We start from the raw sequence: 72,089 nt of genomic DNA, 5'->3' as shown, positions 1-72,089 counted from the left end.
TGCCAGAGAATATGCTTTGCACTTTGTATGCAAGAACTTTGTCTTTTATTTTGTGTTACTTTTAATAGATACGACCTCTTTTAGATTACTATTACCTTTGCACTTTCCCTATATTTTGTAATTTATTCTAGTCTTCCTACTTGTATCATGAATGCTCAGTTGCTTCAGATTTTAATTAAAGAATAATTTCTTAGTAAACATATACACATATAAAATATATGTATATTTATCTATTTTTCTACCTAAATATAACCACTTGAATTTAACTGAAAGATGTACACAATATGAGATTTATGATTATTTTTCTCTCTCACACATTTGATATTTGAACATCAATGGAAAGTTGCAGTGCTTACATTGACATGCTAAAGAACAGAAATTCAAATGTCTGTGATGAAAACTTCCATTTGAACTTTCATCAATGACCAAATATGTCATTTGCACTGATAAAGCCCAAAGAGACTAATGTTGAAAATAATCCTAAGTAGACCTTTTTTTTTTTCATTATAAAAATTGCAAGACAATTTAAACAGAATAGAGATTATTTATTTTGACAATTTTGTCAGCACTTTTTTTTCCATTTTCACAATTTTTTACAAATGCCTCTTAATGTGCTGGTAGATTACTCAAGCACATCTATGTCAAAATAATTTTTAAGCAAAATTCTGAAAAAAAATACAGGGTTATACAGAAAAGAATATATTTGTTTACCACTTCCTCAAAAAGATATACTTTATCACTTTAGGAAAAGGAAAATTTTACAGAAATTACATTAATTTCTTTTACTAAAATATAAAATTATCACTATACAGTACATTTTTATTAAAATATTTATTGAGGTAATTTAATTTCATGTGCATTTGTCAAAATGAGTGCATATGCAATAGCTGGAATCCCCCCATATATTAAAAGGTAAGGGTGGGAAAAGGGAAGCGGAGACATTGGAGGGGGGAGGATTATAAAAGCTTTAGCTCTAATTCTCTAACACAAAATTCAAAATATAAATTAAAAAAGAAAAATGAATATTTTTTCTGAGATATGTAGACTTTTTGACTGCAATAACTTATTGGGGCAAATTAATTCTATTAAAATAAACATTTTATGAATCAGACAAATTGATCCTTATCATTTTAATATTTATTTGAATCCTATGTCTATGATCTTCATTTAACATGATAGTTTTGAAATCAGTGTTGAACCCTCTGAATCACATTGTTGTATATGTAAGTTTGGTAAACTCATTTGTGAAATTGGTGATATGGAACTAAATATAATCAAATAAGAATTGTTTCTGTATTTGGTCATTGCCTCACTGTTTGTTATTGAATTAAATTGTGTTTTCTGTTTAACATATTAATTCATAGCTCCTGAAGTTCAAATACTATATCTGCATAAAAAGTATAAATGATTAGATTATTTTTAACACATCAAGTTTTAGGAATTTCCTAGAACAGATAAAACAATTATAGAGTTATAATTTGTTATTCTTCTTATTAATATATCAATTATCAGAATTAGTCATGGGGAGATTAAATATCTTTTTTTTAGGTTTTTGCAGGGCAAACAGGGTTAAGGGACTTGCCCAAGGCCACACAGCTAAGTAATTATTAAGTGTCTGATGCCGGATTTGGACTCAGGTACTCCTGACTCTAGGGCCAGTGCTCTATCCACTGCACTACTTAGGTGCCCTGGAAATTAAATATCTTTATTATCTATATAGCTTTATCTAATGAAATACTGACAGACAGACTGATTAATAAAATGTTTCCAAGAATGATTACTCATTTTATTAGATAGGCTTTTATTGTATCTTTTCAATCATATCCCACTGTGAACTAATTTGAGGTTTTCTTCACAAAGATACTGAAGTGATTTGTCATTTCCCTCTCCAACTCATTTTACAGGTGTGGAACTAAGGCAATCACTAAGGCAATGTGTGACTTGTCCAGGTTCACATCACTAGTAAATGATTGAAGCAGAACTTGTACTCAAGAAGATGTGACTTTCTGATTCCACTGTGCCAACTTGTTCCCCATGTGGCTATTTAATTGCTTCCTTTGAGCAATGCTGTCAGTAAAGAATAAATTGAGGTCATTGATTTTTCTACATGATCAAAAATCTCAAGTCAATATCATAGTCTCCTTTAAATGCAATTCTGTTTTCTTGACAACAATAATTAAGGCCACTTCTGACAAAAGCAAGACCATTCTGATTAATGGACACTTTAATAAGACATGCATTAAGAATTCTTAACTCCTCCCTGTTACTTCATCAATGAAAGTGGAGAAAAACTTCCATATCCTTGCCATAAATTGCTATAATACCACCAGGGTCAATTAAACTCATGATTTCACAGGAATTAATTAGAAGATCTGAGATTCAAGTCCAGGCTCTGTCATTCTCAATTGAATTTTCTTTTTATAGTACAAAGTTGCAATTCAGATCCTATGACTGAACATAAAGTAATTCTGCAATATTCCTATGACAAATTTCTCTTGTGGAATTTTCAGGTCAATCTGATCTTCATTTCACTATAAATCAATCAGCACCCATTTATTAAGTATGAACTATATCCAAGCTCTATGCTATGGCATGTCATTGCATAGTACAATGGTAGTCCTTTTCTGCCTCTCTTCCTTTCCCTAATCAAGAGTGTGATAGATGGCATATATGAATCTCCAGGATATTATCCTTTATTCAAATATTTGACTCACAGTCTTTTCTCCACACTCCTGATATGATACTAGTAGATTTCACAGGCATATGAGCACTTCCTCAAATATTCTGACTTTCCCATTTCTTCAAGTTATTAATATCCCTTTACTTCATACTCCACTCAGTTAAAATTCAGTTAAAAACTCAGTTAAACTCATCTACATTAGTTATTAGTTTGCTTTTATCATCACTAACAAGTTTGCCTTTACATTTAAATTACCTTATTTGATTTCTTGCCTTTCCACTCCCCATCTTTTTTCATATTTCTAACCCTCTTTTTTGGCCTTATTATGAGGTCTAATACCTCATAATACCTCTTTACCAGGCCATTTGCAAACAAACTATACTCCTCCCTTCCTTCCTATCCTGATCCCTTGGTGAGCCAGTTCAGATCTATAGTATCTTCTTTTCTCAAGTCTCTTGCCCCCTTTTTCTAACATAGATTTATCTTGCCAAGCCTTGTATTAATCCTTCCATCCTCTGCCTTTGCTCCTACTCATACCACTGAAGAAGTTGCAAAACAAAAATAGAAGGAAAAAAACAAATTGCTTACTGGGTCCATAGTAAGTTTAGGTTACATGAGCCCAAGTGTGCCTTCACTATTAAAAAGGAATCCTTTGACTCCTCTTTAATGAATTTAATATTTTCCTCACCACAATAGCTTTTCTATAATGCTTCATCCCTCCTAAACATTCTCATCTCTTCTCTTTCCCCTACAAACTCATATAAAACCTTTTTTTTCTCATTTACCTGAAAAAAGAGATATTCTTGATCTCTTTACTGCTTTTGATAGTGGTAATGAGCCTTCTCTCTTTGATACTTTCAACTCTCTAGGTTGTGATGACACTCTCCTTATTCTCTCACTACAATCTGATAGTACAGCTTCTATCTCTTTTGATACATGCAGATTTCAACCACTGACTTTAGGTGAGCCCAAAGCTCTGTCTTGGACCCTTATCTTTTCTCCCTCTATAATATGTCACTTGGTGATATCATCAGCTCCCATGGACTCAATTATCTTCTCTATAGATAAATATGAAATCTATCTATCCATCTCTAACTTCTATTTCTGACTAGTAGTCTCACATATCCAACTTCCTACTGAACATATTGAACTGGTTGTCTTACAGCAATTTTAGACTCATGATGTCTAAAATGGGACTTGTTGCGATATTTCTCCATAAACTTTCCCCATTGCTTATTTTTTGTTTTATTTTGGACAGGGGCTGGGGAACAGGGAAGAGATATGCATAAACATTCTCTCAAGTCATCCAGGTTCAAAAACAAGATGTCAATTATTTTTCCTCTTTCTCTCTTACTATCCATTTTAAATTGATTGTCAAGACTAGTTAATTATCTTTTGTAGTATATCTTGTATATGAACCTTTTCTTCTATGACACTATGCTGCCCTGGTACAGACTTCTGTTAACTCATATCTAGACTATTTCTTTATCTTTCCAATTGGTTTCCTTTGCACATATCTCTTCCTTACACCAATTAATCCTTCACACAGCTATCTAATTGATCTTAAAGCTTATGTTTAACTGTCATCACCAAATCCTCCATTAAGTAAATTTTAATAGCTTCCTATTGCCTCCATAATTAATTATAAAATACACTATGTCATTTTAAATCTCATAATAATCTGCCCTTTTCTTACTTTTCCATTCTTCTTACACCTTATCCCCCCTCTGTAAACTCTGCAATCCTATTACAAAGTCCCACAAGACTCAGTCTCTTTTTTTCTTTCTGAATATTCTGACTGGCTAAAATTTTTGTGTAGAATTCATCACTGTCTCTTCACTTCCCTGATTTCCTTCTGCTATCAGCTAAAATCTCATCTTCTAGAGGATTTGCTGAGATGAGCCAAGATGGTAGGGAGAAGTTTGGAAGCTCCTAAAGTTGAAATAATAAACTTTGCTCCCCATTGCAAACATGGCAAGGTCTCAGTCCCATGACAACATAAAAGGTTTTGAAATTATTTCAAAAGGAGAAGAAAAAGGTTTGAAACCCCTCATTTCTATATTCAGCAAAATGCAAACATTCACCTGCTAAGAATATCCTGCTTATGCTGGCAAATAAATCTGTTACAAAATCAATTGTAATGTCTTGTTATGAAATCTGATCTTTGTGATACTTCTCCCTTCTGTAACTGACTGCTTTGCTAATATTTGCCTTTATAAACCCCAAGTTCCCTTCATTCAGAACTGCATGATTTGGGTTACTCTACTCCCCGTGCAGTCACCAGCAATAAAGCTGTACCCTGAAACTCTGCTGGTCTTGATATCCTGTCTGTTTTGGTACAACAATGTTTTCTCAACTTCCCTGTGAAACAATGTCAAATGAAGTTTGTATACAGACTCTAAAATGACAGTACTCACACACACACACACACACACACACACACACACACACACACACACACACACACACACACCCAGACACACATACAAAAAAAATGGAGCAAAACAGTTATTCAGCTCAAGATATCTTAGAAAATCTTCAGGAAAGGTCTGTCTCACATGGGTAAAAGAGGAGTTCAACCTAGGGAAGGAAGGTGAACTGGGAAACCACTGTGAGACTCTACCTCCCTCTCTTCCCTTCCCACTCCCTTAGACATAGAACAATCTTAGATAGATTATAGCTATACAATCACGTTAAACATATTTCCATAATGTTCTTTTTGTGAAAGAAGAATCAGAACAAAAGAAAAAAAAATGAGAATGAAAAAATCATTAAAAAGTGAAGAGAGAGTTAAGGTGTTCATTAGAAGAAGCTGGATTTTCAAAGACAATTCCAATTTTTTGTGTTTTTTGCAAGGCAATGGGGTTGTATGATTTGCCCAATGTCACACAGGTAGGTTATTATTATGGGGCTAAGGTCTGATTTGAACACAGGTCCTCCTGATTCCAGGACCAGTGTTGTATCCACAGACACTTAGTTGTCTCCCCCCACTCTAAAAAATAAAATTGAATTGTCTTTAAAGTGAAAATCATATGATTTGATCTGTATTTCTGTATTCAGACTCTATAGTTATTTCTCTGGAAGTTGATGATATTTTCCATCAATAAGAATTTTTGAATTGCCTTTGATCATTAAACTGCTGAGAAGAGCTAAGTCTATCAAAGTCCATAAGCACACAAATGGTGCTATTAATGTGTACAATGATCTGGTTCTGCTCACTTCACTCAGAAGTCTTTTCAGATTTTTCTGAAATACAGGTGCTCATGATTTCTTATAGAACAATAGCATCTCATCATATTCATATACCACAGTTTTTTCAGTCATTCTCCATTTTATGCCTGTCTCAAATCTTGCTTATTTTTTTGCTGCTCTACATGTACCCTGAGGTACTTTTTTTTTTCTTTTTTTGTGGAGAAAATCTGAGGGGCTTGGAGTTTTTTGAAGTTCTTCCCAATCTTTTCAGAATCTTCTCCTTTCCTTGAATGTATTGCAACAGAAACTTTATGAAGTGTTATTTAGGATGGATTACCATTGAATTCCACAACAACTGGGATGGTTTGTGCAATTCCATGATGATGGGATTATACCTTTCTTTGCATAATACGTCCAGTTTCATAGATTATCCTGAGTTTAATATTTTAAGATCTGATGAATCATGAGATGATGGTCTGTTTCACTGCTTTCAATCTCTCTACATTGGGACATAGTTCAGTAGATCAAATAGATCACTCTTTCCAATAAGACCTTTTATCAGAATGATTATTTTTTTTTAAGTTAGAAGAGTTCCAATTAGGAAAGGGATAAATCAAAATTAAGGAGTCAAAAAGTTATTTAAGCAAATTTATAGGAAATAAGGTTTTTCTTCCATATTTCTTCCATGTTCTGTGGACTGCTAAATTTTCCCAAAATAATGGTGAATATTGTAAAGTAAAAAGAATTGTGCTTTTCATGACCTTTTTCTTCCTTCCTTCCTTCCTTCCTTCCTTCCTTCCTTCCTTCCTTCCTTCCTTCCTTCCTTCCTTGTTTTTAAAGAATTAATTTCTTCAGTAAGCTTTTGAAACTCCCTTTCCATTCACCAATATTCTGCCTTTTTTTTAGGTTTTTGCAAGGCAATTGGGGTTAAGTGGCTTGCCCAAGGTCACACAGCTAGGTAATTATTAAGTGTCTGAGCCTAGATTTGAACTCAGGTACTCCTGACACCAGGGTCAGTGCTCTATCCACTGTGCCACCTAGCTGCACCAATTCTGCTTTTTTAAAGAGTTATTTTCTTCAATTACTTTTAGTACATCTTTTCTAATTTTGTGCTTTCTTAATCTATTAATATTTTTTCTGATTGTTACATCACTTATTTTTTTCCTAATTTTCTTCTACCACTTTGATTTTTAAAATCCCTTTGAGCTCTTTTGGGAGTTTTTTGGGGGTGTGAAATTATTCAGATTTTTGATTTGAAAATCAAAAATGTAGTCATTTTGACACTGGTGTCTTCTTCATGTGTATTTTGATCTTCCCTGTGACCTTACTAACTAGTACCTTTCACCCTAGTAACCTTCTATGATCAGGTTCTTTTTTAAATTTTTTCTCATTTTTCCTTGCCTATATTGAAACTTTTAGTTTTATGTTAAAGTTGGTCTCTTCTCCCAGAGACATGGAACTTTGTTACTGTTATAATGTACCTGGACTGAAACTTCAGAGTCTTGTTGCTGGTTTATTGTGGCATATTCTGCAGATAACTTTTCCAAACATCACCTTTGCTGGGCTACCCTCCTCTTTTAATGCAGTGAGAAATACCTTTCCTGTACCTTTTGCTTGGGCTAGAGAATTGTTTCTCCCATTCTATCATTGATTCTGCTACTTCAGAATTCATTTTGAGGTCTAGTTTATAGTTATTTGGAGGTACCTTTGGGAGAGGTCAGATGGAGTCCTGACTTACTACCCCTCCACATCTGAATGTGAGTTTCACTGAAGTTCTGTTTTGGGCATGATTTTACCCATATGGGAATACATTCCAGAACCGTAGCTTTAATTTGCATCATTATGCAAATTATTATTAAGTAAGTCTACATTGATAGATAGCTGAGAGTTTGATAGACATTTATGCAAATATTTAGAGAGATGGATGATAGAAAGATAGATAGATAGATAGATAGATAGATAGATAGATAGATAGATAGATAAGTGATGGCTGGTTTCAAAGATTCTAAGGATATTGATTCTTCCTTGCTTGGGTAGAAAGTAACTATAAACTTTGATGAATTCTCAAGGGGAAATGGACATAGTATAAGAGAATCATGCCAATTATGTTTTGATAACATTATAACCAAGAAAATCAATAGCAGTGACACCAGCATTTCCTTTCTTCAAGACTATAAGAGATAATTTCTCAGTGGACATGAAAAGGAGTGAAACTTTTTTTGTAAATTAGAGGTGGCAAGGCATTTGTTTCCTAGACTGTAGATCAATGAACTCTGCCTATTTTCTGAGAGCTTATCTCTCATAGTTTATTCTCTTAACAAGTTGGGGGGAAAAGTAAAAAAAATAAAATGTCAATTTCCAGTGTCTTTTTTTACCAATCACTATTTTGACAAATATTTTTGCACATAACTGTTCTATTTATACCTTTCTCAATCTCATTCTCTTTTTCTTTGTATCTGTCTCTGTCCCTATCTGCCTCTCTCTTTCTCTCTCTATTCTTTGTCTTACTTTGTATCTATCTGTTTCTCTCTCTTCCTCTCTCCTGTCTTTATATGTTCATGTTATCTCTTTTGAGTTCCAAAATTACATCTTTAACTCTCTAAGGGACATTTATCTCTAAATGACTAATCAGCATATGGAACTCAACTTATCTAAAATAACTTGATTCTTCTTTTTCCTTCTAAAGTTATTTACATATTGACTTCATTTATCTTTCTGCACAGTAGAACAATTCATCTGATATATCACTGTTGTAACCTTGGAGCTACTGCATACACTTTTCTTGTGATATTTTTATGGCCATACACCAACTAGGATCTTTAAATTACCTCATTATCATGCTTCTAATCATTCTCTCCCTTTTAAAACGACTACTTTTTATTTTCCTATGAAATTTGAGATAGTCTCTCTCTTCTATCAACATTCTATATGCTTCATTCAATTTATGATTAGATTGACCATTAGTAATCTTCAGTGAATGGAAAATTGCTTTCAAGTAAATTTCAATATCTTCTACCTGCCATTCTAGACACTATAGTATATAATCTCATAACCTAGATCTCAGGGATCTGTGAATTGAAATGGGAAATTTTATTTTCAAACACACACATGAACACAATCATATATGTATATGATATATAAATATATGTACATAATATAAATATATCCATATATGTGATTGTATTTAAATAATTTAACCTCTCTGTTTCCTATATTATTTGTCAATCTGATGAAGTCAGCTTTTCAGAGTTGCATTTTTATGGGTAAAATAAAGTGAATTAGCATTTAAAAAACTCATAAATTTATATTAATTGCTTTATTGCATTTACTACACACATATATAGACACAAACAGACACACTTTGTGCTCACATTTCTCTGTGCCTTTTCTCAAGCTCATCTATGTGCTAATGCTGCCTATTCACCTTCTCTTTCATATCTCTTTCCCTACTGAACCATTCAACTTTTTGAACCCTATCTTCAATTCAAGATATCTTTCCTCACAGGGCAGAGCCAAGATGGTGGCAAGAGAAGAGTATCTCTTAGGCACTCTCTCCAAAACATTTCTAAAGCCTTATAATTATGATTCTAACTGAATTATCATGAGACAAAACCCAAAGAAACATCCAGTGAGGCAATTCTCCAGCCCAAGGTAACCTGGAAAATAGTAGGAAGACTCTGTTCCACAGGGTTGGAGGGACAGCATCATGCCAGTGCTCAGATCCCAAGGAAATGGAAGCAGGTCCATGGAACCATCCAGCAGAAGCCTCCAGGTACCTGTGCCCTGAGTGCTCAGCCCACAGAATGTAAGGAAATGGAGGAAGACTGCAGAGGTCTTTCCTCTGTCCCTGGAACAGGACCCTGAGTCTTTGACCACGTTCAGACCCTGGTCTTAGTCTATGCCCCCCATAGAGCAGACCCCCCACCCCACCCACAGCCTCTGGGGCAGAGGGGTAAGTTTGTGGTCATTCACAGACCAGGAGAGCAGGCAGAACCTCACACACTGAGGTCCTTATGGAGGTATCCCAATAATACTCAAGTGCTCAGGAAGTGAGGCACAGGCACAGGCTGGAGAAATGAGTAAACATGACAAAAAAGGAACCTGACCATAGGCAATTTCTTTGGTCCCATGGAGGACCAAACCATGTAATCAGAAGATGATTAAGTATAAGCTTCCAAATCTAAAGACTCCAAGAAATATAGAAGTTGCTCTCAGGATGACAGAACTCAAAAAAAAAGTTTTGAAAATCAAGCAAGGGAAATAGGAGAAAAATTAAGAAAAGAAATGAGAGAGATGCAGGAAGAACATGAAAATGAAGTCAGCAGCTTAGTCAAGGAAAATAAAAAAAATGCTGAAGAAAATAACATGTTAAAAACCAGCTTAGGTCAAATGAAAAAAAAAACAGTTCAAAAAGTTAATGAAGAGAAGAATGTCTTAAAAAGCAGAATTGGCCAGATGGAAGAGGAGATAAGAAAGTTCTCTGAGGAAACCAAATTCTCCAAATGTGGAATGGAGTAAAAGGAAGTTGATGACTTTGCAAGAACCCAAGACACAATAATTCAACACCAAAAGAATGAAAAATTAGAAGAAAATGTGAAACATCTCATTGAAAAAAAACAACTGATCTGGAAAACAGATCCAGAAAAGATAATTTTAAAATTATTGGGATACCTGAAAGTCATGATCAGGGAAAAGAGCCTTGACCTCATTTTTAAAGAATTTCTACAGGAAAACTGCCCTTATATCCTAGAAGTAGAGGGTCAAATAGAAATTGAGAGAATGTACTGATCTCCCTGGAAAGGGATCCAAAAAAAAAACAATCCCAGGAATGTTATAGCCAAGTTCCAGAACTCCTAAGTCAAAGAGAAAATATTCCAAGCAGCCAGAACACAACTCAAATACTGTGCCACTGTAGTCAGGATAACTCAGGACTTAGCAGCAACTACAATAAGGGCTCATAGGACTTGGAATATAATATTCTGGAAGGCAAAAGAGCTTGGAATTCAACTGAGAATCAACTATTCAGAAAAACTGAACATCATCTTCCAGGGGAAAAGATGGACTTTCAGTGAAACAGGGGAATTTCAAATGATCCTGTTGAAATGGCCAGAGCTGGACAGAAAGTTTGACCTTCGAGTACAAGACTCAGGTGAAGCATAGAGAGTGGATGAGAAGGATAAATTATCAGGGATGTTATGATGGTGAACTGAATAGATTCCAGCATGAAAAGATGATACTGATAATACTCATATGAACCTTCTCATTTCCTAGAGCAAGCAGAAGGAATTTTTACAGATGGGGCACAGGAGAGAGCTGAATTTGAAAATATAATATATTGTAAAAATGGAGTCAATGGTTGAAAAGGAAATATACTGGGAATAAGAGAAAGGAGAGGTAGAATAGGCTAAGATATTTCATGTAAAAGATATTTCATGTAGCTTTTGCAATGGTATGGAAGAGGAGAAGATGAGGATAAACAAGGGAGTCTTTATTCTCATCAGAAATTTCTCAGAGAGGAAACAGCATACACACACAATGGGGTATAGACAACTAGAAGAAAAAGGAGAGAAGAGAGACAGGGTAAAGGGGGGGATGTGGGTGATAAAAGAGAGGGCAGATCATAGGGGAGGATAGTCATATATAACACATTTTCTTTTTTACTTTTTTCAAGGTGTTCGGATTGGGTGGTCTGCTGGGCCCATGGGAGCAGGTGTTTTCTGGGTCTTTGGGGTGGAAAGTGGGTTTGGGGGCCTCCTAGCCCAGGGCTCATGTTCTGTCCATTGCACCACTCGGCTGCCCCATAGTACATTGTTGAAGAGGGACAGGCTGAAAGGAGAGAGAAAATATAATAGTAGTGGGGAGGAATGTATGGAAGAAATTACAATCAGCAATAGCAACTGTGGAAAAATATGGAAGTAACTTCTGTGATGGACTTATGATAAAGAAAGTGATCCACCTGAGACAGAGCTAATGGTATCAGAACACAGACTTAAATGCTTTTTTTCTCTTTCTTTTACTTTATTTCTCATGTGCTTCTATATTTTTGTGGGAGAGGGGTATTATGTTTACTCTTAAAATAGAATATTAAAGTAATGTGTAAACAAATTAAAGGAAATAATTAAAAAAGAAAAGAAAAAAGAAAAAAGATATCTTTCCTCAAAAACCATCACTGATTACCTTGATCCAAAATTCCCATCCTCTTTATATTTTCATTTGTCTCATCCACTTTCAACCTCACATAACTTTAAATTTATTGACTTCATTGAATTTTACAAGAAAAATTGTTTTTTCTACCTATATGTGTTGATAATTTTGTCAATAAATTTTAAACTGCTTTTCGATAAAGATCAAGTTTTATTTAAACTTCACATCTTGACTAAAGACTGGAATAGTGTTCAACGCATGATGCATAATAATTGACAATTTCATTTTATTTCATCACGAGGAAATTACTCAATACTTCTACATGTTTATGTCATCATCTGCAAAATGGGAAAATTAGATTGACGTATCATGCTCCAACACTTGTTATGATAGAATGGAATAAGGATAAAAAATCCCCTTACCAAGTTGAATCTTCTATAGGAGAAACTGCCATTAATAAAACAAGTTTGCACCTTCTTAAGCAACTTACAGTCTTAGAGAGTATCTTAGAGTACTATGAGGTTAAATGAATTACTTAGGGGTTCATACAGCTGGTATGTGCTATAGAGATAGGTTGAACCCAGATCTTGGTGACTCTGAGGTCAGCTCTTTATTTGATGCCAATATTACATAAATTATATTTATTATCAAAAAAATTGATCATCCTAGTCTTATTTTATTATAATAATTGCAGTTAATCTTAGAGAAAGGCTGTATTATTAAAAGCAAAAAAAATACATAGAATCTCAACCATTGTATATGATGGGGAAATTGAAACTTTATTTTATTATACTTCAGGATTTTTTCCCCTCTTATTATAATAGGTTGCTGTAATTGTGATGACAATAAATGGATAAAATTGTGTGACAAAAGCAAAACAATTTTGTTCCCCTAATGAATCTTATTTAGAAGTCATCTCAAACAATGTCTTCTCATAGGATAAGAAGTCATTTTCTCTCTTTAGTGTATGATCCTTTTATTTGTTGACAAAAAGATTTATTTAAGTATGCATGAATTGGCTTCCAACAGTTTTCATATTCTAAATACACCTGTACTCTACTGGGTACCTGCATCCAACCTTCCCCAGCTGTCTTATATAGGCTTTTTTTTCCTTTCATTCTCATTTAAATATTGAGTAGAAAATTTCTCAAATGAAGCTGTGTCTGTATTCTTTCTTCTTAGAATTGTTCATTTCAGTTCTGAGATAGGTAGGTGGTTAAAAATTATAGATAAGCAAAATGTATACAAAAATATATATATATATAATATTTTACTGAGTATCAAATGAATTTTGCATTATAGCATTAAATATAATGCATTCTAATGTATGTCAAAAACAGAAACTAAAAAGTAATTTGCAAAAGGTAATATAGGCCCCAACCTAGGTTGGGGCCAAGATGGCGGAGAGAAGACAGGCACAGTTCTAAAGTCTCCTGATCTCTTCCCCATCTATCACATGAAACAAACCTCTTAAAAGAAATCTGAACCAGGAAACCCAGAAAGAAAAGCCAGGAGAGGAAAATCTACCTCAGGATTTGTCTCCCGCAGCATCCTTGGCTGAGTACCCACAGGTGAGTCTGATCTCCGAGGGAAGATCAGCCAGACCAACATCTGAATCGGAACCAGAAGTCTGAGGGCCCAAGAGCCGGACCTGCTGGATCAGTGGTGGGGTTGGACGAAGGGGGCTTGGGTCTGTGGGGAAGCAGAGGTGCTGGTGTTGGGGCTGTCCCCCTGGAGCTTGGGGAAGGGGCTGCAGGGAGAGGTCTGGTGCAGGAGAGCTGTGGACACCATCCCTGGGCTCCTCGCCCACGCCTCCATTGCACTGAGGCCAATTCTCAAACAAATGCAAATTATTTCTGCCTCAGGCCCAGTTGTGTGAGCAAAAGAACCAGCCCAGCTGAGGAATCACCTCAGGCCCAGGTAAAGCCCACCATTGATTGAAGGCAAAAGAATTCAATAGCTCCAATTCCCTCCCTCAAGCAAAGGGAGAAGGCCTCACAATCAAGGTCACAGACACCCCAGAGAGGGCAACCAGCACCTCCTACTGGCCAGCCAGAGAAACTGCACTCAGTAAAGCCTTTAGAGATCCCAAGCCCAGGTGAACCAGCCCCACCCAACTCAAGGTCTTAGCATAATGAAGAAGGGTCAGCAGAAAGGTGGATCCGTAGAAAAATTCTTGGAAGGGAAAGACCCCAACCCAGAGAGACCTGGAACATCTGAGGAGAATACAATCTGGTCTCCAGCACAGAAAGACTTCCTTGAAGAAATAAGGAAGGAGTTTAAAAATCAACTGGAAAACTTGGGGGAGACAATTAATATCTTGCAAAATGAGAATAATTCTCTCAGATCCTCAAATGAGCAAATGCAAAAAGAAATTAATTCTCTCAAAACTTCAATTGGTCAAATGGAAAGCTCTTTCAAAAGTAGAATCGACCAATTGGAAAAGGTTAATGAAGAAAACTCCTCCCCCCCAAAAAATAATGGAGTCTACAGAAACTAATGACTCCACGAGACAGCAAGAGTCAGTTAAACAAAATCAAAAAATAGAAAAAAATAGAAGCAAATGTGAAATACCTCATCAACAAAACCATTGACCTCAAGAATAGATCGAGGAGGGGGAACCTGAAAATTATAAGACTTCCTGAAAACATTGAAGAGAAAAAAAGCCTGGACTTAATATTACAGGATCTAGTGATGGAAAACTGCCCTGACATCGTGGAATCGGAGGGCAAAGTAATTATCGAAAGAGTACATTGATCCCCACCAGAAAAAGGTCCTAAAAGGAAAACACCAAGGAATGTTGTGGCCAAACTCCAGAACTATCAGATAAAAGAGAAAATCCTGCAAGCAGCCAGAAAGAAACAATTTAAATATCAAGGAGCCACAGTAAGGATCACGCAGGACCTGGCTGCATCAACTGTAAGGGATCTAAGGGCCTGGAACGAGATATTTTGAAGAGCACGGGAGCTCGGGATGCAGCCAAGAATCTACTTTCCTACAAAGCTGAGCCTTCTCTTCCAGGGAAAAAGATGGACATTTAACGAAATGGAAGAATTCCAAAAATTTCTGATGAAAAGACCAGAGCTAAACAGAAAATTTGGATATCAAACAGGAGGTTCAAGAGACACATGAAAAGGTAAAAAGGGGGGGAGGGTAAAAGGAAAAAAATGTAATCCAGCAAGTTGAAACTGGCTATATCCCAGCATGGGGGGGGGGGGGGGGTAGACACTCTCATAAATCCTGAGAATCCTGAGAAATGTAACTCTAACAGAGAGAATATACCTAGCCAGAAATGCTGGACATCCATGACCTATCCATGAGACTGATATCTAATGGGATGTAACTGGCTTTAACTCCACCGGGGAGAAAGACTCTAATAACTCTCAGGAATTTGGACTCTATTCAACAGAATATACTGAATTAGAAGGGTCAGACACTCAGAATTTTCTATGACTTAGATAGAATGATCTAAAAAAAATACACTACCTCCCTAAAAAGGGGGACAGGAAAGAGATGGGAGGAGGGAGGGGATTGAATGGGACAAATCTCATTACACTAAGAGGTACAAAAACACCTATGGTAATAAAGGGGAAGAAGGGAGTAGAAGAGAAACACCTGAATCTTCTTCTCGTCAGACTTGGCTTAAAGTCTACCTACACATACTCAGTTAACTTATAAAACATCTAACCTTTCAAGAAGTAAAAGGGGGAAAAAGGGAGGGGGGACAGAGAAAGGGAAGGGGAGTGGAGGAAATAACAAAAGGAAGGGAAGGGAACAGGGAAAGGGGAAAGAAATGGGAGGGAGTGATATAGGAGGGCAAACACAATGAAGGGGGTGGTATTCAAAAACAAAATACTGGGGAATATGGATAAAAGGGGGGGAAAGGGGGAAAAATACAAACTGAGGGAAGATAGCACAGAGGTCAATAAAGAATTAGTAATCATAACCTTAAATGTGAATGGGATGAACTCTCCCTTAAAACATAAGCAAATAGCAGAGTGGATTAAAAACCAGAATCCTACAATATGCTGTTTACAAGAAACTCATTTGAAGCAGAGAGATACATATAGAGTAAAGGTAAAAGGTTGGAGCAAAATATATTTTGCTTCAGCTGAAATAAAAAAAGCAGGGCTAGCAATCCTTATCTCAGACAAAGCAGCAGCAAAAATAGATAGCATTAAAAGAGATAAGGAAGGAAACTTTACCCTCCTAAAAGGTACCATAGACAATAAAATCATTTCAATACTGAATATATATGCACCCAGTGGGACAGCACCCAAATTCTTAGAGGAGAAGCTATCAGATCTAGATAAATCAAATCATAAAACAAACAAGAAAGAAATTAGGGAGGTAAATAGATTGTTAGAAAAATTAGATATGGTAGACTTATGGAGGAAACTGAATGGGGATAGGAAGGATTATACCTTTTTCTCTGCAGTACATGGAACTTATACAAAAATTGACCATGTACTAGGACATAAAAACCTAATGATCAACTGCAGAAAGGCAGAAATAGTGAATACATCTTTCTTAGATCACAATGCAATAAAAGTCATATGCAATACTGGGCAAAGGAGATATAGACCCAGAGCAAATTGGAAACTGAATAACCTCATCTTAAAAAATGAGTGGACCAAAAAACAAATTATAGAAAGAATTAACCATTTTATCCTAGATAATGATAATAATGAAACAACATACCAAAACCTATGGGATTCATTCAAAGCAACTCTCAGGGGATATATTATAGCTCTAAATGCTTATATGAATAAATTGGAGAAAGAGGAAATCAATGAACTAAACATGCAACTAAAAAAATTAGAAAAAGAAGAAATCAAAAATCCCCAATCAAATACCAAATTAGAAATTTTAAAAATTAAAGGAGAAATTAATAAAATTGAAAGCAAAAAACTGTTGAATTAATAAATAAAACCAAAAGTTGGTATTATGAAAAAACCAATAAAATTGATAAACCTCTGTTCAATTTGATTAAAAAAAAAGAAAGAAGAAAACCAAATTGCTAGAATTATAAATGAAAAAGGTGAACTCACCACCAATGAGGAGGAAATTAAAGTAATAATTCGAAGTTATTTTGCCCAAATTTATGCCAATAAATTTGATAATCTAAGTGAAATGGATGAATATTTACAAAAATATAAGTTGCCCAGGTTAAATGAAGAAGAGATTAAATACCTGAAAAACCCTATTTCAGAAAAAGAAATTCAACAAGCCATTAGGGAACTCCCTAAAAAAAATCTCCAGGGCCTGATGGATTCACAAGTGAATTCTACCAAACATTTAAGGAACAATTGGTGCCAATCCTATATAAACTCTTTGGAAAAATAGGGAAAGATGGAACTCTGCCTAACTCTTTCTATGAAACCAATATGGTATTGCTACCTAAACCAGGAAGAGTTAAAACAGAGAAAGAAAATTATAGACCTATTTCCCTCATGAATATAGATGCAAAAATGCTAAATAAAATCTTAGCAAAACAACTACAACAAGTCATCACTAGGATAATACATTATGATCAAGTAGGATTTATTCCAGGAATGCAGGGTTGGTTCAATATTAGGAAAACTGTTAGTATACTCAATTATATCAATAACAAACCTATCAGAAACCATATGATCATATCAATAGATGCTGAAAAAGCTTTTGACAAAATACAGCATCCATTCCTATTAAAAACACTAGAGAGTGTAGGAATAAATGGACTGTTCCTTAAAATAATTAGCAGTATCTATCTGAAACCATCAACAAGCATTATATTCAATGGGGAGAGGCTAGAGGCATTCCCAATAAGATCAGGGGTTAAACAAGGGTGCCCATTATCACCACTACTATTCAATATTATATTAGAAATGTTAGCATCAGCAATTAGAGAAGAAAAAGAAATTAAAGGAATTAGAATTGGGAAGGAAGAGACAAAACTCTCACTATTAGCAGATGACATGATGGTCTACCTAGAGAATCCCAAGAAATCATCTAAAAAACTACTGGAAACAATTAGCAATTTTAGCAAAGCTGCAGGTTATAAAATAAACCCCCATAAATCCTCAACTTTCCTATATATGACTAGCAAGAAAGAGCAGGAAGAGCTAGAAAGAGAAATCCCACTCAAAGTAACCTCAGACAATATAAAATACCTGGGAGTCTATTTGCCAAGACAGACTCAGAATCTTTTTGAAAACAATTATAAAACACTTCTCACACAAATTAAATCAGATTTAAATAACTGGGCAAATATCAACTGTCATGGATAGGTAGAGCTAATATAATAAAAATGACAATTCTACCAAAACTAAACTATCTGTCTAGTGCCCTACCAATCAAAATTCCAAAAAATTACTTTAATGAGCTAGAAAAAATTTTAAGTAAATTCATATGGAGAAATAAAAAGTCAAGAATTGCCAGGAGCTTAATGAAAAAAAAATGCAAACGAAGGTAGCTTAGCACTACCAGATCTAAAATTATATTATAAAGCATCAGTCATCAAAACTGTTTGGTATTGGCTAAGAAATAGAGTGGTGGACCAGTGGAATAGACTAGATATAAAAGCAGGAGAGGATTATAGTAATCTGCTGTTTGATAAACCCAAAGAGTCAGGCCACCAGGATAAAAATTCCCTCTTTGATAAAAACTGCTGGGATAATTGGAAGTTAGTATGGAAGAAACTTAGATTCGACCAACACCTCACACCCTTTACCAAGATAAGATCCAAATGGTTACAGGACATAGACATAAAAAACAATACTATAAGCAAATTAGAAGATCAAGGACTAGTCTATCTGTCAGATCTATGGAAAGGGGAACAGTTTATGACTAAGGAAGAGTTGGAGAACATCACTAAAAACCAATTAGATGATTTCAAATACATTAAATTAAAAAGTTTTTGCACAGGTAAAACCAATGTAATCAAAATCAAAAGAAAAGTAGTAAATTGGGAAACAATCTTTACGACTAATGATTCTGACAAAGGACTCCTTTCTAAAATATACAGAGAACTGAGTCATATTTTTAAAACAAAAAGCCATTCCCCAATTGACAAATGGTCAAAGGATATGCAAAGGCAATTTACAGATGAGGAGATCAAAGCAATCCATAGCCATATGAAAAAATGCTCTAAATCATTAATTATTAGAGAAATGCAAATTAAAGCTTCATTGAGGTACCACCTCACACCTCTCAGATTGGCCAGTATGACCAGGAAGGATAATGATCGTTGTTGGAAGGGATGTGGGAAATCTGGGACACAAAAATGTGCATACCCTTTGACCCAGCAATACCACTACTGGGTCTATACCCTGAAGAGATGAGGAAAAAGGGAAAAAACATTACTTGTACAAAAATATTTCTAGCAGCCCTGTTTGTGGTGGCAAAGAATTGGAAATCCAGTAAATGTCCTTCAATTAGGGAATGGTTTAGCAAACTGTGGTATATGTATGTCATGGAATACTATTGTTCTATTAGAAATCAGGAGGGATGGGATTTCAGGGAAACCTGGAGGGATTTGCATGAACTGATGCTGAGTGAGATGAGCAGAACCAGAAGAACACTGTACACCCTAAACAACAACATGGGAGTGATGTTCAACCTTGAAGGACTTGCTCATTCCATCAGCGCAACAATTGGGAACAATTTTTGGCTGTCTGCAAAGGAGAGTGCCATCTGTATCCAGATAAGGAGCTGTGGAGTTTGAACAAAGTACAAGGACTATTCCCTTTAATTCAGAAAAAAAAAACCCAGATTTCTTATGGTTTGATCTGGTTACCTCTGAGAATTCTGTTCTCTCTAAGGATATGATTTCTCTCTCATCACACCCAATTTGTATCGAGGTACAACATGGAAACAAAGTAAAGACTGATGGAGTGCTATCTGTGTGGTGGGGGTCCAGGGAGGGAAGCAAGACTGGGGGAAAAGTGTAAAACTCAAATAATATCTTTAATAAAAAATTTTTTTAAAAAAAGGTAATATAGGTAATTTTAATTGCATGAAATTGAAAGATTTTGTTTTCAGGAACAAAATTAATGCAAGGTAAGTAGGGAAACAGATGATGGAAAAAAAATTTTTTCAATATAATTTCTTTTTTTTTTTTTAGAATTTTCAAGGCAATGGGGTTAAGTGGCTTGCCCAAGGTCACACGGCTAGGTAATTATTAAGTGTCTGAGGTCGGATTTGAACCCAGGTACTCCTGAGTCCAAGGCCAGTGCTCTATCCACTGTGCCACCTAGCCGCCCCTCAATATAATTTCAATATAATTTTCAATATAATATCTTTTCAAAATAATTTCAAGCCTTAATGACCATAAGAAGACTAATATAAAATATAAATCTGAATTAATCAAAAATAAAAATCTGAATCAAAGCAATTCAAGGTCTTTATTTCATACTTAGTAGATTGAACACAATAAACAAAGCTGGAAAATAGTCTTGATGGATTTGAGATTGTGAACAAATGGATGCACTAAATGTATTGTTTGAGGAAATTGTGACATGATCCAATCTTTCTGGAAAGGAATTTGAAATTATGCAACATGATTAAAAGACCCATACTTTCTAACTTAGGATACCACTGGTAGTCATATTTACCAAGATAATCAGCAATAAAAAGAAAGTTTCCAAATTATCAACATACATAGAGCAGTACTTTGTAGCTAATAAAGAATAAAACAAAGTAAAAATATAGTATTTATTCATTTATACCTGAATTGCTTCAGCAGATCTGGAGGTCATATTTGTTTTGTTGTCCATTTTTCCTGCTTATTTATCTGTTCATGTTCAAGGTCTAAAAAAAAATCTCTATTTAATTTCAGACTTTCCCACTCACTCTTGTTTCCTTACAACTCACCTCCTGACTCTCCCTCTTCTGATTGCGGTTTCCTTGGGGCTGGATGTCAAAGTGTCTAAACTTTCTTCCTTAATGGAAATTTCACAATTCATCAGAGTATAACACTGTTCAGAGTGAAATTTGGGTGGTCAGTTGGCCCCAGTTGGAAGAGTCTCCCCACACCATCCTAGTCTGTCCTGGTGATCTGTGTCATTCTGTATTTATTCTGATTTTAATGATAATCTCTCTGTAAATAACTCAAAAATTAATAAATAAAATGCCAATCTCTCTTCTGAATCACAAACAGTTTACTGGAATTTTCAAACTTCATGTTCCATAGATAATTCAAGCTCAAAATTTCCAGAATAATACTCATTCTTGCCCCCTTCCTAAAACCCCCTGCAAGAAAACCTACCTGTTTTCAAAATTTTCCAATTTAAAAAGGGTATCATCATACTTCCACTATTTCAGATTCACAAATTTATCATTCTTAATTCTTTATTTTACTCCCCAAATATCTAATCAGTAGTGAAACACCTTCTTTAATAATGCCTTTTCTCATCATTCATGCAATCATGTGTTACCTTAATTCTCTATCTCTTTTGCCTAGACTATTAAAAAATTCTCTTTATTGGTCTTCCTGCTCAATTTTCTCCACACATTGTTGAAAAATTGTTGCTGTAGCTTTTTTTTGCCTTTTTTTTTCCTCCCTGAAGCCCATATTTCACCATGTCACTCAATAAACTGTGTTTTTGTTTCACTCTATAAACTGTGCTTTTGTTCAGTCATCTGGCTTTTCATGACACCACAGTTCTGTCCATAGTTTTCTTGGCAATGATGCTAAATGCTTGTCATTTCTTACTGTATTTTTTTTCTGTTTTCTTTTTATATATGCAACAGGTGTTAAGTTACTTGCCCAGGGTCACTACACTTATTTGGGTAACTTATTTGGGTCTAATGGTAACCATTTCTGAGATATTGGTGGAGGAGGGTTGAAAATAGGGAGAAAAGAAAATTTACAGAACTTTATTATCTATAGATGTTTTATATATATACATATATATATATATATATAAAACTATAAATATATGGAATAGCAAGTTATATATAGTGAATTTACAGTTTCATGTATGATAAACTTTTTATTATACCGTGTTATATATAACCTTGATTTATCCCATAAAGTCAAAAAATAATTTTTTTAAAGTGCATATCATGCATGAGTAGATTGCAACTTAATTAGACTTTTCAAAGAAAAATGGAAAGAAAACATACTATCAAGGAATTATAGAATAGGAAGGGGAGGCAGGCACAGTGTTACATTGGTACTGTTGAGAAGTCAAAAAATAAAAGGAAGGAACAATGTCAGTATTTTGGTTTAGTCTTATGGAGGAACACCAATGTTATTATAGGATATTTATCTATTACTTCTTTTCTTCCTTATTATAGGAAGCTTCCAAATGATAAGATTAAAACCCATTTGAGTATTTCTGTAGACCCAGACAGTTTCAAGCACAATACTTATTACATTTTGATTGATTCATAGACAATTTTTGTACAAATTGGCAGTCAATCAAGACAATCAATCATATAAACTCACTCCACTTAAAAAAACTTACATGATATTATGACATGATATTTTTGTTAAGTTAGAACACATTCAAATTGAAGCAATCAGATTATTACTAGTTAAGATGGGAAATGTTTGCAATTGTTTAGAGTTTTGGTTAGAGTGTGTGGGGTTCATTTATAACCAGCAAGTTGGTTTTAAATTGAGAATTAGTAAATCAATTGAAAAAGGAGAGAAGCCTTTGTCATAGTCAAACCTCTGAGAAGAAATTGCTTGAGCAAAGACAAGAGTTCTAGACTTAGTCTCAATATGTCCCTTTCCCCCTTTTTAATTAGACAGTTTAAAGATATCAACTCACGGCTTAATCACTGAAAGAATAAGTTTTATAGTCTTTGACCATAGAAATTTTTTCTTTATTTCTGGCAATATTTCAGTTACCAGTATATCACACAAACTCTCTATTCTATTTAGATGACTATATGTGTGATTGTGGTAGAGAAATAATTAAAGATATAAAGGCAAATATATATCAACCTCATATAAATGATGTACATATTGACTCTTGACCCCCTAGCCATATATTGATGATATGCCAGAAATATTCCCCCAGCATTTTTTTTTTTTTGTGGTGCAGTGGTGTTATAAATTGTCCAAGAACACACAGCTAGCACACAGCTAGTAAGAATAAAGTATCTGAAATCAAATTTGAACTCAGGTCCTCCTGACTTCAAGGTCAATGCTTTATGCACTGCACCACCTAACTGACCCCCCCAATATTTTTTCAGCAAAGAACCATGACACATTGCCAGTCTCTCGATACTTACTTAATGGTAAACTTATCAAAACTGGACTATTTGACATTTAATTGTAAATATTAATTTAGTGAGTAAAATAAAAAATGAAATACTGTGAATTTCATGAACTTCTTTACATAAAGTCATATATTATTTTTGACCTTTCCTTCCACTGATTCCTTTTAGCAATGAATGGACTTAACACCTGTTGCATATAAAAAAAAACAGAAGAAAAACAAAGTAAGAAATGACAAACATTTAGCATCATTGCCAAGAAAATTATGGACAGATGAACTGTGGTGTCATGAAGAGTCAGATGACTGAACAACTGAAAATCACAGCACAGTTTATTGAGTGACATGGGTAAATATAGGCTTCAGCGGGGGGGAGCAAAAAAAAGCTACAGCAACAATTTTTCAACGTTTGGAGAAAATTGAGCAAGAAGACCAACAAAGAGAATTTTGTAATAGTCTAGATAAAAGAGATAGAGAATTAATTATTATGAATTACAAATTACAAATTTATATTTTGTGTTCTATCAGTTACATTTTCTACACTGACATGATTTGCTCAATTTGAATTCTATTTCTTTTAATGCAAAATGCAACTACATGTTTTCTCATTTTATGCAATTCCTATCTATGATCATGAGGACTTTCTTTTGTTCTGATAATATTTCAGACTTTGCAGTTTATCACACAGTCACACCATTCAATTTGGAAGAACCAATAGTGCTTTTCGCTTTAGAATCATTCATTCAAAATTCAAATAGTTTTTTTTGTTGTTGTTGTTGTGGTTGTTTTGTTTTGTTTTGAAAAGTGCCAAGATGATGGCACAAAGCTAGTAATCTCTGAGGACTTTTCCCAAAACAACTTTGAATGAAGCCTCTAAATAGATCCTAAAATGATAGAACCTGCCAGAAAAACACAGTGAAACAACTTTTCAGTGAGAAATCTTAGGGGAACTCCAGGAAAAAGGCTATCACATGGGTGAAAGGGTAGCATGGCCTAGTGTAGGTGATACAGCTAGGAATCCAGGGAGAGGTTTTTAATCACATCACAGTCAAATTCCTAGTACTACTCTACCAACAGTAAGGGTCTTAATTCCAACTCAGAAAACAAGGTTTCAAGCCCTGGAAAATTGGTGTGGTGTTGGGCTACTCTAGCACAAAGAGCATAGGAATATTGGAAATGCCAATGAGGAAAGCCAGAGACTAAAATACACAGAAACAGAAGTCAACAGGAAAAAATAACCAGAAAAAAAGGAGGATAAGCATTGACAGCTACTGTTCTCAAAAGGATGATAAAAACACCATCTTGGAAAAGGAAATGACAGTGACAGAATGTCTACATTTGAGGTTGGAGTTGATGAACTTTTCTCAATTCCAGAAAAGATTTCTTGGCAAAACTTGAACAGGATTTTTAAAACCAGAGAATAGAGGAAGAAGAAAAAGTGTAGAAAAGAAATTAGAGTCTTGCTGGAGAACTGTGATAAATTAACTGGAAAAAAAATTTAAGTCAAATTGACCAGATGGAAAATAAAATTAACCAAATGGGAAAGGAAGCAAGAATGCTAACTGAAGAAAATAAACCTTTAAAAACTAGAATTGGACAAAGGGAAATGGATGACTTTGTGAGACACCAAAATTCCATCAAACAAAACCAAATGACTGAAAAAACAGAATGAAATGTAAAATAGCTCTAAGAAAAAAACAATTGGCCTGGAAATAGATCCAGAAGAGATAATTTGTAAATCATTGATCTAGATGAAAGCTACAACCAGAAAAAAGAAAAAAATGGACTGTATCATGCAATAAATTATCATGGAAAACTTCCCTAATAGGAGTTGTGAATGGATTCAACCTTTCTGGAAAACAATATGGAACTATGCTCAAAGAGCAATAAAACTATTGATACCCCCTCACCCAGTAATTCCAACTCTAGGACTATATCCAGAAGAAATTGTAAAAAAATGGGAAAATATTCATAGCAACTCTTTTTGTAATGGCAAAGAATTAGAAATTGAAGGGATGCCCATCAATTGGGAAATGGCTAAGCAAGTTATGGTACATGAATGCTATGGAATATTGTTCTATAAGAAACAATAAGTGGTCAGACTCTAGAGAACCTTTGAGTGACTTACAGGATCTTATGCTGAGGGAAGGGAATAGAGCCAAAAGAAAAAGTTACACATCAGCATTATGAGGAATAACGCTGATGGAAGCAACCCCTCTTGGCAGTCCAGACAGCTAGGACAACTGTATTTGATAGATTATGGACTATCTTAACCCCAATCAGAGGAAGAAAAATAAAATAAAACAAAATACACAGAAAAAATCACCACTACCAAATATGATGAACACTTTATAAAAATTATCTCTTATATATCTCTTTCCCTTAATCTTAATTCCTCATGCCAAAACCTGCTAGTTTTTAAATATGTTTAACAAAATATGTATGTAAAATGTCAACCTGACTGTTACGTGTACATGTTCAAATGACTGAAAATAAATGAAAAAAAATTCAAATAGAACAAAAAAGAAAGTCTTAATAAAGGATAACTAAAGAAAGGTCATGAAAAAAGGACAAATAAAATACTTGGAAAAAACATATGAAGGAAGGGATCTGACACAAGATCTTGAGAAGATGTCTGGAAACTGAAGCTGAAGATGAAAAATTTGAGATAATTACCTGAATAAACTGAAGGAGAACAATTTGAGTTTAAAGATAACTAATCTGAAGAGAATAAAAGATTAAAGAATAAAAATTACAAATTAAGAGTGGAAGCAAAAGGGTTATATGGAAAGGCAAACCAATAGAATAACAAATTAATAAATTTGATCCCACATAGAGTCTCAGTATTTTTAATATTTTGAGATAAAATATATGCTAGGTAAGTATACAATGTTCAAATACATACTTTTTCAATGATTTTTTCCCCCTATTCTAATATTAAATACTGTGGGGTCAGTGAGGTCTTAGTTTTAGATGTCAAACTAAAAAACAAGGCATGTGAATGATTTTTTAAAAGATATAGTTTAAATTTATAATTAGTAGAGAATTTTGGAAATATTTTACTCAACCTAACCCTAATGCATGTACCAATTCTTCATGGCTGTATATGAAATTGATAGAAATTGATTTTGGCATGTAAGTATCAGCAAGACAAGGCCCATAAACTTTAATAGTTTATGGACAGGAAAAAAAGCTATATAGGGAATGAAAATCTGGCAACAATTAATTATGGTCTTATACTGTCACCTAAGAAATGAAACAGGAGAACACGATTTTATCCCATCAAAATTTAATTGTTCCAATTTTTTACATAGTTTTTCATATTCTAGGAAGGCAATTTTTCAGATATATACCTGCTCAGTGAGATCAATCATAAATCTATGGCATGTGATATATAACTTGAATCTCTCTTCTAGCAGTTATTCAAAAGACTAAATCATAAATATAAAATTAGTGTCATCCTTTCACAGTCCTCATATTACTGAGAACTATTCATCAATCAGCTTCCTTTGTTGACTTTAGTTGTTCACGTTAATTGTTTGGTGACATGATTTGGGTCTTAGAAAACATAGTAGAAATTCTATGCTGGAAATACTCTACAAATGATTCATATTAATCCATTGCTAAAATAATAAATGGGGGAGAGGAATTTTAGGTCCCAAAATTGAAGCAATTAATGGATTCCATTAATTTCCTATGAGATACTTAAATGGCAACAAGTATTATCTCTGCTTTGGAATCATCTCTCATTTTATACATAGCACAAAACTATTTGTAAAAGGTATCTTAGAGGCTTACAATAATTATATTTAAGGTCATCATTTTATTCTTTCTCTTGTCTGATACCAATTGACAGAGCAAAATCTTTGGGATGTTGTTCTGTCACAATTAAATAATCAGATTGAATAAAGAAAACTAAATTATCATTTATAAAATTAGAAAGAAAAGAAAATGTTTTCTAGATCATCCTATCATTTTGAGCCCATAAACTTAATTCATCTTGTATATATACATACACATATACATATATATGAAGTATACACTTAAGTGTATGTACATAGTTTCTTTCTCTCTTTTTATTTTTTTTTTATTTTTACAACACAATAGGATTGAGTGATTTGCCCAAGGTCATCCAGTTATGTAAGCATTAAGTGTCTAAGGACATATTTGAACTCATGTCCTCCTAACTCTGGGACCAGTGTTCTATCAACTGTGCCATCTGGCTGCCTCTTACAATTTTTTTTCCCAAAAGAATTTGAGATTTACAGTGTCCAGTGACAAGTCCAAAGATCTTCTGATGAAAAATATCATTCTCACCCAGAGAAAGAATCATGGAGTCTGCATATAATTCAAAGCATAATATTTTCTATAAAGATTTCTTTTCTTTCTTGTGGGTTTCTATTTTTTCCTTATTATTTTCACAAAATGACTAATATGAAATGTAATGTGTTCAATATGATTATGCATGTATGGCCTATATCATACTGTATATCAGGAAGAGAGTAGAAGAGAGTGAGTGATAGAGAAAAATTTGGAACTCAAAATTTACAAAAATAAATGCTGAAAATTATTTTTACATGCTATTGGAAAAATAATAATTGGAAGTAAAATATCATTAAGTTAAAAATAGCTAATCCTTTCATGTTATTAATAAAAGAATATAACATCTATGATGTGAAGAAAGATTTTATATTCTACCTTTGTATTGAAGAATCTAGGCCAGTGTCATGCATATCATTAGTATTTAATATATGTTTGTTGATGAATCATCATCATCATCATCATCATCATCATCATAATCATCATAATCCTCACCCTCACCAGTTATAGTGTTTTTAAGCTTTAAAAAGTCTTATCTTCCTGAAAATGCTTTGGGATAAGTGGTGTAAGTATTAACCCAGTTTTGAAAGTAAAAGGAAGAGAAATAGAGATGTTTCTATAGTGTGAGTCATGAATCTTTGTGACATGTAGGTGACTTGATTGATAGATTTAGAAATAGGAAGAAACAAATTAAAATGGAGACTTAGCAATTATTAACTGTCTGATCCTTCAGGAGGCAGATAACTCTGCCTTTCTCAGTTTCCTCAATTAGATAATGGACACAAAATTAGTACCAATTTACCTGGGCTATTGTTTGATCAAAAGAGTTATTTGAAATGGACTTGCCATAATGTTTGCTGCATATTAATCTCTCAACAAATTCAAATTTCATTTCTTCTTCTCTTCCCTCCTTCCTCCCTTCCCTTCTCCCTTTCTTGTTCCTCCTTCCCTTCCTCCTCCTTCCCCCTTCCTCCCTCCTTCCCTCCTTCCTTACCATCCATCCTTCCTCCCCCCTCCTTCCTTCCTCCTTTCCTCCCTCCTTCCTTCCTTTTTTCCTTCCTTCCTTCCTTCCTTCCTTCCTTCCTTCCTTCCTTCCTTCCTTCCTTCCTTCCTTCCTTCCTTTTGTATCAAGAAAGGAAGTATCCACACAAGGGATTCACAATTTCCTCAGTATGAACTATTGAGTACAGAAGAGTCCCATATTCTTGACAAATGGTCTTACTCATGGTTAGTCTATTTGTAATGGTTTTATGTAACAATAGACACAGTGTCAAGATTTTCTGATAGTTGTTCCTAAGTCCCTCTTTCCGTGGAAATACTCTAGCATTTTAACATTCATCAAGGATCTGTCATTTCTTCAGAGTATTCTGCTATAACTTCATATTAACTCTGTCATAATTTCATAAATAAATCTTAGGGAATCATCTGAGGCTCAGTATACAATCAATTATTATCTGGGGCTACACATGAAGCCAAGCTGTTTTTATTTTATTCCAAGTAAAATATCTCTTCAATGTTTTCTCTACCATTCACAATACAGCATTACTAAGACATAACCAAGCCCCATTTTAATATCAAGAAATCCAAACAGGGGCAGCTAGGTGGCGTAGTGGATAAAGCACCAGCCCTGGAGTCAGTAGTACCTGGGTTCAAATCCGGTCTCAGACACTTAATAATTACCTAGCTGTGTGGACTTGGGCAAGCCACTTAACCCCGTTTGCCTTGCAAAAAAAAACAAACCTAAAAAGAAATACAAACACTATAATCATGTTGTTTGGCACTTTGCAATTTTAATTTTTTTTTCTCATGGCAGTTATGAACCTTATATTATTGAGTTTTTCCAAAATGCTGAATAAAGTTATGAAAGATATGATATAATGAGTATTTGTATATGAATGAACACCTGAAAAATTTTATGAGAGCTTGTTAGAGTGTCTTACACATAATAGTGACCTTTCATACTAGCAGTATGACTGGATTATACATTGGACAATGATTTTAAAGGAGGCATGATATACATTAATATAAATGATATAGAGAAATATAAAATATTTTCTTGCAAATGTTTTATTTTGTTAGCCTCTATACCCTCCCTTTGAATAAGTGAAAAATAGGTCACAGATAGCTTTGTAATATTGCTAAAAAATCTCTGCAATTACCTAAATTAAAAATTTAAGACAACTAAATTGCTACATTAACCTTTTGGAATTGTATTTTAATTATTCTCTACACACTAGCTCACATTTATGCAAGCTTTTCTTAAGAATTAATGTCATTTCTTTTAACTGCACAAATGGCCTTCAAAACTCTTGATTTCTATACCACATTAACAAATCAGCATATTTTGGGAAACAGAAATGTCTTTATATTATGCCTTCATTAAAATAACTATATTTGTTCAATTGTGTCTGATTCATCTTGACTCCATTTGAGGACTTCTTAGCAAACATATGAGAGAGAGTTTTGCTATTTTCTCCTCTAATTTTATCAATGAGGAAAATGAGGCAAACATGATTGAAAGGTAATAAGTAAAGGTAATAAGTATCTTAAGTCAGATTTAAACTCAGGTCTTCCTGAGTCCAGAAGGGATTCTTAAACTATTACACAAACTGGATGCCTAATAAGACATATGAAAGGCTTGATTCTTCTTTTCTTTCCCTTATGAAGAGAGAGAGAGAGGGAGAGAGAGAGAGACAGACAGACAGAGAGAGAGAGAGAGACAGAGAGACAGAGAGACAGAGAGACAGAGAGAGAAATTCTCTAATTATGACTGCTATGTCAGGAAAGGACACTATCTATTTCTCTCAGTATTTAGTACATATCCTCATATTTTAATGGAAAAAAGAAAACAGACATATTTGAATCTACTGCAAAAGTTTATAAGAAGGAAAAAAGAGTTTTATAAAACAAAATATTTGCTAAAACAAGTAAACATGCTTAGAAAGGTTACTAGTTGCACTCAATTGAAGTGGTAAGAAATTGGAAGAACTTAGTTTATGATTATAGTTGACAAGCATTAATATCTTTTTCAGTTGTCCCCTGCTCTCTTGTCTTCCTTTCTTTCTAACATCCCAGAAGTCCTTTGGAAATCATCAACTCTTCCCTCTTCCAAAATATTTCTTTGCTATATAGACTATGTCTTTTCATGGCACTCTTGGACAAGTGAAGGAAATTATTCTCTTTTCTACTGATTTCTTTCTTTTCCTTTCAAGAATTCTTGTTGTAGTCATGTCCCTGAATCAAAATATTGTCATTTTTCTTTTGCCCTAAGAATATTAGTAAAAGCTCCAAATTCAAACAGACAATTCAGTTTTAGAACATTCTTTCTGTGGATATTGAGTTTGCCTTTCTTCCACCACATTTCTAAAGAAGACATGTGTATACATGCATGTATAAATGTTTAATTACATATACAATCTGTGCAGTGACATGTAAATTATGCATAACAATTATGCCTCTACATTTATGTTTGAGTGGTTGGTCAATTATGCATAGGAAACCTAGTTGCCATATTTTCTTAGTTTCTTGAGCTTCAAAAATATTTTTTATATATTTTTAAAATGAGGGAAATATGTTCAGTCCCTTTAAGTAGGTAGTTTTGAGAAAGACTGGTGCTATTTGTGGAGAATTTTAAAGTTGTATCTATATGAAAATAAAGGAGTCACATAGTGGAGGACATTTGGATAAGAATCAAAGAAAGGAGAAATAGTAGCTTTACATAATAATAGGTAGCATGTAAACAGTGCTTAAAAATTTAAAAAGTATTTTGCATATTTATATATTTACAAATATATTTGCATATCTATAAAATATTGCTATCATTTGCAAATTCACATGCTGACTCAACATTATCATGATTGGGTATACTATTAATTATTTGATCAGAAGAAGAAAATGAATGATGAGTTCATAAACCACAGAGGTATAGCAGTATTATATAGTTGAGATGCAATAACCATCTACCTAAATATTCACTGAAGGTTTTTCTCTGATAAACCAAGAAATCAACTGATCAAAATTAATGTTATTTGTCAAAAGTTAGAGAATGGCTCATGAAGAATTGTTGCTTTTCATTTGATTTTTTCCAATAAATAGAATCTCACAGCTTAGTTAGAAATAATGTGAAACTTGTAAAAAAATTGATAATCGGGGAAGGGAAGAAAAAAGAAAATTACATTAATACTTTTGATATATTTAAAAGAATAACATTATATGTAATAAATCATCTTTTTTCTATTTATCATTATAAAAATTCTTATTTTATTTCATAAGTTCAGAAAAAATAAGTAAACCAAATAAGCACAGAATACAATCAGGCTTTAGATTAATGTATATCTTATGCATTTCATAATGTTTAGTGATAAACTGAATCCCATCATGCAAGAATCAAAGTTGAAGTTAGTACATAAGGAATGGGCGACATAAATTTAAAGTAAAATGTAAATGACTCAATAGAAAATGATTTCAAGCAATAAATGAAGGAAAGATATCTAAAGAGGCAACATCACTCTCATGGTTTTCATTGTTAAATTGGTACCAATTGTGAAGACATGATTCATTTTGGAATAATAAATGACCAAAAATTTCATTTGTTTTGTTTGAACTGTTTAATACTCTTCCTTGATAAATCTCACTTTCTAATGACAGGCACAACAAGTAAATGACTACAATCACAGAACATATATGGTTTGTAAATGGAAGTGTAATATCAAAGAAGAGGTTATATGGGAGTTTATGAGAAAAATCTTGTAAAAGATGGAACTTAGAGACTTGTAGGAAACCATAAAATCAGGAGACAGAGGTAATGAGACAATGCATTCAAAGAATGAGGAACAGCTAATAAAAAGATAAGCATTTGGAAGGTGTAGTGTTCTGTGAAAAAAACAGCAAGTAGATCATTAGTATCTGAATTTTAGAGTGCATGGAAGACTATAAGGTGTATGAAGAATGGACAAAGGGACCAAGTTTTGGAAAGACTTTAAAGATCAATCTAAGGATTACATATTGAGGAGAAATGGAGATCTTGGAGGTAAAATAAACCATTGTTGATTTACTGAGAAAATGCCTGACACAGTAACACAGAAAATGATTTTGATGTCTAAGTTGAGAATGATTTGAAGAGGGAAGAGACTTTATATTTCTCTTTTTTTTTATTTTGAGGAAGGGATTAGAAATATAAAGCTACCAAAATAATTCAGACACAAAGTGATGAAAGTCTAGATAAAAGTGACTTCTACGTGAATGAAGAGAAATGAAAATTTATAAGGGATGTGAAAGTGAAAATGACAAAACTTAGGGGTGGCTAGGTGGTGTAGTGGATAAAGCACCGGCCTTGGAGTCAGGAGTACCTGGGTTCAAATCAGGTCTCAGACACTTAATAATTACCTAGCTGTGTGGCCTTGGGCAAGCCACTTAACTCCATTTGCCTTGCAAAAACCTAAAAAACAAAACAAAAAAATGACAAAACTTGACAAAAGGATAAAGAGATGGGTTAAGTATGAGTGAGTTCAGGATGTTGCTAAAGATATAAATCTAAGAGACTGGAGTTCATTCATATACTTACCAGTTACATATATCTTGGAAAAGGGAAAGGAAGGGTGAAAAGATAATTATGAATTACAGTTTGGACATTTTGAGTTTGAATTGAAAATTCAGGTTGCGAGATATAAAAGGAAGAAAAATATGTGAGACTTTGACCTTGTGGAGAAATTAGGACTAATTCTACTATTCTGAGAATAATCTGCTGGATAATTACTGAACCCATGGGAATGATCAGATGAGATCATCTAATGAGAGAGAAAAATTAGAAAATACTATAGGACAGAGACTGGGAGATAGCCATATATTTTTCCTATTTTAATTATTTTTTATACAAATACTTTGTAAAGATACTTTTCAACATTCCTCCTTTGGCAAACATTTGAATTTTTCATTTTCTATGACTCTCCCTTCCCTATCACCTACCTATGATAGTATACAATTTAATGTAAATTGTAAATGGGTAACATAATATGCTTTGCTCTGCAGCTTGACTACATAGATATTTCTCTTCATGTGAATGACATTTTCCATAATTTATCTTGCACTATTGTTTTTCATCACTGAACTGCTCCATAGTTGCTCATATCACATTCTTGCACTTAAGGTATACAATTTTTTCCTAATTTTGCTTACTTCACTAAGTTTCAATTCATTACAACCTTTTCAGGATTTTTCTAAGATTTGGCCAACTTGTAATTTCTTACTCCATGACATTCATATTCTTTATATTGTTTTGTCATTCCTCAATTGATGGGCATCCCTTCAATTTTCAATTCTTTGCCATTTCAAAAAGAGCTGCTATAAATATATTTGAACATGTGGGTCTTTCCCCCTTTCTATAATCTCTTTAGATATAGACCCATTAGTGATATTTTTGAGTCAAAGGGAATGCAAAACTTCATTACCTTTTGTGCATGTTTCCAGATTGCTCTCTCCAGATGGTTGGGTCAGTTCACAATTCCACCAACAGGGCATTAATGTCCTAGTTTTTTCACATACTCTCCAAAATTCATCATTTTCCTATTTGTCATTTTAACTAATCTGATAGGTATGAGGTGGATCCTCAGAGTTGTTTTAATCTGCATTTCTCTAATAAATAATAATATAGAGAATGCTTTCAAATATCTACAGATAATTTTAATTTGTTCATCTGAAAACTGTCTATTAATATCTTTTGATTATCAGTTAAGAAATGACTTGTATTCTCATAAATTTGATTCAATTGTCTATATATTTTATAAATAAATGAAAAATAAAAATTGAATAAATCCTTTATAAGAAATACCTATTGTGAAAATTGTTTCCCAGCTTTCTGCACTGTTTGCAATCTTGGTTACATTGACTTAATTTGTGCAAAAACTTTTCAATAAAATGTAATAAAAAATTATCCATTTTGTTGTTAATAATGTTCTATATCTCTTGATTGAGCTTAAACTACTCCCCTCTCCAAGATCTGACAGATAAACTACTCTTTGCTCTCCTAATAGATTTATGATATCACCTTTTATGTCTAAATCCTGTACCATTTTGACCTTATCTTGGAATAAGGCTTCTGATGTTGACCTATGCCTAGTTTTTGCTATACTATTGTCCAGTTTTCCCAAATTTTATGTCAAATAGCAAGTTCTAATGCTAGAAACTAGAGTTTTGGGGTTTAACAAAAAGTATATTTCCAACTGTTTCTTTGGTACTTAATCTATACCAACGATCCATTTCTCGATTTCTCAGCCAGTACTAGATAATTTTGATGAATGCTGCATTATAATATAGTTTTAAGATCTGATGCAGCCAAAGAAGAAGAAGAAGACAATGAAGACACTGAAGAAGACAAAGAAGAAGAAGAAAAAAGAAGAAAGAAGAAGAAAGAAAAAAAAGAGATGAGAGCCATGCAGGAAAATAATGAAAAACTGGCCAAAGAAATCAACTCCTTTAAAAGTTAAAAATAAACAATTGGAAAAAGAATGTAACTCTTCAAAAAATAAAATTGATGAACTGAAAAAGGAATGTAATTCACCAAAAAGTAAAATTAACCAACTGGAAAAGGAAACACAAAACCAATCTGAAAGAAATAAAGCCTTAAAAATCAGAACTGGACAAATAGAAACCTATAAGACACCAAGATCCCATCAAAATCAAAAAGCCAAACAACATTGAAAATCTTAAGTACCTGTTATTAAAAAATGATCAAAAATATAGATCCAAGAGAGATAATTTAAAAAATTTTGTTCTTCCAGAAATGCTCCATCAAAAACAGAACCTAGAAAATATGGTTCAGAAAGGTATTTGGGGAAAACTATTGAAATGTACTAGATTAAGAAGACAAAACAGGCATTGAAAGACTATACAGAATGGGGCAGCTAGGTGGTGCAGTGGATAAAGCACCAGCCCTGGAGTCAGGAGTACCTGGGTTCAAATCTGGTCTCAGACACTCAATAATTACCTAGATGTGTGGCCTTGGGCAAGCCACTTAACCCCATTTGCCTTGCAAAAAAAAAAGACTATACAGAATACCTTCAGAAAAAGAACATCTAGGAAAACTCTAAGGACTATCATACCTAAAATTCCATAATTCTCAAATAAAGGAGAAAATACTGCAAGCAGCCACATAAAGTAATTTAAATATAAAGTAAATACAATCAGAATTAAACAGAACATATTGACTTCAACAGTGAAGATTGGAGGACCTGAAATACAGTATTTCAGAGGGCAAAGGACCTCAAGATTATAACCAAACATTTACTACCCTACAAAATTCAATGAATTCTGTCAGAGGTAAATGTTGATGGCTGCTTGAGCAAGTTTAGGTTAGAAGGTCAGTTATGAATTAAAAACCTAAGCTCTGGTGACTGTCAAGCTGAAGGCTTTCTGCAGAACTCCGATTTGATAACACAACTGCCTCATTCCTGGCCTCACTTGTTGATAGCCCTGTTTCTGAACTTCTTGAACTCAGTTATGTCCTGCCAGGTTACATCCTACTCAAATAAACAGCTCTACTAGTTGTCTTGCTAGCACCTTCACCTGAGTGTATGCATTTTTCTTTACTCTCCTGAGCTGAATGAATCCCCTGATGGACAGGGAAACTCAACAGGTAAAGATTGATGTTCAATGAAATAGAGGACTTTCAAAATTTCATGTTATAAAGACCAGAACTGAACAGAGAATTTGATCTTCAAATACAAGACTCAAGAGATGCATAGAAAGGCAAATGGAGACATCTGGCAAAGATAACAGAGAGATGCCAGGCACTATTTTAAGCTCTTCTGGCTTTCCCTCAGAACCAACATGAATCAAGTCTCTTAACAGATTTTGAATCCTCAGAACCCACAGAAGAATAGGTGGAAATATCTCCCAGCAAAGTCTGTAATAGGAGAGTGTGGATGTGTCTAGAGCAGACAGCAGAAATCTAGTGCAGAGTGGTGGAATGAGACCAAGAGACTAACCTGAGACCCATGGCAGTGGAAGAATTTGCCATATGCCTGGTGGCAGGGTGAGGATGGGTGGGAAGGGGGTGGACTTGAGAATAGATGCCCAGAGATCTATCCAGACAGGCTAGTCTGGAAGACCTAGACTATGAACCCCCATGTTTCCAGCAAAGGAGCCATGTTTCCAGCTAACCCAGTGTTGTTCTGGTGGGAGGGCCTGATTTTCTCCAGTACAAATACAGACACAATTCAGTTGTTCCCATCTTGCCCCAAGAACTCTGGTGTGGGTGGCAGATCTTCCCCAGCAGATTACTCTGATTATACTGAGATAGTCTTTGACTTTTCTAGTGTAGGGCCCAGCCCAGATTGTGAGATCCAGCCCCAGGCCTAGGGAGTGGGTCACTGACACTCCCAATACAGACAATACCAAGAAAGCTTCTGGTTTTACTTTCTGGTGGGCCACTAAGTAACCCCCTGCAGTTCCTAATACCTCTAAAAATCTCAACAATGAAAGTCTGTAAACCAGTCCCTCCCCTAGCATGAGACCCTAGGGAAAGGGACCAAAATGAAGACAGATTATCTAAAAATTGGGTCCATTGAATGCTCCCTTAGAGATAATGATACTAGCTCAGAAAAGGAGGACAGAGTAGCAGAGCTTCAGAGAATTGACCTGTAACCCAGAAAGATTTCTTAGAAGAAATCAGATAAGAGTTTAAAAATTAAATGGAAAAAAAATCCAGAAACAAAACACAAGAGATAATTAACACTATGCAAGAGAAAACTAACATCTTACAATAAGAACACAAATCCTTTGAAAATGCAATTGGACAAGTGGAAAAAGAAAATAATTCACTCAAAAACACAATTGAGAAACAGAAACAGATATCTCCTTTAAAAACAGAAGTGACCAATTGGAAAAGGAGATGAAAAAGGAAAATGAAGAAAAGTCTTCTCTAAAAATAAGATGGAATCTGTGGAAATTAATGAGTTCATGAGGCATCAAGAATCTGGTAAATAACATTTAAAAAGTGAAAAAATAGAAGAAAATGTAAAATACTTCATTGGCAAAACAACTGACCTGGAAAACAGATAGACAATAGAGAGACAATTTAAGAATCATGGAGTTACTTAAAAACTATGAAGGAAAAAAATAAAGCCTGGACTCCATACTTCAGATATAGTGAAGGAGGGTACCCAGATGTCCTGGAACTAGAGGTCAAAATAGTCATTGAAAGAATGTATTGAGGCAGCTAGGTGGCACAGTGGATAGAGTGCTGATCTTAGAGTCAGGAGGACCTGTGTTCAAATCTGACCTCAGATATTTAATAATTTCCTAGTTGTATGACCTTAGGTAAGTCAATTAACCTTATTGTCTTGAAGAAAAAAAGAGAAAAATACATAGATTCCCTCCTGAAAGGGATTCTAAAATGAAAACACCAAGGAATATTGGATCAAGGAGAAAATCCTGCAAGCCACCAGAAAGAAGCAATTCAAATACCACAGAGTCATAATCAGGATGACACAGGACCCTACTGCATCAATATTAATGGATCAAAGAGACTGGAATCTGATATTTCAGAGATCAAGGGAACTTGGATTATGACAAAGAATTCACTGTCCAGAAAAACTCAGCCTTCTCTTTCAAGGGAAAAAAATGAACATTCTATGAAATAGGAGATTTTCAATCTTCCTTGATGAAAAGACCAGAGCTAGACAGACAATTCTGTCTTCAAATAGAAAACTCAAGAGATGAATATATAGTTACATTCTCACCTGGAAGGAACCTTCTCATGACTCTTGAGAATATAACTCTATTAGAGGGAGTATAATTAGGCAAAAAGAATGGGCATTCATAATATGTCCATGACTTTGATGGAAAGTTTTAATAAATATCTCATTAAAAAAAGGGAGACAAGAAGATGGGAGGAAGGGAGAGGGAAAATGGGGTACCTTACATGATATGAAGAACTGCAATAGAAGAGAAGGCAGGAGGTAGGAACACCTGAATCTTACTCTCATTAAATTTGACTCAAAGAGGGATTAATAATTCAGTTGAGTTAAGAAACTTATCTTACTTTTCAATTATTAAGAAGGGGGTAGGGAATGAGGGACTAATAGAAGGAAGGAAATGAAGAAGAGGGGAAAGGAAAAGGGGAAAGAAAAGGGGGGGTGTTTAAGGGCAGCTAGGTGGCACACTGGATAGAGCACCAGTCCTGGAGTCAGAAGTACCTGGGTTCAAATTCAGCCTCAGACACTTAGTAATTACCTAGCTGTGTGGCCTTGGGCAAGCCATTTAACCCCATTGCCTTACCAAAAAAAAAAAAACCCTAAAAACTAAAACAAAATTTTAAAAAATTTAAAAAAATGAATGTTCTTTAAACTCACTTTGCAACATGCAGAATTACCTAGCTGTGTGGCCTTGGGCAAGCCACTTAACCCCATTTGCCTTGCAAAAATCTGGAAAAAAGAGGAGGGGAAGGGGGTTAGAAAAAAGGGATAGAAGGGAGAAGACACATTGAAGGAGATGGTATTCAGAAGCAAAAATACTGGGGAGTAGGGATAACACTGAAAAAAGGAGGAAAAAATACAGAGGAAAGGTAACATGGAGGGCAATAAAGAGCTAGTAATTATAACTTTGAATATGAATGGGATGAACTCTCACATAAAACAGAAACAGGTAGCAGAATGGATTGAAATCCAGAATACCCCAAAATGGTGTTTACAAGAAACACATTTGAAATAGAAACTTACATATAGTATAAATGTAAAAGACTGGAGAAGAATTTATTATGCTTCAACTGAAGTAAAAAAAAGAAAGAGAAGCAATCCTTATCTTAGACAAAGAAGCTATAAAAATAGATCTCTTTAAAAGAGATAATAAAGGAAACTACATCCTCTTAGAAAGGTATCATAGATAATAGAGCAATTTCAATACTAAATATGTCTGTACCAAGTGGTATAGCATTCAGATTCTTAGAGGAGAAACTGAATGAGCCACAGGAAGACATAGACAGCAAGACTCTACTTGTGGGAGACCTCAACCTCTCTCTCTTTCAGAATTAGGTAAATCTAAACGTAAGACGAACAAGAATGAAGTTAAGGAGATGAATAGAATATTACAAAACTTATATATAATGGACTTATGGAGAAAACTGAATGGGAATAGAAAGGAACATATCTATTTCCCTACAGAACATGGTACCTCACAAAAATTGACTATGTATTAGGGTCTTAAAAAAACCACATAATGAATTGCAGAAAGGAAGAAGTATTGAAAGCATCCTTTTCAGACTGTGATGCATTAAAAATCATATGCAATAAAGGGTCATAGAGAGACAGACCTACAACTCATTGGAAACTAAATAACCTAATTTTAAAGAATGATTGGATCAAATAAACCATAGAAATAATTAATGATTTCATTCATGACAATGATATAACATACTAAAATGTATGGGATACAGCCAAAGAAGTTATAAAGGGATATATTAAATCTCTAAATGTTTACATGAAGAAAATAGAGAAAGAGTACAATGAATCAAGCATGCAACTAAAAAAGGTAGAGAAAGAGCGAATTAAAAATCTCCAATTAAATATCAAATTAGAATTGCTGAAAATTAAAAGTGACATTAATAAAATCAAAAGCAAGAAAACTATTGAATAAACAAAATCAAGAGTTGATTTTATTAAAAATCCAATAAAATAGATAAAACTATGGTTAATTTGATTAAAAAGAAGAAAACCAAATTGCTAATATAAAAAATAAAAAAGGTGAATTCACCACCAAGGAGGAGAAAATTAAAGTAATAATTTGGAAAACATTTGCCCAAGAATATGCCAATAAATTTGATAATCTAAGTGAAATGGATGAATATTTAAAATATATAAACTGCCCCAGTTAAAAGAAAAGAAAATTAATTACTTAAATAACACTAGCTCAAAAATTCAACAAGTTGTCAATGAACACCCAAAGCATAAACGTCCAGGACCAGATGGATTCACAAATGAATTCTAACAAACATTCAAGGGACAATTGATTTCAATTCTATATAAACTATTTTTAAAAAAGTGAATATGAAGATGAAACTCTACCTAATTCCTTCTATTATATCAATATAGTACTGATAACTACCAGGAAGAGTCAAAACAAAGAAAGAAAATTATAGACCAATTTCCCTAATGAGTATGGATATAAACATTTTAAATAAAATTTTAGCAAAGTGATTACAGCAAGTTATCACTAGGATAATACACTATGACTAAGCAGAACTTATACCAGGAATACATGTTTGGTCCAAGATTAGAAAAATTTTCAGCATAAGTGACTATATCTGTAACAGCAGAAATCATAGGATTGTTTCAATAGAAACTGAAAAATTTTTTTGACAAAATACAGCACCCATAGAGTAGGAATAAATGGATTATTCCTTAATATGATGAAAAATATCAATCTGAAACCATCTACAAAAATTATATGAAATGGGGATGAGCTAGAAATATTCCCAACAACATCAAGGATGAAACAAAGATGCCTGTTATCATCACAAATATTGTAATAGAAATGTTAGCTTTAGCAATAGGGGAAGAAAAAGAAATTGAAGGAATTAGAATTGGAAATGAAGAAACAGAACTCATGTTTTGCAGATGGTGTTATGGTATACCTAGAAAACCCTAAAAAGATCTTCAAAAGTCAAGTAGAATCAATTAACAATTCTAGCAAAATTGCAGGATATAAAATAAGCTCAAATAAATGCTCAGCATGTCTATTATTATTAACAAGATACAGCAGCAAGACAATAAAAAAAAGAGAAATCCCATTTCAAGTAACTTGAGACAACATAAAATACCTGGGAATCTACCTGCCAAGGCAGACTAAGAAACTTTATGAAAACAAGTATAAAACCCTTTTCACACAAATACAATCAGATCAAATACAATCAGCAATACCAATTGTTCATCAGCCAAAAATGACAATTCCCTGAATGAAATTACTTATATCAATCAAACTTCCAAAAAACTACTTTAGTGAACTAGAAAAATAGTAATTAAATTCATTAGAAGGACTAAAAAGTCAATAATTCAAGGGAATTAGTGAGAAAAATTCAAAAGAAGATGGCCTAACCATACCAGATTTAAAATATTATAAAACATCAGTTATCTAATGCATCAGATATTGGGTAAGAAATAGAGTGGTAGATCAATGGAATAGATTAGATATAAAAGAGACAGTAGGAAATGAATATAGTGATTTACTGTTTGATACACTCAAAGAATACAGTTTCTGGGATAACAACTCAACCTTCATTAGAAATTGCTGGGAAAATTGGAAGATAGTATAACAGAAATTAGGTTTAGACCGACATCTTACACCTTTTACTAAGATAAGATCAAAAATGAGTGCAAGATATAGAGATAAAAGAAATTGTTATAAGCAAAGAACAAGGAAGAACTTACCTGGCAGATCTATGGAAAGGGGAGCAGTTTATCACCAAAGAAGACAGAGAGGACATTATAAAAACAAACTGCATAATTTTGATTACATTGAATTAAAAAGTTTTAGGACAAGCAAAACCATTGTAACCAAGATGAAAAGGAATGCAGTAAATTGGGAAACAATTTTTACAACTAATGTTTCTGACAAAGGACTCATTTCTAAATTAAATAGAGAATTGAGTCAATATAAAAAAAATCATTTCCCAATTGATAAATGGTCAAAGTTTATTGAAGGGCAATTCTCAGACAAAAGAAATCAAAGCTATAAATAGTCATATGAAAAATTGGTCTAAATCATTATTGATTAGAAAAATGCAAATTAAAGCACTGCTGAGGTATCACATCAAACCTCTCAGATTAGCCAATATGATTTAAAAGGATAATGATCAATGTTGGAGGGATTGTGGGAAATCTGAGACAGTAATACATTGTTGGTAGAGTTATGAACTGATCCAACCTTTCTAAAGATCAATTTGAAATTGTGCCCAAAGGACAATAAACATGTATATTCTTTGATCCAACAATGCCACTACAGAGTCAGTATCCCGAGGAGATCAGAATTAAGGATAAAAATTCTGCATGTACAAAAATATTCATAGTAGCCCTGCTTTTAATGGCAAAGAATTGGAAATTAAGGGGATGCCCATAAATTGTTGAATGACTGGACAAATTCTGTTATATGAATATAATGGAACACTATTGTTCTATAAGAAATCATAAGGGGCAGAATTTCAGAAAAACCTGGAAAGACTTGTGTGAATTGATGCTGAGTGAGATGAACAGATGCAGAAGAACATTACACACTCCCCATAACAACGTGATATGCACTAACAAAATTGCAATAATCAGGGATAACTTTAGGAGATTTGTGATGGAGAATATTATCGATATTCAAAGAAGGAACTGTGGAGTTTAAATGAAGACCAAAGGTTATTATCTTCAATTTTTAAAAGTAGTCTTATGTATTATGTAATTTTGCTCTCAAATGTTTTCTTTCTTCCTTTTTGATCTAATTTTCACACAGCATGTTCAATTTTGATCTATGGTTATCATGGAGGAAAATATAAAAACCTATATCAGATTGCCTTCTGTTGGGGTTAGGGGGAAGAGAATGGAAGGAGGGAGAAAAATGTAAAACTCAAAACCTTGCAAAAAAAATTAATTGGTAGTAATTAACATTATTTATAATTGAAAACAAATAGAATTTTTCTCTCATAAAATAAAAAGAAAGGGAAATGAAAAGGACGAAAATAAATAATTGTCAATCAAGAACAATAAATTTTATACAACTTTACAAGAGAAGATAACACATTACTCTTGTATTTCTTAGGATAGTTAACATATTTGAACACAGTTGAACAGATTGTACTTAGAGGATGTGGCTATATTTGGTTCTTGTCCTTTGATACTGAATAAGACCAAAATGACATCATTATGTTTGAAACAAATTATAGTATATCCTATTGTGACTGTTCAACCCAACATGAGTCAGACACAAATAGTCCAGGTGAACACTTGAGATGTTTACTCTAAACTTACATTTCTCATTTTTTCTTTGAACTACTTTAATTCTGACTTGCTGGAGAAGCTCAGCATTTTCTCTTATGAGGTACTATGCTGGATGGTCCTGTGTCAGTTTTTCCCATGCCTTACAATCAATGCAACAATTCTTAAGAGAGACCTTCAGGGTGTCCCAATACTTACAGTCCTTAGAGACTAAATGTTATTGAATCAGAAGTGACTTTACCAGATACTTAGAGGTTTATAGTACAATAGGGCCAGAGGGTGGGGTCTTACTTAGAAGGGTTGCTCACAAAGAAATTATCTTAATCTATATTTTATTTATTAAGGGTTTTAGTATGCTGGTTGGAGTGTTAAAGGAACCCTTGGAGACAGTGCATCAAATAGTTTGGTTGAGGAAGGACCAGAGTTGGAGGAAGAGAGTATACTTAGAGGGACTTGACATTAAAAGATCATGAAGAGATATGATTTACTTGAAAGTTTAACTAAAATTGGAAAAGGTATGCTTGGGGGAGTGTGTGTGTGTGTGTATACAAATGGTTCATGAAGTGATTTAGTTTTGTAAGATGTTTTTGGCACAAGAAGATTTTCTGTCCATGGAGGATACTTGAAAAGGGGATAAGATATAAAGTGATTTTAATTTGATGGGACTCTTGAGCAGCATATTTCTAATGAGACAGAAGAGGGGAGGGTACTCCTTGAGGATGAGACAATGCTGCTTATCAATCAATCAACATCAGTGGAGGAGAATAGGACTCTTATCAGGAAAGATAAAAGAGGAATATTTTGACAAAGGTGTTGTAAGTACAAGACAGGGTTAAAACAAGAAGAACAAAAAGAAGAATTATTCTAGGATAAGACTACCCATTAGAGAATAAACAATATCAGATAAAGTGGGACAAAGCTAAATCATAGTACAGGCAAAGAATGGAGAATGTGAACAGTGAGTAAATCCCATTCAATACATTTGGCACAGAGAGAGAGAATAACTTACATTCCCAATTGAGTTTAAAATTCTATTCTACCCTACAGGGAACTGGGGGGAAAGGGAAAGAAAAGGGAAAAAAGGACTGAAAAAAAAAGGAGAGCAAAGGTATAAGTGAAATGAAACTAAAAGTTCAAGTTTAAAAAAAGTTAAAGAGAAAAAAGGAACAAAACATTGGCAAGGAAAAAGAAAAGGAAAGAGAAAAGTACAAAAGGGGAAAAAATAACATGGAGGAAAATATATTTAATAATCTTAACAGGAAATGTGAATGGGATACACTCTCCAATTAAACAGGAGCAGATAGCAGAATGGATCAAAAACCAGAATCCTACAGTATGTCATTTACAAGAAACACATTTAAAACAGAGAGATATACATAGGATAAAGGTAAAAGGCTGGAGCAATATATATTATGCTTCAGAAGAAGTAAAAAAAAATCAGGTCTATTAATCCTGATCTCAGATAAAACAAAAGCAAATAGATCTCATTAAAAGAGATAAGAAAGGATACCTCTTTTTTTTTTTAGGTTTTTGTGAGGCAAATGGGATTAAGTGGCTAGCCCAAGGCCACACAGCTAGGTAATTATTGAGTGTCTAAGGCCAGATTTGAATTCAGGTACTCCTGACTCCAGGGCCAGTGCTCTATCCACTGAGCCACCTAGTCACTCCAATGCCACATTTTCTTAAAAGTATATACACATTTTATTTTATTATATTTTATTATATATATATATATGTGGCATAAAAACCTTTCATTCAAATGCAAAGTTAGAAATAATAAATGCATACTTTTCATATCATGATGTAAATAAAAATTACATGTAATAAAGGCCCATGGAAATATAAACCAAAAGTAAACAGAAACTAACTTAATTTTAAAGAATGAGTAGATCAAACAAATCATTGAAATAATATTCCATCCAAAATAAAGGAAAGCAATGAGACCACATACCAAAATTTATGGGATGCAGTCAAAGCAGTTTTAAGGGAATGTAATTTCTCTGAATGTATATATGAATAAAGTAGAGATAGGGGAGTTCAATAAATTGATTTTGCAACTGGAAAAAGCAAGATAAAGAACAAATTAAAGATCCCCAATTAAATGCCAAATTAAAAATTCTGTAACTCAAAGGAGAGATCAATAAAATTGAAAGCAAGATAGGCATTGTCCTAATAAACAAAATTAAGATGTGGTTTTATGAAAAAAACAATAAAATAGATAAACCTTTGACTAATCTGATTTAAAAAAAAAAGAAAGAAGAATATCAAATTACCAGTCCCAAAACTGAAAAAGGTAAACACATCATCAGTGGGGAGGAAATTAAAGAGAAAATTCAGAGATATTTTGTCCAACTTTATGCAAATAAATTTGATCACCTGAGTGAAATGAATGCTTACAAAAATACAAATTACCCTGATTAGAAGAAGAGAAAATATAAAATTTGAATAACCCCATTTCTGTAAAAGAAATTGAAGAAACAATCAATAAACTCTGAAGAAAAAGTCTTCAGTTCCAGAAGGATTTACAAATGAAACTAAGGAACAAATAATTACAATTCTACATAAACTATTTTAAGAAATGTGAGATAGGGGCAGCTAGGTGGTACAGTGGATAAAGCACGGTCTGGAGTCAAGAGTACCTGGGTTCAAATCTGGTCTTAGACAATTAATAATTACCTAGCTGTGTGGCCTTGGGCAAGCCACTTAACCCCATTTGCCTTGCAAAAAAAAAAAAAACCTAAAAAAAAAATGGAGAAATGGGAGATGGTTGGGGTGGCTAGGTGGTGGAGTGGATAGAGTACCAGCCCTGGAATCAGGAGTACTTGAGTTCAAATCCAGTCTCAGACATTTAATAATTACCTAGCTGTGTGGCCTTGGGCTAGCCACTTAACCCCATTTGCCTTGCAAAAAGACCTAAGAAAATAAAAAGAAATGGGAGATGGAACTTTCGGAGCAGAGTCAAGATGGTAGCATGAAGCTAACATGCTTCTAGAGCTTTTTCCTACCAAAGATAAATAACTTTTGTTCTCTGACATTCACACTACAAATCCCACCAAGAAAAAGAGAAGATAAAAAAGTTTTCAACAGTAAACATTGTATAGGATCTTCATTCAAGGTCTGTCTCTTTGGCTGAAAGAGGAAGTAAAGTCCAGGAGGTAGGAGAGTAGGAAAACCATCAGAGGGCTTTTAACCACAGTACAATCCAGGTCCCAACATCTTAACAATAGCAGAGGTCCTGGCTACATAGCAAACAAGCAGGGAGGACTCCAACCCCCCAAAAAAGTCTGAGACCTGTGAATATCTGGGTAAAAGAGGACTGGGTCAGGAACACACCACTATTATGTCTGAACTTGATAATAAAGGAGGAATAAAACCTCTGCAAAGGCAAGGCTTGGATTACATAGGCATCGTCTCGGCGAACGACAAGCCAGGGATCAAACCCCAGCCCCAGGTTAAAAAAAAAACAAAAAAAGAAAAGAAAAAGCTTGGATCACTCCCTATACACCAGGAGCAGAACTACAACAACAAAGATGAGCAAAAAGCCTATAAAGTGCTCATTATAGAAAACTACTTTATAGACAAAGATGATAACAATGCCTTATCTAAAGAAGAAATTACTGAAAAATCACTCACGGGGCAGTAGCAAAACAGGCTATAAATTGGAATCAAATACAAAAAAAAATGCTCATAGAAAAGCTTAAAAAAGAATTTAAAAATAACAGAAGAGATGAAGAAAAAAATGGAAAACAGAAATGAAAGTCATTCAAGAAAACTATGAAAATTCAGAATCAACTTTGTTAAAAGTAAAAATAAGCAACTGGAAAAGGAAACACAGAAGCTATTTGAAGAAAATAAAACCCTAAAAATCAAAGTTGAACAAATAGAAACCAATGAATCTACAAGACTACAAGATTCCATCAAACAAAATAAAAAAGCTAAAAAAAAATTAAAGAAAATATACAGCACTCTTTAGGGAAAACCAATGACCTGGAAAATAGATCCAGAAGAGACAATCTAAAAATCATTGGACTACTAGAAAGCCTGGATCAAAAGAAGAACCTGCAAACCATCATGCAGGAAATTATAAGGGAAAATTGCCCAAATCTACTGGAACAAGGTTACAATATAATCATTGAACGAATCCACAAAACCCTTCTAGAAAGAGATCCCAGGATAAAAACTTCAAGGATTGTAATAGCCAAATTCCTGGACTCTCAAATAAAGGAGAGAATATTGCAAACAGCAAGCAGAAAACAATTAAAATGCAAAGGAAACACAATCAGACTCACACAGTACCTATCAGACTCAACAATGAAGGATCAGAAGACCAGAAATAGCATATTTCAGAAAGCAAAGGATCTGGGATTACAACCCAAAATGTACTACCTTGCAAAATTCTGCATATACTGCCAGGGTAAAAGAAGGATTAGCAACAAAACAGAGGACTCTCAGAATTTCTTGATACAAAGACCAGAACTGAACAGAGAATTTAATGGCCAAATACACAACTCAAGAATTGCATAAAAAAAGGTAAAGGAAAAGGGTGAGGGAAAACAAAATAAATATTGTTCAAGACGATCTAATTATATACTACCTTAAAAGGGAAAATATAAGACTTCTAATTCTTTAGAAGTTTTCTTCTTTTAGGATAATTAAAAGAGTAGAATATAATTGAAGAGAATGAACCTAAAGGATTTACCCAATTATGGGTATAATTGGAACTGATCTCTCCACTGAAGAGGTGCAAGTTCATATCACTATGTTTGAGACAAAAAGACTTGAAGAACAGCCAAGTTAAGTTAACTATAAACTTAAATGTCTCATTATCCTTTGACTCACTTTAATTCTTCACTTAACAAGGTGTTAAATACCTGGATGGGGAGGGAGTGATTAAAGTGTGAAAGAAAATAGGCCTGGGGGGGAAGGACACAAATAGTTTGAGAAATGACATGGTTTTGGATGATACTTTGGCTCCTAAGGAGCATTGTGTGTACTTGAAAGATACTTGAAAAGAGGGTGAGGCAAAAAATGATTATAATTATAATTTGATGTAATATGAGTCAATGTTACTCATCAAGCAATCAAGTAAACAATCTATGATCATATTTTGAATAACAATATGAGCTTATAAAGCAAAGAAATAATCAAACTGTGATTGATGTTACCTGATTAACAGTATTAGAACAATAAAGAATACTAAGCGAAGAGGCACAAAGAGTTATAATTTTAGAGGAAAAGAAGGGAGAGTGTGAATGCTGAATAAATTCTATTCAATAGATTTAGTCCAGAGAGGGAATAAGATACATACCTACTTGAGTTTAAAAATCACTTTCTCTCTCTCTTCCTTCCCTGTAGGATATTATTAATTTATAAATCCAAATATAGTTTCCTTTTTGAGTCAAATCTGTTGAGGGTAAGATTTACTCAATGTACAAACTCTTATAACTTTATACTATGATAGAAAGGAGTTATTAATCCCCTAGCTTCTAGCTTTCTTTCTACTATCATAAATAGAAAGGAGTTATTAATCTTCTAAGGTCTCCATGTTTTTCTCCAAGTACAATCCTTTTTTTCATGTCTTAATTGTTTTATATCTAACTTGTACCTATCTGTCAAAGTATTCTACTTTCAGCTGTCCTAATAGAAATACAATTCTAAAGAACCATGGGCATCATTACAACATGATCAGTTTATACTCACACCCTCTCCTTTCAGCTATCTTAAGATAAATTCCAATCTCAACAGTTTCAAGTACTGTCCTCCCATGTAGGGATCTAGATAGTTTAGTCTCATTGATAAATACTTTTTTATTTCCATTTCTCTTTTCATGTATCTTTTGAGTCTTGCATTTGAAGATCAAATTTCATGTTCAGTGGTTGATCTTTTTCTTCAGGCAAGTTTGAGAGTTCTCTATGTCTTTTAAAAAATCCATCTTTTACCCTGAATGGATATGCTGAATTTTGCAGGGGAGGTGATTTTTGGTTGAAATCCAAGCTCCTTTACCCTCCAGAATATCATATTCCAGGGTCCCTTATGCTTTAATTTTGAAGCTAGTAAATACTACATAATCCTGATTATACTTGCCTTATATTTAAATAGTTTCAATTTTTTGGCAGCCTGCATTATTTTCTCCTTTAGCTGATAATTCTGGAATTTGGCTACAACATTCCTTGGAGTTTTTATTTTGGGATCTCTTTCTGAGACTGATCAATATATTATTTCAAGGAGTACTATTTTATCTTCTTCTATGCTATTATGGTAGTTTTCTGAACTATTAATCTTCCTAAAAGATGTTGTCCAGGCTCTTTTTCTGATTGTTGCTTTTAGGAAGACTAATAATTCATAAATAGTCTTTCATTTACCTATTTTTCAGATCATTTCTTTTTCCTATTTTATTTTTAACCTTTTATTTTTTGTTAATGAAATCTTTGTGTCTCATCTCATAGAGACATTAGTTTCCATTTCTTCAATTCTAATGTTTAGAGTTTTATTTTCTTCACTTAATTTTTGTGTTACTTTAACTAGTTTGTTAAGTTTACTTTTAAAGGAATTGATATCTTTTTCATTTGATCAATTTTACTTCTAAAAGTTTTGTTTTCTTCAGTCACATTTTTATGTTTCCAAAAATGACTCATTTCCTTCCTCAATTTTTCTTCTTGATCTCTCCTTTGATTTTTAAAAATCTTTTTTGTGCTCTTCAGAAGTTCTTTTTGAATTTTAGACCAATTCATAAACTTTTTTTTCCTTTTAAAGATTTTATCTATCTTGAGTTCCACAATCCCTCCTCCAACCCCACTTTATTCCCCCATCCCCCACAGAAGGCAATCTGCCAATCTTCACATTGCCTCCATGGCACACACCTATTCAGATTGAATGCGATGAGAGAGAAACCACATCCCCAAGGAAGAAAAACAAAGCACAAGAGACAACAAGACCACAGAACAAGATATTAGGTTCTTCCTTTACTAAATTAAAGGCAAGTCCCTGGTCTTTGTTCAAACCCCACAATTCCCTCTCTGGATACAGACTGCATTCTCCATCACAGACAGCCCTAAGCCCCAAATCATCTCTGGTTATTCCACCAATAGAATGAGCAAGTCCATCAAGTTTGATCATCACCCTCATGTTACTGCTAGGGTGCACAATGTTCCTCTGGCTCTGCCCATCTAGCTCAGCATCAGTTCATGCAAATCCCTCCAGACTTCTTCGAACTCCCATCCTTCCTGGTTTCTAGTATAACAATAGTGTTTCATGACATACATATACTACAATTTGTTACGCCATTTCACCAATTGAAGGACATTTAGTTAATTTCCAATTGTTTGCCAACACAAACAGGGCTGCTATGAATATTTTTCTACAAGTGATGTTTTAACCCATTTTCATAATCTCTTCAGGGTATAGACCCAGTAATGGTATTGGTGGATCAAAGCCAAACTTTTTTGAGGATTTAAATGTAGGCCTTCTGTCACTATCATACTCTTCTGAGATGGCATTTTTAATCTTCCCTATCAGAATAATAACTTACTATGGTTAGTGTTGTTTTTGGAGTTTTTAGTCATTTTGATACTTGAACTCTGTTTCTGGGGTACTGGAAGTATAATCCTAAACTATTTTGTGCTAGGGGCGGGGGGTGGGGGGGGTGGGGGGTGGTCTTGTTTCTGCTTTAGTGCTCTGAGTTCTCAAATGCTTGTATAGCCCAATCCATTGCCACCTGCTGCACACAGGTGCAGTGTTCCCAGGCTAGAATTTTGCCTTCCAAGCTGAGTTTGGGAACCTCACTGCTGACCCACCTAGTTGCAGCATGAGTTTCATTATGGTTATGAGCATGTTGTTGGCTTCTAGGCTCTCCTCCCTAGACTGGACTACACTTACCCTTTACCCAAGTGAGACAAACCTTTCATGAAGTACCTCCAAGTTCTCTTGAGTTGAAAAGCTTCTTCACTCTGTTTTTGAGGGGAGGGAGAAGGATTCTGTCATTTTAGGATCTTTTTAGAGACTTAATTTAAAGTAGTTTCAAGAAAAGTTCTAAGTTCTACCCAGGAAGTCCAAATAACCAAGAATTTTCATTATGGACTGTAACAAGAACCACAAAAGGAAATTGAGTTGGACCGGTCTGGAAAGCAGGCAGAGAAGATGGAGAGAACAAATGTCACAATACCAAAGTAAGAAAAGGTATCCAAGAGAAGAATGTGGTTAGTAGTGTCAGCTACTACAGATATAACAAAGAAAAGAACTGAAAAAAAGATCCTTAAATACAGTCACTATGGGGGTCACAGATAATTTTATTTGACTTAAAGGAAGAGGATATAATCCAGACCAGATGTTTTAAAGAGGAGATAAAGTGAGGTCACCCAGTATAAATGACTTTATCAAAGAATAACCAAGACGAGAAAGCAAAACATAGGATTATAACTAGGAGAGATAGTCACATAACGTGAGGTTTTATTTTAAAAGATATCATTTACAAGGGCAAGTCTGCAGCAGAGAAGACAATAAAGAGGAAAGATAAGGTGCAGTGGATAGAGCATTGGCTCTGGAGTCAGGAGGACCTGAGTTCAAATCCTACCTCAGACACTTGATAATTACCTGTGTGACCTTGGGCAAGTCACTTAACCACATTTCCATGCCTCCTCCAAAATAAAATAAAAGAAGGAAAGATATACAAAAGATAATTTGGATGATAGAGAAAATGTATTGTTGAGTTTCTTCAGTCATATCCAACACTCTGTGATCCCATTTGGGTTTTTTTTTTACCAAGATACTGAACTAGTTTGCCATTTCCTTTTGAATAGAATTTTAAAAATGAGAAACTGAGATAGACATGGTTAAATGACTTATCTGGGTTCACAAAACTTGTCTCTTTCTGTGTGTGTATGACTGAGGACATATTTAAACTCATGGGCTCCTGACTCCAGGACCAGCACTCTATTATCCCTAACATGTTGCTTCCCAGATAAAGGGACCAGATTTTTCGAAAAATATTGAAAATATTCAAAATTTAATTGATTTGCCCATGGCTATAGAACTAGCATGTATTAGAAATAGTTTGCTCTTTTTACAGGGTCTCTTCACTATCTTCTCTATAATTCTCTCTTTTATGTTGTTCCATCAAAATAAAATGTTTGGAAATACTATTCATGTTATTATGGATTAATCATATATATTTATACATATATATATATATATATTTGTTCTGTTTTGCTACCCAATAAAATAAAAAGATTAAAACAAAAAACAATTTCGTGAGTCTTGTTATATAGTGTAGTATTATTACATATATCAAGCTTAATGAAAATTTTTAAAATGATATTTACCATGTTTCACATTATCCAGTTGTATAATATATGTGAATGAGTCTCTTTCTCCAGTGTCTGAGAATAAATCATAAATTTTGAGAGGGTCAAAGAGCTCATGTCAAAAGCATTTCACCTTGTAATGATGAGATAAAGTATGTCAAACATTTCATGCAATCAAACTGCAGCTATTTACAGAGATAATGTGAGTTGTCTTCTCAACCTTTAGACATCAAATCATTCTGAAAAATCCATATGGTTTCTGTTGGAAAGAGCTGTAACTAGAAATTTTAGTATAACTGCATTTCCAAAGAACCATGTAGTAGGGCTAACTAAGGATGCAAAGAGTAAACCATTTAGAGCATTTGAGAAAAACTATGATGAGTAAATTAAGTGTTATTATCAAAGGCTAATGAGATTTCTTTGGTCATCACCAGGTGATGTAGCAAGGAAATTTTTATTTGAAATAAATTTAAATATGGTAAGTTATCCTCCCTATTTATTTCTTTGTCTGTAAATATGAAGTTATTTATCTATAAATTCCCATTTCAAACATCAATTAAAATGAGCATTATTATAGCATTTTAAAAGTTCGTCATAAGGATAATGATTTTATAAAAGAATGTCATTTATTAAAATCCATTTTAGTTGCCCAGAATATTTATATTCTTTGAATTGGGGATCACAATTCTAAGCACAGTTTCAAAAAAGATCAATTGTAGAAGAAAGGACTGTACAGAAGAAAAGTTCAGATTAACAACAAGGAACAACAAAATAGATAACACAATCCTTCAGAATGCTAAGAAAATTGTAATCCATTTATTTAATATAATATTGCTATGATACCAGAAAAATATTGATGGAAAGATTAATAAACAAATATAAACCCCCTTCAACAAAACTGAATAATATAATTAATAACAATAATAAGGACAACTAGATGGCACAGTGAATACAGCACTGGCTCTAGAGTAAGAAGGAACTGAGTTCAAATTTGATCTCAGATACTTGATACTTATTAGCTGTCTGACTTTGGGACAGTCACTTAATCCCATTAATGCAGAAAAACAAAATAACAATAATAAAAATCAAACAATAAAAAAAAGCATTTGAGGTTTCCAAAGAATTTTATAACTAGTATCTCATTTGCTTATCACAACAGTCATGGGAATTAGGTGTTACTATTTCCACTTTGCAAATGAGGAAATTCAGGCAGACAGGTCAAATGACTTGTTTAGGACCACACAGTTGGAAAGTATCTGAGGCAGGATTTAAAATCAAATCTTCCTGATTCCAAGTATAGTGTTCTATCCACTATGACATCTAGCTGCCCTATATATCATAGCATCAAAGCTAGATCCGAAAGAAGAGATGGGAGACATGGATCTCCATTTCTTCTTCGGAGAACTGAGGGACTAAAATGTAGTTCACAACTGTTTTCACATCTTTCTTTGTTTATATTTTATCATGAGAGTTGACTTTCCAGGTAGGAGAGGGAAGAATACTATGCTATAAAGTATAAAGTATTGAATATAGTTTTCAAAAAGAAAAAATCTAAAAAATATCATTTAGTCACTTTTCTTCAAACAAAACCTGAAAATAGTTTTTTTTTTAAAATTGCTTATAGACATCCAGGTTGGCAAAGGAAAATATTATCTACATAATTTCTATGTAATGCTAAATAAATATCTCATATAGTATTGCCAAGAGGACTACAATCTAGTCCAGATTGCTATAAATTTCTTTTTTTTTTATTTCAAGGTCTCCTAGAGTTATTGCTTTGAAAATGGATGAATAAAAATTGCTTATAAGCAAAAAGATTGGCAAAGAAAATATTATCTAAAAAATTTCTTTGTAGTACTAAATTCATAAAAAATACCTATGAATTATTTCTCTGTTTATTCTAAGCATAGTCTCCAAGGGAAGAGGTTCAGTAACGTGACTTATGGATAGACCTGATGTACAAATGATGTGACAAACTATTGACACAGTTCCATTGAAAAGATGCCACACGTTCCATAAATGTGCTTTCAAATTGTCCTTTCTCATCACCCAACAGAAGCAACAGTTATTGGGGAAATTAGCAAAAATACTGAATGATTCACTTTTAGGTCATTCTTTGAAATTCATCCCAGATGGGTTTTGCATGAACATTGCTACCATCTGTTGACTTTTGAGAGGCCAATTCTAAATGAATAGGTGTTCTCAGTTCAAATCACTCCCCACTAGATTGGGTCATGTTATGTAAACTGCTATTAAATTGGAATTAATTGGAAACTCTTTTGGTGGTCTAAGGGGCAGACAACATGACTAGCATATCCCTTTGATTAAATTCAACAAAGCACAAAGGCTTGAGTGCTATTATTAGGACTGATTGCTAAAAACAATGTTATTGAGGACATCTGTTCAGTAAATTCACATTTCATATTGCTTATCAATAACAAATTATTAAGAAAATAAAAAATGTTCCTTTCCCTACCTTAAACTATATGTGTATCCATCAACCTTGAGAATGGAAAAGTTTATGGGATCATTAGAGGGTACTGGATGCTTTCAAATTAGGCTAGATATATATAAGGAAAAATAAAAATACATTCAATTATTTATTCTATTGCTATATAATTACTACTTGTAGCAAATAGAAAGCTCAATTTTTTTCAGGAGGTTGATCTTTTTTTTAATCATATTTTCCTATGAGATTTATTTACAGCCAAAATAATGACATTATTTCAAGCTCATTGTGTGATCAGAACTATTCACTTCCTCTGCCATCCATCACCTATGATGGCATTCACAGATGCCAAGTTAATGGGAAATATTCTTCCAGAAGCACCATCTGGATTCTTGACAGAGTCATTGACGCTAGGAACTCAATTCTTAGATTTGACATTACTCTTGAGTATCTAATATGATTAGTCCTATAGAAAACGATTTGAAACAGTGAGAGGACATAGTGTCCTTTTATAACTTTTCTTTTGTTTTTGATCATTGAATGAGATAGTTGTTTAAAAATTAAGTAAAATTCAAATGATCATGTAAATATAGAGCAATCATAATTATAATTTGAAATGCAATAAGCTTTTAAATGCAATGGATCATTTGACAGGTCTTTGAAATTTTGGGGGGAAATATATAAGACAATAACTTGGGAATATAGTTATCTGAATTGGGGTAGGGGGTGACTGGGGGTGGGGTAACCAGTAAAAAGGAGAAAGAGAGACAAGGACCAAGAGGAGGAAGTGAGAGCAAGGGACCAGATTAGTCAGTGTTTTAATGAATGGTGAACAAGATCTTCATTGGCAACTGAGTCCTGCTGTCACAATTGATAACTTCTGATAGCTCTTAGGAGACAGAAAGCTGCCCCTGACTGACTCCCTGCTATTCAAGGACAGTTATGTCTTTGTGAACTATCCAGACCAATAGACCCTGTCCAGTAAAATGAAATTACATGGGAATGGAAGTCAATTATTCCATGCTCCCCCAAATGAGGAACCTCCAAATTCATATTTGGAACCTCCAACTCAACCCCATAACTTGCAGTTGGAAATATTAGCTAGGCTCTTGGTTCACTATGGGACAAAGTAGAACATGGAATAAACAGAGACTACCATTACCAATGTCACCTACAGCACCCAAGAAGAGATCCAAGATGCCATTGAAAACCTCAGTGGTTTTCTTTTTGAGAACTATTCCTTCAGGATTTCCTATATACCAGATGAAGATGGGAACATCCCTTCAAGATGGGGGAGGTGAGGGGGGAAACAAGGTGTGGGGTGGGGGAGTGAATCATGTTCTAGGGGATGCAAACATTCCCCAGGAGGCTTAGCCCAGTTCAAGAATCTGGACTTTCCACTTCAGATCCTTGTTTCTCCCCAGTTTATTGATGCCATTAAGGACCCTACAAAGCAAATCAAGGCTAAAGTAGACAATTATAGGAAGGAGATTGCTGGAACATCAGAGGAGTCTCTTAACAGATGCTGGGAAAAACATAGCTGGCTGAAAGTTCAGGCAGAACATGAAAAAACTCATGTAAGAACTCAACTCTGACCCATAAGAAATTTTAGGAACAAAAAGGTTTATTTAAGAATTACTGTGGCTCGGGGGCAGAGCCAAGATAGAGACAAGAAGGGATCCAGTCTTAGGAGCTCTCTGATAAAACTCATAAGCTAAGGACTCTAACTAAACTTTCGAGAGACAGAACCCACAAAGGGACCCAGTGAGGCAGTTCTCCTACTCAAAGTAACCTGGAAAAGAGCAGAAAGGCTCTGCTCCCCCCGGGTGGGAGGGGCGGCCCCCCAGAGCCAAAGAACTTCAGCCTCCCGGAGGCAGCCCCAGGGCTGTGGGAACCGTGGCTCACAGCAGCGGGGGAGTCTCCTGAGCTGCACCCCGGGGAGCAACAGGCACAAAGTGGGGGAACAGCGGGGGACCTCTGCCACAGCAAGCATGTGGAGCCCAGCCCTCAGGGCACACAGCCAGCAGCCTGGTCTTTCCCCAGCCCAGACTAGGAAACAGAAGCAGGCAGAGCCCCTAAGCAGGAGCCCCCAGGGCATGAGCCCATTGAGCTGAGGGAGGGGAGTGAAGAAATAGAGACTGCCTAGCTCAGTCCTCTGCCCCTGGAACAGGACTCTGGGGCTCTGACCACATTCAGATCCTGATCGCAGTCTAGACCCCCCATAGAACAGTAGGGGCCCCCCCCCCCCCACCTCAGCCCCATGGCAGAGGGGGGCGCTTATGGTCATTCACAGATCAGGAGGGAGGACAAAGCCTCACATACTGAGACCCTTGTGGGAGTGTCCCAAAAGCTCAGGACACACCCCAAAACCAGGCCCAGGCTGGGGAAATGAGCAAGCAGAGAAACAAAAGGAAGACTATTGAGAAATATTTTGCAAATGAGCCCAAGAAGGCTCAAAATACTCAGTCTGAAGATGAGGAAGCACAAACTCCTGCATCTAAAGACTGCAAGAAAAACAGAAATTGGGCTCAGGCTATGACAGAGCTCAAAAAAGACTTTGAAAATCAAATGAGGGAGTTGGAAGAAAAACTGGGAAAAGAAAGGAGAGAGATGCAGGAAAAACATGAAAATGAAGTCAGCAGCTTAGTCAAGGAAATCCAAAAAAATGCTGAAGAAAATAACATGCTAAAAACTAGCTTAGGTCAAATGGATAAAACAGTTCAAAAAAGTTATTGAGGAGAAGCATGCTTTAAAAAGCAAAATTGGCCAGATGGAAAAAGAGATAAGAAAACTCTCTGAGGAGAACAAATCCTTCAGAGAAAGAATAGAATTCAGGGAGATTGATGAATTTACCAGAAATCAGGAATCAATACTTCAAAACAAAACAAAATGAAAAATTAGAAGAAAATGTGAAATATCTCATTGAAAAAACAACTGATATGGAAAACAAGCTTAGGAAAGATAATTTAAAAATTATTGGAATACCTGAAAGTCATGATCAGGAAAAGAGCCTTGACATCATTTTTAAACAATCACTACAGGAAAATTACCCTGATATTCTAGAAGCAGAGGGCAAAATAGAAATGGAGAGAATCCACCAATCCCCCCCGAGAAAGAGATCCCAAAAACCCAACCACCAGGAATATTATAGCCAAGTTCCAGAACTCCCAAGTCAAAGAGAAAATATTACAAGCAGCCAGAAGGACACAGTTCAAATATCTTGGAGCTGCAGTCAGGATCACACAGGACTTAGCAGCAACTACATTGTGAGCTCGTAGGGCTTGGAATACAATATACCGGAAGACAAAAGAGCTTAGAATGCAGCCAAGAATGAACTACCCAGCAAGGCTGAATGTCCTCTTCCAGGGGAAAAAATGGCCTTTCAATGAACCGGGGCATTTCAAATGTTCCTTTTGGAATGGCCAGAGCTGAACAGAAGGTTTGATCTTCAGATAAAGGACTCAGGTGAAGCATAGAGATTGGAGGAGAGGGGGAAAATATGAGGGACTTAATGAGGATGAACTGCATGTATTCCTGCATAGAAAAATTACACTGATAATACTCATATGAACCTTCTCAGTTAATAGAGCAGGTAGAGGGAGCTTTTATAGTTTGAAGCACAGGAGAAAGTGGAATTTAAAAATAAAATATGGTGTAAAAATGGAGTCAATAGAAAAAAGGGAAATGTAATGGGAGAAAGAAAAAGGAGAGGGGGAATAAGCCAAGATGTGTCATATAATAAGATTTTTCTTTATTACAATGAGCTATTGCAATGATATGGAAGGGGAGAGGCAAGGGGGAATGAGGGAACCTTTGCTCTCATCAGAGGTGGCTAGGAGAGGAAACAGCATATATGCTCAATGGGGTATAGACATCTGGAGTAAGAAGGAGCGGGGAGCAGGGGGAAGGGGTGGGGATGTGAATAAAGGAGGAGAGGATGGACCATGGGGGGAGAGTAGTCAGATATAACACATTTTCTTTCTTACTTCTTGCAAGGGGCTGGGATTGGAAGGCCTACCTAGGACCATAGGGCTAAGTGGATTCTGGGTCTCAGGGGTGGTATGGGGGCTCAAGGCTTCTTGGCCCCAGGCCCAGGGATCTGTCTGCTGAGCCAGTCAACAACCCTACAGCAGAGTCAGAGTGAAAGGAGAGAGAAAATAGAGTACATGGTAGTGGAGAAATAAGAAAGGAGGGAGTTGCGATCAGCAATGGCAAAGGTGGAAAAATATGGAAGTAACTTTTGTGATGGACTTACCATAAAGAATGTCATCCACCCGTGACAGAGTTGTTGGTGTTGGAACAAAGACTGAAGCACATTTTTTGTTATTATTTGGGGGAGGGTGCAGGGCAAGTGGGGCTGGGTGGCCTGCTGGGGCCACATAGCAGGGTGATCTTTGGGTGTCTGGGGCCGGATTTGGACCCAGGTGCTCCTGGCTCAAGGGCCAATGCTCTGTCTGCCACCCAACCACCCTTACTATTAATACTATTTTATTTTATTTTGGGTCTTTTTTTCTCTTCTTTTTGGTTTTTGCAGGGCAGTGGGGATCGGGTGGCTTGCATGTCACATGGCTGGGTGATTGTTGGGTTTACGAGGCTAGATATGGGCTCGGGTGCTCGTGGCTCCGGAGCTGGTACTTCCTCCATTGCACCACCTGGCCATACCTACAACTATTATTATTATTTTTTTCACTTTAATTTTTTTTCTCTACACTTTACTTTTTTCACCCAAGCAAGTCTATCTATATTCATGGGGGGGAGGGGTATTTTGTTTTCTTGTAAACAAGAATATTTTATTAATGTAAAAAAAATTGTACAAAATAAGAATAAAAAAATAAATTAAAAAAAACAACAAAAAAGAATTACTGTGATAAGCAGAAGTCAAAGGAAAAAGAAGAGAAAGGGAAGAAAAGCATTTGGGACTGGCTGATCTCCTGAGGCATAAGCAGCTGGACAGTAAGACAATAAAGGGAGGAGAAGAGGAAGGGATAAGGGACAGGCAATACCACAGAAAGGAAGAGCTACCATTTGACAGCTGGGCTGGTGACAACAGTGACTTTCATTTATAAAGATAAATAGCCATCCATACAGTATGTACTGGGCAGAATGCACTGGGGAAAGATGGGGAGAGGCATTTGAGGCAATTTCCACCTTTAGTGAACTTGGATCTCAGAAGGAGTTGAGATGTATTTCCCACCACCTATCCAGGTAGCCAGTTTTCGTGAGATTCTAGGGACAGGTTTGGGAAAGACTTAAGACATTTACATTCAAGTAGGGTCTCTGTGTCCCCATAAAGGAACTATTATCTAGCTAATAATGGTATGGAAATAAAAAACCAAAAGAATGTGTTCAGATATGCAGGACAATATTTCTCCTATTCACAGGACATGCCAGGCAAGAGAATTTTTTTTGAATATTTCATGTTCATCATCATCATCCATACCAGACTTGAGGAGACAAGGAGAGATTTTTGAATGATCATCTAAATCAGGGTAAAAAAAAAGCAGATGAAACCAAGTCAGTGAAGAATTTCCTCTGAAGATCTGAGCCCACAGTAGTTTGGTCAGGAGTTTGACTGTCAAAGAAGGACAAAACCTGAGAAAATTAACACAGGATCAAGATCGCTATGTCTACTCTGCAGGATTCTTCAGAGAGAACCATCATAGTGAAAGGTTTGATTGAGACCTGCTCTTCTGCTGAAGAGGAGAGAATGATGAAGCTCTAGGAAGTCAAGAAAGATGAGATGGTGACCATGACCCAGCATGGATCTGATGCCAGTTGTCATCTGGAAGTGGAATTGAACCTTATTCACTTTAACATCTTTTTAAAAAATATTTTATTTATTTATATTTTCAACTATATGCAATGATAGCTTCCAACAATCTTTTTTTACAAGACTTTGAGTTTCACACTTTATCCCTACTTCCCTTCCCTCCTCTTTCCACCTGACAGAAAGCAATCTAACATAGGTTCTATATGTATAACTATACTAAATAAATATCTATAATCATATTGCTAAAGAAGAATCAAATCTTAACAAGAAAAAAAATAGTGCCTAAGACAGCTTTTAAAAATTGAAAATTGTAAACTTTGTTCTGTATTCAAACTCCACAATTCCCTCTGTGGATGTGGATTAAATTTTCCTAACATAAATCTTTTAGAACTGTCTTTGATTATTGTACTGATGAAATGAAGAAGTCCTTTATAGTTGACCATCTCCTAGTGTAGCTGGTAGGGTATACAATGTTTTCTGATTCTGCTCAATTCACTCAGTCTCACATTGTACAAAACTTTCCAGGCTACTCTGAAGACCCATCCCTCCTGATTTCTTATAGAACAATAGTGTTCCATCACATAACATATTTGCTCAGTCATTCCCCAATTGATAGACATCTCAATTTCCAATTCTTTGCCACTACAAAAAGAGTTGCAATTTTTGTACATGAGGTTTTTTTTTTAACATATTTCCTGCTCTCTTTAGGATACAGATCTAGTATTGTTATTGCTAAATCAAAGACTTTGTAGAGTTTTATTAACTTTTGGACATAAATTCAAACTGCTCTCTTGAAGGATTGGATCAGTTCACAACTCTACCAACAATGCATTGGTATCCCAGTTTTCTGACATCTCCTTCAAATATTGATCATTTTCCTTTTTAGTCACATTTACTGATTGAATTGATGTGAGGTAATAACTCAGAATTGTTTTAATTTGCATTTCTCTAGTCAATAATGATTTAGAACATTTTTCATATAACTATAAACTTTAATTTCTTTATTTGAGAATTGCCTTAGTATCTTTTCTGGAGTGTTGTCTATGTTTCTTTCTATATCTGGGCTCTGGAGAGCTGTTACTGCCTCCTATAACCTATATGCTAATCACTCTGCATATCTCTTAGGACTGTACTTGACCCCCATGAAGAACAGAACAAGACCAAACATAGAAAGACAGATTGACAAGCAAACCATAGACCATATTCATTGCCAGGGGAAATGTGATCAAGGATTTCAGAGGTTTGAGTGAACAGACCAATTCTGACTCAAAAGAATTTATTTAAATATTACTGTGGTCAGCATAAGCTCAAGGAGATAATAAATAAAGGCAGTGGACTACTCCCATGCTAGGGAGAAGAGATGAGCAAAAGGACAGTAAGAAGGAGCAGCAACAGTAGCTGTAGCATAGAGGTGGGAGAAATATAAGGAAAAAACGATTAGGGATGGTTGCAGGCGCAACTGGGCCAAGAATAGCAGACCCTATCAGAAACATAGGTTCAGTTTATACAGGAAAGCAAGGTATAGTGTATGTGTTGGGAAAAGAGTAGGGGAGGAGTTGGGGAAAAGTGTTTGAAACAATTCCCATCACCTCAGTGGATCTATACCTCAATAGGGACTGAGGTGTTTCCCATCTCAATGACCAGTTTCTCTGGGAAAGACCTCTGGCAGATTTGGGAAGGAAATAAGATATTGTGGTGAAGCCTAGAAAATTTACATTTCAGTAGGATGTGAATGGGTATGCTTCGGAAATAAACTATTTCAATAGGGTCTTGTGTACCACAGTATGGCCATTTATCTAGATAACAATAGGGTGGAAATCAGAAGCCCACAAGATGAGTAGGATAATTTTTTTCTATAACACTTCTTCTTCAATAATTCTGAGAAATAAGGAGATTGTCCAAGGTTGGAACACTGGAGAAATTTTGATAAAGCTTGCATTCCAAAATGGTGACCCAGGGATAAGGTGGGATCAGAAACATAGAGCATCCAGAGGCTGAATTAGGTGTGCCTGAATACTCTCAATGCCCCCCCCCAAACATTGCATACACACATGCAAACACACATACACAAATATATATCCAAGCAGGGATCTGGACCGTCTGCCCCCAGGGTTTCTGCAAGCTTCTCTCTGACAATATCTCTATTACCCATAAGATCTAAATCCCACAACTCTATCTCATAATTTGGACTAACATAGGTAGATGTGTTCAAAACAAAGCTAAATTCTCACCCAGTTTTTGGAAGGAAAAACTTTTTATGCTTATACACATTTTCATATGTACCTTCATCTGCTAATGATGGAAAAATGGGGGCACCTCCTTGTAAGTGAATTCATAGATCATCTGATCCCAGAGTTAAGAAAGGTTAAATTTTAATTCACAAGTTACTGCAAAGTTTGCATGTTATTTGAGATTATATTAAATCACAGGTGATCGTAAATAGTTCTCAGATGAAATTCTCTGGAGAGACAAGAAGATAGCAAGCTACTTAGAAGCAGGCGGATCCAGTATGGAGGAGGGTATTGACCAAACTTTTATAGAGCCTTGCTCACTTCTTGTGCAAGGAGGAGGGACTCAAAGAGTGACCTTCCCCCTTGAGCTGACTGAGAGCTCAGAAGATGAGGAGTGGTATGGGGGATAGGCTAAAGATTGTTTTCTATTATCTTGGTGAATTTACATTTGAGAAGAGGATAATAGGAACAATGGAAGGGTGGTCATAAACCCTCAGAAAGAGGGCTCAGAAAGAGGCATGTCTGCCTTCATCTGTAAACAGCTCACAATACTTTATTTTTTTAATGTCACAGGCTCTAAATTTGTTTTGCATATAACCATAAAATTATGTCTCTTTTATCCCTCTCTCTGTCTTGTTTTTTCTTGCCCTCCTCCCCTCTCCCTTCAGTTTCTCTTCTTTTTCTCTCTACACTCCCAAAGTAGCATGTAGGGTAATGTATCATAGAATAAAAGAAAAAAAAATCAAGCAAACATTTTCCATTTAGGTGACTGGATAGGAAAGGAAACCATCTCAATGATATTTATCCCAACAATCTTCAAAAAGGAAAGGAAAAACTCCCATTAAAAAAAAAAGAAAATCTTTTTTTTTTTAACGTCTGCTTATTTAGGATATGGTCATCAATGTGAGGGGAAGTAATTTTCGTTCTTATTGTGTGGGATCAGAAGCAAGTATTACAGCATTTAAACGGAATAATCAGAAAACTGATACCAGAGAACAAAAAGAAGTCTATTTATTCTTCTGCAGTAAAGGGTACAACCTTTATAACATGAGTTACAGCTCTAAGTGGAGTGCAAAGTGTCCAGGCATGCAAGCCCCTTTTACCATAGTGTCTAATGCAGTGTCATTCCCTGGGTCCACTATCTATTGGTTAGATAACTGGGTTCACAATCTTTTCATGAGTATCTAGTCAATTAGTGCAAAGCATTTTCAATCCCTATTTTTAAAATTATTCAGATTTAGTTTTATCCCTATCAAAGGGAGATAATTCATTTTACCCTCTCTAAGAAATAATTCTATATCTTCCCATATATGGGATCAATCAGCACTGTGCTGTGTAATCTTTGTTATCACCTGATTTTGGGGAAGTGGAAACTTTGCAACTCTTGCTAATGTGGCTTTGGGGAAAAGAAAGACTCATTGAAACCAAATTAAAGAGTTCTTGAGCACAGAGACTACTTGTTTTTTGCCTTTCCTTCAAGCTCCAGTGCTTACCACAGTGATTAACTAAATCACTAAAATTTTCCTACTCATTTCATTTTTCTTCCACTTCGTTATTGATTTTGATCTTTGCTCAACAGGTTAATTCTGACCATTCTTAGAAAGCTAATTCGCAAATGATATTAGAAATCAGGCATTTCCTCTCCATTAAGACAATCAGTTTCTTTCTTGTTTATTTACTTTGTTTCATCACATATCCATTGTTTCCCCATTTCTCTTATTAAAGAAAGTGATTGAGAATGCATACATAGGTCAAGGGCTTCTGTAGTCGTGACCAAGAGGTTAATCTTTTTCTTTGATCTTTAGTCATATTTCACAGTTTTTGAATATAAGCATGAAATCCCAAAGGATATCATCTATAGTCTTAAATTCATTGGATCATAGATCGTTTACTGAAGAGCATGTTATGCTCATCAGTTACAACTCACCTCATTTTGCACAAGAAGAAATAAGACAGAAAAATAAAGCAATTCATCCCAGGACACATAGGTAGTATGTAGAAAGGAGAGCAATCAAAAAAGTTTCTTTGGCTCTAATACAACAAATTTTCCTTATGCCACAAAAATAAAATGAAATGATTCAAAGCAATATAACTGAATGTCATCTTTTAAAATTTACCACATTTTATTTCTTCAGATCTCTTTTGCTATTTGTTGACATTCATATTTACACATTCCATCATCCATTTTTCAGTACCTCATTTTGAATTTCTTCATAGCATATAATGAATTTATTATTAATAGATTTTTCTTTTTGCAAAAAGAACTGTGCAATACTATTCCTAATTATAAAGCTATATGTAATGAAATTTGGTATATTTTATACTCAAGTTTCTATTTTTTTTCAGTTTTCAAGATTTGGAATTGAAATAAATTCAACAAGAAAATATTGCCCAATAATTCTTTTCCTTTTTACTTTATACTACTGTAAGTATAAAATAGCTTATCACCCAAATATTAAATTTAACTCTCAATGGCATTAAGAAATTAAGTTTCAAAAATAATTTTTACATTATTGGGAAAGAAGCAAACTGCATTAATCATTGTCCTTTTGAGGAAATACTGATATAATGAATAGGAGAAGCCAGAATTTATAAAATTGAACTTAATACACTTTTTCATAATTGGGTAAGCCAAGATTACACTCTTTGTTTTGTTTTTTCTTTTTTAAACTCTAGTAAATTTCATAGAAAGCATTTTCAGATTATATTACTAGAGGATCAAAAATTGTTCTTTAAAATATAATAAAGTCTAGGCCCCCTATAGAGCTTAATTAAATGTTAGAAAGTAAAAATTAATTCCTCAACTTTCCTTGAGGATCTACATCTAGCAAGAGTTTTATTTAACAAGTTATTAAAGTAGATTCATCTCCATATAGTATAGCACTTCCTGAGGATCAAAATTAATTGACTAAAATAGAAACAAGTCATGTTGTCTTACAATTCAAATGCTTTGTTTTCTTTTATATTTGGCCAAATTGCTCTTTGCCTCTTGCCCATGACAATGACCCTAATGGACAAATGATGGTGAACCAGAATTGGTTTAGCATTCCTATTTATCTTTTGTTAGTATAAATGGCATTATCTATATTACAAATGCTTTCTGGATTGTTTTGTATATCTAAAATAAAGCCTTTATCATCATTATTAATTTAGTTGTGATTTTTGATTTACTTAATTTAATAAAATGCACTTGTAAAATTTTTGTCTAATTACTCATTTAGATGGTGCCATAGTAGAATACAAACCTTGGAATCAAGAAAAATCTCAATTTGAATCCAGCATCAGATACTTACTAGACTCTGTTAAAAAGTACAATCACTTTCTTTTCACCTAAGGGTTAAAACAAAGTAAAACTTTCCATTGAGAGTGATCTATCCTTATCCATCAGGAAAAGATCCTTTAAAAAAATACTACTTTCATAAAAACCAAAAAAGAAGCAAGAATAATAAAATTTTCTGTAAATAAGAACAGTTATCAGTGGTTCACATTTGCATGGCCCTTTCTGGTTTTTAATGCATGTTCCTAGAATGAGCATTAATGAAACTTTAAAAAAAAATATACAGAATAGTGAAGAAGGATATTTATAGGGATAAATATTATAAACATTAACATTATGTTAAATTTAATACATAATTTAATAAAATATGGCTCAAATACAATGCAGTCAATTAATCTCTAGTTGCTTCAGTTCCTAATGCACCTAACTCTCCCCCCAGGGAAGTTGCGAGAATTAAATAAGATCTACATCATTTATTGTGATCTGCAAATTTTAAAAATGTTTTATTTATACAAGTTATTTTGGAGATATAGTGCCTTAGAAAACTTCCTGGCCTCTGAGAGGTTATATCATTTGTTCAAATAAATCACAGATAAGACTTTTTTTAGGGCAAAACTTGAATCCAGGACTTCTTGATTCAAGTGCTGACCCTCTATTATGGGTAGTGTCACTTAATTATTTTTAGGAGTTTATTGAAGACTTGATGTGTTCATTAATTAATAGCTTCAATTCTACCTTCTAATAATTTTCCTAAATTTTATTTAGTAGTTCAAAATTTAATACTTCTACTAAACTCAGAATGCTGGGTGTTGCAGTTTTTGGTCCCAAAACTCAAATATAATTTTACCTCTACAATCATTAATTCATCCTACAATATATACTGAATTGAATAGTTCAAAGGGTTAAAAAGTCTCTTCTCCTGAGTCTCCTCTGGTTTAAATCTTCTTCCTAGTTTCATAAAAAGTCCACTTTTTTAACATTGCAAGCTTCAGAGAGCAACACCAGTGGCTAACCCCTTCTGGGTTTTCCTTTCAGTTTAGTGTTTCATTTTTATCAGTTTTCAGTGCAAACCCCTCTTGTGTTTTTCATAGATATTAATATCTTCCTGAAATCCCTAGGGTTCAAAAGTTTGGAGATCTTTGATAAAAGTTTCTATGAATTCATTTCTTTGTAGTTTTGCCCAGATATTAAAAAAAACTCTCTGTAATTCTGACTAGGGTTTTGCTTGCTCAGCAAGAACCTCTCTTGCCTCCTGGGAACTTAGCCCTGACGATATCCACATTTGAATATGTATTTATGGACAGACGTGTGTATGTGTGTATATATATAAATACCTATGTAGTATTGTTTTGTGTACATGTAATTGTTTCTACATAGTTTGTTTGTATGTTGTATTCATCTTTCATAATGTTCTTAGGACTGACCTTAATCTGAAGGACTCTGCTCATAGTGTTATGAATTATACATTAAACTGAAACCTTACTGAGGGGAAAATTTGAATTAGCCATGTTAAAAGAAGCTTTGTAATTAATACTAGAGATGGTGAAAATGTAGTGAGAAAAGGGTCTAATTATCTTTTCATGTAAACAAGAAAACTGAAACAAAAGATCAGCTTTCACAGCTACAAGAATAGGGAGGAGAGATTGAAGAGTAATTAATATGAAAAGAAAACTGATACTCTTGGTTTTTTGGACTATAAATTAAACATAAATGAATAAGTTAATTAATGATCAAAACATTAAGTGGCTGGTGTTTACATGCTGTTTTGCTTGATACTGAGGGCATGATGGTCATGGTTGTGGAGTATGTGTGTGTTGGGGTTAAGGTTAGAAAATAAAATAAAATAATCATTCAAGATTAATCTGTGTTCAAACAGCTAACATTCTTTTGGAGAAGATACTGTATATGAGTGTATATTCACATACATTGTGTATGTAAATTGTACACTTATAATATGCATATATGCAAAGAGTGACAAAATAAATAGAAAAAATTATAAGGCAGTTAAATTTAAGGTAGGAAGAGAAGTCAGTGGCAATGGTGGAGGGATCAGAAAAGGTTTAAAGGAGAATATTATACTTGAAATGTGTTTTGAAAAAAGGTGCATATAATATGTGATAGACATAAGAAAGCAGAACTTTCCATGTGGGCAAGGAGATTGGTCAGTATAACATGTTTAGAGGTGAGATATGCAATGTTGTATCTGAAGAAATAAAATGTTCAGTTTGACTACATTATAGATTAATGTAATCCAGAAGACTAGAAAAATTAGTGGGCACCAAATTGTAAAGGGTTTTAAAAGCCTGAGAGTAGTTGATATAGATCCTAGAGTTAACAGGAAACCACTGGAGTTTATTGAGTAGGGGAGTGACATGGTCAGATTGGTTCTTAAGGAATTCTTCTTAGAAACTATGCAGAGAATAGAGAAGATTGAATTGTCTAAAGGAGGACATTGCAATAATCTAGAGATTTAGAGACTGGTTAATGATATAGTTCTGCAAGATAGGAGAAAGATTAGAATGAGAAAGATATTGCAGATATAAGATATAACAGATCATTGGCTATGTAGAGTTATGAAGCATAAAGATTCCTCTATAATAATGAAAAAAGTCATGAATTAGGGAGTTCTATAAGAATGCTAGTTCACTTAATAGAAGTAGGAAAGTTGAGTAGAGAAGAGTTTTTGAGATAAGAGAAAGTTCTGTTTTAGACATGGCTAATTTGAAAGTAAAAAAAAATAGCAGTCAAGGAAGATAAGGCAATTATACTCCTTTGAAAATTATAGTGAAATTAGAGCAAACTGGTGTTTCATTGGATAGAACACTGGACCTGCAGTTTATATGTGATGTCACAAGATCTGTGATCATGGGTAAGTTATTCAATCTCTGTTTGCATCAGTTTCCCGTCTGTTAAAATTGAGGTAATAATAGCCCTGACCTAACAGTGTTACTCTGAAGATCAAATGAGATAAGAATTGTAAAATGATCATTTAACACATGACAACCACTAGATAAATGTAAACTCTTATTTTACTTGAGTGCTAGCCCTATTTCCAGAAGTTCTGAGTTCAAACTTAATCTCAGATACTTACTATCTTAGGTCTAAATAGACAAGTAATGCACCACACACACGCACACACAGAGACATACATACAAACACACACACACACACACACACACACACACACACACACACACATACACACACATCGCTTTCTGTTTACCTCAGTTTTCAGCTGTAAAATGATATAAATGACCCTGAACAATGTTATGAGGACTAAATTAAATAATATTTGTAAAATACTTAGCAATGTTACCAGAATATAGTCAGAGCAATACATTGATTCTCTTCACTTTACCCCTCCCTAAATGGTCACTCAGTCCTCTACCAACTATGGGCATCTGTGATACCAATATGTAGTGTTAATTAATTGATGCAAAAATCCAGAGTGAATAAATTTAAGTAATAAAAACCTAATTGTGTTGAACATAGTAAAGGTTTGGGATTTTATTGAAGTTTATTTGAAAGTAGAGACCATATTCACTACCATCTTGACTTGTTTTGTTATCATTATCTAGCATATGACTTTAACAAAATTGAATTAAAAGCAAAATAACTAGAATATTCTCACTAGAGTCCATCTTCATTAAATTAATTGATCTTTAATTTCATCTATGCGGGGACTCCTATCAATGATTCAGAATGCTACCTTATCATCTAGTGCAATAAATCTTCCCCAGAGACTCTGTCAAACATAAGTGAAAACTTACAGTTCCATTGTGGAGGTCATCTCTTTAGGAAGGGCTGGCATCTCTTTGCAAGTTGGAGTATTCCCTAAAATCCACAGGATCTTATCTTTTTCTTAAATACTGCGCTCTTCAGAATATGTTGTGATTCACCAGTGCACTATTAGGACCTCTGAATCTTATCATTCTTTCAGTATCTGAAACCCTCTTTGCATTGTGTGTTGTCTCCCCTAATTAAAACATGAGCTCAGTGACAACAGAGACTAGTCTACTTTTCTATTTCTGTTCCTTGCATTTAAAAATAGTGCTTGGCAAATAGTAAGCATTTAATCCATGACTTTTCATTTACTTATTTTTCCTCTTCCCTCAATTCAATTCAACATGAATTTAATAAATGCTTACTATGTACCATTGTTTTAGACTTCTTAGTCCATCCTTTGGGGCTTTGATTAATTTTCACTTCCTTTTCACATTATGCCATTATCTTATTAGGTTAATTAATTTTAATTTTTCTAGTGAGTGAGAATGAATTCAGTTTTATTTTGTCCTTTCTGAACTTGCATGAATATAAAGATTTTTTAAATCAATGAATATGGCCAGGAAAATTATGTATTTATCACATTATTATGCTTTTATCATTTTATGTTTCATTATGTTTTATCATGCAAATAATTGTATACTTTTTACATAGGGTTGGCAAGAAATGTCTCTTTAGTGTATTTACTTGCTTGTTTTTGCACCAGTAAATTACATTTTCAGTATCAGTGTAAATAAAAGGAGAAGTGAATAAACTCTGACAAACTGCTGGTGATATGTCCTAGATTCAACACTGAACCACTGCACAAAATTCTTCTGGAACTTGAAAAGCAAAAGAAAATGAATACAAATCTGTAAAGCTGTCAAGTGTGTTCATTCTTCCTAAATGAATAGCAAAAGAGTCCTAGCAGTTATTTGATAGAATTCTTTAAAGGTGGGGTATGCTTAACACTGCAGTCCTAATTCTGAATGCACTGACCTTCACCAGAGTTAAACTTATTCATTTTTCAAATAAGAAAATATATTTGGTGTTGTTATCCAGTATATCAAAAATGTCTTTCAAAACAGAAGATTCTTTCATCAGTCATCAACTTACATGATAGAGAACTATACCTTCCCAAGGCTGAGGAAAGGGAATATACACCCATATGTCCATATATGTATTTGCATATAAATAGCTAATTATATAAACATGTATGATTGTATCTATCACAGCATTTGTCAAGAGGTCCACAATGATAAAATTGTTCAGGAATGAGGAAAGGCCCATGAGTATAAAGGAAGGAAAATGGACTTGGATACTGAGGAAGCTAAAGAAATTCTTGGGGAAATATATATTCTTATAATTCTATACATAAACAAGCATGAAGAAATAGCCTGACCTAAGAACACTAAACTTGCAAATAAACCAAAATTGACTCCTCACAAAAGGAACAAAAATATAGACTGTTATCCAGCTTTGAAAAGAATCTTTGATGAATATTATATTCAAATAGAATAAGAAAATCATGTTAAATAAAAAAATCAAATAGAATTGGTCTAATGAATTAAAATAATACTAATTTCTATATTAAAGATAAATTCAAGACTGAAATAGAATTGTAAAGGTCTAACCCATCTTTACAGGAGGTGATTGGTGAATTCTTTCAATGTCTATTTTCCCTGATAAATTCTTATCAGGGCAATTTTCCTTCATAAGTTATTGAAATTGATGTCAATTATTTTAATCATAGCTTTCAGGTAGTCTAATAATTTTTCAATGATCACTTGTGG

This window comes from Macrotis lagotis, chromosome 2 (genome assembly GCF_037893015.1).
Source record: "Macrotis lagotis isolate mMagLag1 chromosome 2, bilby.v1.9.chrom.fasta, whole genome shotgun sequence".
NCBI lineage: Eukaryota > Metazoa > Chordata > Mammalia > Peramelemorphia > Peramelidae > Macrotis > Macrotis lagotis.
Note: the sequence above shows the minus strand (reverse complement) of the source record.